The sequence below is a fragment of the Eumetopias jubatus genome, unplaced genomic scaffold (assembly GCF_037043125.1).
Source record: "Eumetopias jubatus isolate StellerSeaLion01/CBP00866 unplaced genomic scaffold, mEumJub1_p1.0 scaffold_6, whole genome shotgun sequence".
In the NCBI taxonomy this organism is placed as follows: domain Eukaryota; kingdom Metazoa; phylum Chordata; class Mammalia; order Carnivora; family Otariidae; genus Eumetopias; species Eumetopias jubatus.
This window is the reverse complement of record NW_028274812.1, coordinates 106,627,273-106,698,501: the sequence shown is the minus strand read 5'-3', so window position 1 is coordinate 106,698,501 and position 71,229 is coordinate 106,627,273. Positions and strand designations below refer to the sequence as shown.

At 52.1% G+C, this 71,229-nt stretch overlaps 1 long non-coding RNA gene across 1 annotated transcript; it reads right to left on the bottom strand.

Moving 5' to 3' along the window:
• Positions 1–25,478: 25,478 nt before the first annotated feature.
• LOC148164121 (uncharacterized) lies at positions 25,479–60,947 on the bottom strand. Its single transcript, XR_015768438.1, has 4 exons — positions 60,806–60,947; positions 56,521–56,789; positions 27,319–27,403; positions 25,479–26,811 (listed from the first exon to the last, which is right to left on the bottom strand). It is a non-coding gene; the product is annotated as an uncharacterized LOC148164121 (long non-coding RNA).
• Positions 60,948–71,229: the final 10,282 nt, after the last annotated feature.

The following is a 71,229-nucleotide window of genomic DNA, read 5'->3' as shown; positions in this document are numbered from 1 at the left end:
CTGTGGAGAGAGTTCCATAGCAGGCAACAGCAGTGACATCTGAGCTGAGGCCCTCAGTCCCACAACTACCAGGAACTTGGCAAAGGAGGGCCTCAGATGAGATCATAGCCCCAACCAACACCTTGATTTCAGCCTAGTGAGACCTGGAGCAGAAAATCTAGTTATGCTGTGCCCCGACTACTGACTTACAAAAACTGGGAGATAAAAAGTGGGTGTGTTGTTAAGTTTGAGGTAATTCGTTATACAGCACTGGAAAACTAATACAGGGTCCTTTCCCGGAGCTGGGACCCATGGGCCCCTAGACGGCCAAACTCTTGCTCCTTACCACTCCAGCATGTCCTAATGCCTTCTTCTTTTGTAGGGCATTCAGGCCCTCCCAGCTCATGCCTTTTGCTTTGCTTTGCTTTGTTCTTCTGTTTGGACCTCAGGCTTACAGCCCCTGTGGTCCACGATACTCCCCAATGATCTGTGCACAGCCCACTTTGATTTATGTTGGTTAGTTAGTTGGTTTTAATAAGTGCAAGAAGCATCCTTAAACCCACCACCCCGAACGATAGCTAGTTCTTGACAATAACCACGTCACCCCGTGGCCCCCCATGCCCCTATCCCTCCACCTCTGATCACTGTCATCTGAACCTCCTGTTCATCATTCCCTTGCTTAATGCTTTATAGAGTTTAATTGCATCCAATGGTTTTTAACTTTATAAAGAGTATCATGTGGTATATAATCTCTTGGGACTTTTTCATCTCGATTTCGTGTTGCCGGGATTCATGCACATTGTTGCATGTTGGAGCAGGGCACACGTTTTGACTGCTGTGTAGTATTCCACGTGCGACCACACGGCCACAGGCCCTCTGTCCAGTGTGCAGCTCCCGGGCGTTGGGCAGTTTCTGGCTTCAGGGCTGTTCTAAACACGCTCATCCCAGTCTCCTGGTCCAGTGATTCACTTCTCAGAGTCCAATTCTGCCCAAATAAACCAAAGGGTAAGGATTGCGTTTCTTTGACAGAGGAGAAACAGGAGCCTACCCCCACTGCTAGCCTGGGGCCCACTCTGACTTACTGCTCCCCCTGTGCGCCCCCCGGCCTGCTGCTTCCAACAGATCCATCTGAGTCGCTCTGGGGCCACGAGCCCCCCTGCCACCCAGCTGGGGAGCGTCAGAAGCACGCAAGCAGCTCTGCCCCAACCCGAGTTTCAACATCGGGAGCTGGCTCTGAGGAAGCTCGCTGACCATGGTGGCGGCTCACTCACGGCTGTGGGCAGGGCTCTGGCCCCAGAGACGTCTCTCTGAGCGCTTGGAATGCCATGTCCCGGAAAGCCCCCCAGTCTCGAGCACCACAGGGCATACGATGACAACGAGTGTGGCGACAAGTTGGCAAAATGGGAAGTGAAACACAGCCCCAGGCGGGCCCCTGCCCTGGTGGACCTCACCAGAGCCCCCAGTTGAGTCACTGACCCCTCTTGGGCCAAAGTGTCCTCACTGTAGCCCAGAGGAGATGCACGCCCAGTGAGATAAGAGATTTGACATCTGGCCAGAGGGAAAGTACGAGAGGGCGGGGAGGCTGAGCGCAAGGTCACGTCTGGCCGCTTGTGGTCCTCTCTGTAGAGGGAACCCAGCCCGGGGCTGAACGGAAGGGCCGCTTGCTCGTGTCCAAGGCCCCCAGGGCCCCTGATGGCACCGGCACCATCAAATCAAAGAGGACGACAGCCCCTCTCCACGCCGTGACCCTGTCTCGGTGTCCCCGCCCGCCCTCTCAGCAGGACCCGGTCATATCCACATGGATATCTTGAGGAGTGACAGTGCCCGCTATGGGACCAGGGAGCCCGAAGGTCAGGGGTACAGCCCTTTACAGATAGAGCCAGATGGAAATCTCGGCTCCACCCCTTACCAGCTGTGTGACTAGGCAGCTTACTTCGGGCTGTCAAGCCTCAGTTTCCTCATTTACAAAATGGGGATGGTAAAACGCACCATAATGGGGCGGCTAACAGCTCACCCCTTGGGCTCCCATCTTGGCTCTGCCCCTTAACGAGCTGCGTGATCTTGAACGAGTTACTTAATCTTCCTGCACTTCTGTTTCCTTAACTGTTAGTCGGGTTGAAAATGCAACCCACCTCTGGGAGGTGAAGATTCAATGAGCTGATGCTTGCAAAGAGGTCGGCACAGTGGCTGGCATGTAGTAAATGCTTAATAATGACAATCGGGGTGCTAGTCAATATCACGTATTTAGGGGCGCCTGGGTGGCTCAGTCGTTAAGCGTCTGCCTTCGGCTCAGGTCATGATCCCAGGGTCCTGGGATCGAGCCCCGCATCGGGCTCCCTGCTCCGTGGGGAGCCTGCTTCTCCCTCTCCCACTCCCCCTGCTTGTGTTCCCTCTCTTGCTGTGTCTCTCTCTGTCAAATAAATAAAGAAAATCTTTAAAAAATATATGTATCACGTATTTATTCCTTCGTGTAAGGAATAAATTACCGAGGGAACAGGAGGATGGTCAGCCGCGCACCCAATACCGGGTCTAAAGCTGTGGGGACAACACAGCAGAGAAGGACAGCCCTGGAGAGGCACGATCGCACCACCTGAAAAGAGGAAAAAGCAAGAGCCTTGGAACTATGGCAGGAGACCCAGGCACCAGGGAGGGGATAAGGAGCGGGGGGTGGGGGCTGCTGCCTGTGTGCGGGGAGCCCCCCTAGAGTGGAAGCAGGGAGCTTTCCGAGGGAGGTGGTCTCTGGGGCACTGGGCCTTTAGCAAGAACAAGGTTTTACATGGAGGACGCAGGGGGGCAGTGAGAAGCACATCATCCAGATTTTACTGTAGGGCAGCGTGGGGAACGGTGCCTCAGGGCCCTGCTGGCCCAAGCCCTCCCCTGTCGAGGGGAGAAATCGAGGGCCAGAGGGGAGGAGTCACACAAGGGCCAGGCAGTGGCTGAGAGGCTGGCACTCCAGGCCAGCGCTCTCCCCACCACCCTCACCTCAAATGAAGCTTCCCTCACCCTCTCTGGTTACCCAACTGCTGCAGAACAGACCACCCAAAATGGAGCGGCTCCAGGAATTCCTTTCCCGGTGACTCCCCGGCCTGTGGGTCAGGGGCTGGGGAAGGGCTCAGCAGGCAGTTCTGGCTCAGGCCCCGGCCTGTGGCTTCCGTGCCTCCCCATGAACTAGTTTGGGCTTCCCCACAGCATGGCAGCCTCTGGGTTCCAGCAGGAACGTTCCAGGAGGCACGGTTTTGTTGTCTTTCCTGGCCTAGCCCTGAGAGTCCCGCCGTGTCTCTTCTGCCACTTTCTATTGGGTACGAGCAAGTCACACACCCACCCAGGTCCAAAGCCAGGGGGACTGTACTCCACCTCTTGATAGGGGTGTGGCGAGTTCTAGAAAAACATGTAGGATGGGAGATTTTGTCATGGGCACTGAGGAAAATAACATCCATGCCCCCTCCCTGGCCCCTGGCCCTGCTGTGCCCTCCAGGAGGGAGTGGGGGCCGCAGAGGCTTAGATGAAGCCTGGCGGGGGTGATGAGGCCTCAGGCGCTGTGCACCTGGGCGGAGGGAGGAGGTGCCATGCCTGTGAACCCCTGGAATGGAGAGAGGGCGGACAGTGGAGAAGAGATGGCTGGGGCAAGGGACGGGGCAGTCAAATTCGGCCTGTCCCACTGTCTTGGAGCTGCTGGACAGCCAGAGGCTTTGGCATGGCAAGTAGAAAGGATGATCCTGACCCTGAAACAGCTCAAGCTCGGGCAGGTGCCAGGTCCCAAAGGATGCACACCTGGGCTCCCCCACCTTCCCCAGAAAAGGAAGCACTCAAAACATTCTTTTGGTTAGCAGATGGATGGAAGAAGACAAACTGAGGCCAAACTCGGGGAGGCCACTCCACGGCCGCGATGCCGCAGAGCCATCATTAGCCTCCCGCGGTGACGTAAAGATGTTCTCCTGAGGGCCAGGTCTGTGACAGGTAAGACAGGAACCGAGCAGAGCAAGAGATCTGGCCTCCACTCAAAGGACAAACACCAGAGGGAGGTTCCACTCCCCCTGAGTCTCCCCAAGCAGCCCGGGCCTGTCCAAGTGGAGGTCTGAGGGCCCACCCTGACATCTCCCTGAGTGAGCCGTCTTCCCGCCTTATTCCTGTCAGCCCCCTTAGAGGTGGGCAGTGGCAGCCCCAACTCTCTGCCCATCCCATCTCTGGGGACAGGCACCTGAGGGTGGGTGGGACCTGAGTGGGAGCGGACAAGTAAGGTCTCTGTATCCAGGGAGCAGCATACCCCAAAACAGACACTGGTCCCCTGGAGCACAGCCAACAGAGGGGGAGGGGACAGGAAGGCTGGCACCCACCACCCAGGGCCAGAAGGTGTGACTTGCATTAAGGCCTTTTATGCTCTTGGTTACTCTTCACACCACCCTGGGTGGGGGTCACATGTACTCCCATTCCACAGCTGAGGAAACAGGCTCAGAGGCCACACAGCCACGAAGTGGTAAACCTAGATTCAGATCAGCATCCTACCTGCTTTGGGCCCAGACCCCACACTTTCCTTAGCTTTAAGGAAAGGAAAACCTGGGGTCACCAGGGACACCGTTTTCAAACCCTGGGGATCAGCCATCAGCTCGGGGCCACACTCCTCTCTGTTATCCCCAGGAGCACACCTGGGACTTGGGAGGGCACGGGGAGACCAATCCAGGTCCTTCCAGCCTCACAGCAGCAGATGGAGTTCAGCCCGCCCAGCTCCAAGGTCCTCCCGCCCGGGAGTCAGGTTCTGCAGAAGGTTTTAGCCCAGATCTTCCTCCCCAGCCCCCGACGCCCCCGCACACGTCTGTCCTCAGGCAGGGGCTCCTGGCTCCTCAACCTCTTTCCTGGGTTCCCATTCACTCACCACACCTTAAGAAGTGCAGCAGGTTGGAGGGGGGGGGGACTTGGGGGCACATAGGGCAAGTTCAACAGAAGAGTAAGGGGAAGTCAGGGTGGCGATTACGAGGCTGAAGGCGAAACTTCCCCTCACGCTCCAGACAGAAGCTGGGCACGTGGGGAATGAAGGCCTCTGGAGAGGAGAGGGTCTGGTGACTCAGTGCCAGCCACAGTCTACAGAAGGGAGGAAACCAGGGCTTCCTCATATCCCAAAGGTCAGGAGGAGATATGGGCTATCACTGGAGTAGGGTCAAGGTCAAGGCCCCAGGTCAATCCAGCTTCCCACCCATCACTCCTGTGTTCCTGGGTCCTAACAGCAGGTCAGCCCAGCCCAGTTCCCACGACACCAGCTCTGCTGTCCCAGACGCATCAGAAGAGGGAAGCAGGGAGGTCTCAGAGCCCCCATCTGGGAGGGTACCCATGGGCAGTGTCTTCACGGGCTCCTTGAAACTGCACGTGCCGCAAGCAGAACAGTCTGAGTCTCTGCTGATTGAAGGCCGTGCTGTATGCTGTAACCAGATGGAGGAGGCCAGTCCTTGCCCCCAGGAATTATGAATCAGAGGCCACGCCAGGCAGACTCACCAACAAATTCCCAAAACAGGGCCCATGGAGAGAGGATGTGCTTACACCTGCTACTGTGCAAAATACACTTAATTATTGGAAGCACCAGCCATGAAGTTCTCCCTCAGGCTGTCAGGGTCTGGGGAGATGCTCGCGCCTAGTGGAGTCTATGCAGCAGTGAGGCAAACACCACGTCAACACTGCTGCAGACTTCTGTGCGGGGAGGGGGCCAGCCTAGAGCTACGCTTTTAAAATATTAAACTTGAGGGCACCTGGGTGGCTCAGTTGGTTAAGCGACTGCCTTCGGCTCAGGTCATGATCCTGGAGTCCTGGGATTGCGTCCCGCATCGGACTCCTTGCTCAGCGGGGAGTCTGCTTCTCCCTCTGACCCTCCTCCCTCTTCTGCTCTCTCTCTCTCTCTCTCATTCTCTCTCTCTCAAATAAATAAAATCTTTAAAAGAAATAAAAAAATAAAATATTAAACTTGAAAATAAAATAAAATATTAAACTTAGAGGAAAGCTAAAGGTGGCTTCCTTCTGTGGGCCATGCCCCCCCACCCCGCCGCCCACTCCAGCCCCCACGAATTAGAGTCTTTCAGATAGGATGCCTCTATCCTAGCCTGGTTGCTCCTAGAAGTGGAGTTTGAGTGGGCTCGGGCTGGGGTGCAGCGAGTTTATTTGGGTGGCAACCCCAGGGAGCAGGAGTAAGGGATGAGGGCAAGGGACAGAGTGAGGCAGGGAAGGGAATTGGTGAATTCCAGGATGTTTTAGTACATTAGCCACCCCTGTGGGTGCCTGGTGGCCCCACAGGGACCTATATAAGAGCCTTATGAAATGTGACTCAAAACCATCTGCCCAGGAGGGCAAAAGGGAGAAACATCCGTTGGCTTCTGTCCCCCTATTGGGTAAAGGTGTCCCCACAGGCCTCCCTTCTGAGGCTGCCCATTGGAGGACCTCAGAGATTCTCGAGCGTCCATAGGCTGCGGTCCACAAGCACAGGAGCTCAGAGAAGTCAGGGCGCCGTCTGATCGTACCTGCACCGAGTGCACGGAGCCTGCGTGGAACCCCGCCGCTGCAGGCTGGAGGAGGCAGCCGGCTTGGAGGAACTTGGACCCAAGTGTCCAATACCCTCTTCACCTTGCTGCCTTCCCCAGGCCATCAGCGACATCAGCAGCTTCCTGCAGGGCTTTTCAGAGCGTGAAAGATGTTTTCCTCCAGGCTTGGATGTCCTCACGGGAGGGGGGGAGCAAGTAAGTAAGCAGCAGGGTTGGAGGGCTCTGCTCTGCTTTGTCCAGCTCAAGGACCAGCCTGACTTCCCTCTTTCAGGGGGCCTAGGTCCGGAAAGAGGCAGAGCCCATTCTGCCTGGAACTGTGGCCACAGCCCTCCCCAGAGTGCCTGGCAGCCTCGAGCCCCGCCCGGCCTCTCCGCACGCATTTATTTCCTGCCCCGCCAGCGTCACTTCGTTTCTCAAGAAGCTGGTTGGGGCTCCTCCACTTTCTCTCTACTCAGCGTCTCAGCTCTTTCCCTAGGCCGCCCCCGCCCCCGCCCCAGGGCCTTCCTGCCCACCCACCGGCCCCAGACATTGGCACGGGCCGCCCGGGCCCCCTGTGGCTTGGCCCTCTCCAAGCCCATTTGGGGCCCAGCCCAAATCAGCAATCACAAGTACCCTCGTTTCCTTCTCGCTCACACAAGGTACCTATTGTCCACTGCACAAGGGAGGACCGTCGTGTTCATGGGGCCACGGAGAAAGGATGTTTACCCAGGGTCGTAGGCACCACCTGCGTGCTGCGTCCAGCCACGATGGGTCACGCACGGGCCTGACACACACCTCACAGAGACCCACATGACAGGTTTAGAAAACAGCACAAGGGCTCCGCAAGGGCACACAGGTGGACTACCGCTTGCAGAAATGAGGCCTGAGAGGGTCCAGGCCTCTCTCATCTGTGGGCTTCCTCTGTGGGCCCCAGGCGGCTGGCTTCCGTTCCCCCTTCCCCTTCCTCATGTAATCCTCACGGCTAACTTCCACCGTGGGTATTATGATTCTGATCATAATTCTGATCAGACCTGAGGACCTTTCTAGTCTTCCTCTTGGGAGGGGGCAGTGAATGGCTCAAGGGCACATGGAGCATCCCCCACTGAGCTGGGGCTTGGGGATTTAGGCCCTGAGGCGGTGGGGGCCAACCAGAGGGGTGAAAGGGCAGGGGCAGGGAAACACCCTTGAGAAACACCCTTTGCAGGAAAGAGGGAAGGTGTGCAGCCTGGGCTCACCTGCCTGGAGGCGGGGAGACACCCAAGATACACAGGACGCAGGGGCGCCACCGCCTGCCCCTGCGGGCGCTACAGCACATGAGCACCCTGAGTGGGTTCCCAGGTGGGGGAAGGGATGCTGGGTAATCCAGTGTACAGGAGGCAGGAGCTGTTTCCGGACATTCCCAGCAGTATCCGGAGGCCCAGAACCCCCGGGGAGGGGCCACAGGGACTTTGTCTCCAGAGGCCCAAAGAGTACCTTGGGCAGCCAAATGGGCCTGCACGACCACCAGAGCTCAGGAGACAGGCCAGGCACTACGTTTCTTGAGAAACCCTGCACCTGAGATGCTGCGGGTCCAAAGGGACCTCTGGGGTTATGTCTGTCACCCTTGTCAAACACTCCCACTGCCCCAAGGATAAGGGTCAGAAGAGGGGAGCCCCTCCACTGTGCACCTCCCAGGACAGTTAGTTAGAACAGCAAGTGGTGCAGCTCACTGCCCGGCCTCCCCATCCCTTCAAACAGCCCAGGCCACTGAACACAGAACTAGCAGGCTCAGAGATGGCCATTGTCCTCTGTGATGGGGGTCAGATCAGCACTGTCTTCTCCAGTGGGAGGTGATAGGGAGGGAAGCTGACAAGAGGCTGGGCATGGTCTCCATGGATGTTCAAAATCCTAGAATCAGTGAAGTCCTTACAGCTTGTGTCTACAAAGTCTGAGATGTGTGTCTCTCCACACTCACTAGAGAACCAGCTCCAAGCTAAGTTCTCAAAAATCCTACCATGTTGGAATCAGAAGGGCCTCTGAGATACAGCCCTCTAAGGGTTTTATGGCCACAAACCAACCACTCCCAAACATAGTGGCCTGAAGCAACAATGGCTTGTGACTTTCTCACAATTCTAGGGTTCATCCTGACTGTTCTGGAAGTCTCAGCTGGGGTTAGTCATCGAATCGGCTGCATTCAGCTGGGAAGTCCAAGTGGCCTCACTCACAAACCATAGGCCTCTACACTACCAGCTGGGCCTCCATTCTCCCCCAGCAGAATCGCCTGGACTTCCCTCCAGCATGGCCGAGGCTTGAGTGGGGGAAGGGCAGGGGGGAGGGGTGTGTGGGCGGGGAGGGGTGTGTGGGCGGGGAGAGGGTGGGGGAGCAGCCAGGCCCTTTAAGGGCTAAGCCTGAAACTGGCAGAGTGTCACTTCTGCTGCATTCTTTCCATCAAAGCAAGTCATAAGGCCAAGCCAGATTCAAGGGGACAGAAAGTAGACTCTACCTCTTGATGGGAGAGAGTGGCAAAGAATTTCTGACTGTCCTTGATCCACCACAGAGGGGCCAGCTTCACCAGTGTGAGGAAAGTCAGGACAGAGCCCAGGTCCTGATGGAGACTGGAGGACTTAGAGATGGATGAGGCCCCACCCCTGCCCCTGGGCCTCTCTCCCATCAGCCTCCAGTCCTTCCCCAGTGGCCCTGGAGGCCTGGCTTGCAGCAGGAAGGGCTAGGGTCGGGGCTGCAAAGGGAAGTGCGGAGGGCTTCGGGTCCTCTTTGTACCAACTGTTGAGGCATCTGCAGTTGGTGTGGAGGTGAGCACCTACTGCCTGCAGAGGCCTATCGCACACAGGCTCCAGCTGGGACCAAGCCTGGGGAGGCTGAACACAGGACTGGGCAGGCTCTGATCATCGTTCTGTGAGCAGAACTCAGGCCACCTGTCATGGGAGGCTCATCCCAGGGGACCCCAGGTCTCCCTCTCTTCTTCTTCTAGGTGTTCCTTTGAACAGGTGCTGAGTTCCCGCCACACTGAGCTGGACTCAGTGGGCCCAGGCACTGGGCAAGCCAAGTCAATCCCCTGAAGGCCACCTCTCCCACTCCTGCACTCCTCGCTCTCAACAAACTTATTTACTCAGCCATTTGACAAATATTTATTGAGCACCTGCTATGTGCCTGCATTGCGCTGGTTGCTGGGGATACGTCAGTGAGCAAAATAAACAAAAACCCCCGTCTTCTTGGAGTTCAGATTTGAGGAGGGGGAGTGTGTTTATAGATAATAAACAAATAAATGAGTAAATGACAGAGTGTTGCTCTCGTTTCCTGGGACTGCCATAGCAAATCACCACAAACATGGTGGCTTAGGACAACAGAAAGGTATCCCCTCCAGTTCCGGAGGCTAAGTGTCCGCAATCAAGGTGTTGGCAGGTCTCTGCTCCCTCTAAAGGCTCCAGGAGGGGTGAATCATGCCTCTTCCAGTTTCTGGTGGCTTCTGGCAATCCTTGGAGTTCCTTGGCTTGCAGCTGCATCCCTCCTTTTGCTGGCTCCACCTTCACATGGCTTTCTCCCCGTGTCTTCCCACATCTCTCTGTGTCTCTGCCTCTTTTTTATTTTTAACGTGTTTTATTGAAATTCAATTAGTTAACATATAGTGTATCACTAGTTTTAGAGGTAGAGTTCAGTGATTCATCCGTTGTGTATAACACCCAGCGCTCATTCGATTACGTGCCCTCCTTAATGTCCATCACCCACTGACCCCATCACCCTACCTCCTCCCCTCTAGCAACCCTCAGTTTGTTTCCTAGAGTTAAGAGTCTCTAATGGTTTGTCTCCCTCTCTGATTTCATCTTAGTTATTTTTCCCTCCCTTCCCCTATGATCCTCTCTTTTGTTTCCCAAATTCCTCATATGAGTGAAACCATATGATAATTGTCTTTCTCTGATTAACTTATTTCACTTAGCATAATACCCTCCAGTTCCATCCATGTCATTGTAAATGGTAAGATTTCATCCTTTTTGATGGCTGAGTAATATTCCTCTCTCTCTCTCTCTCTCTCTCTCTCTCTCTCTCTCTCTGTGTGTGTGTGTGTGTGTGTACCCCACATCTGCGTTTCTGCTTCTTATAAGCACACTAGGCGTTGGATTTGGGGTTCACCCTAAAGCCAGGATGATCTCATGTCCAGAGCCTTAAACAGCTCTGCAAAGACCCTATTTCCAAATACGGTCACACTCTGAAGTTCTGGGTGGACCTAAATTTTAGAAGAGGGACACATTCAACCCACTACAGTCATATTCGCAGGTACCAGGGGTTTGGATGTGGATATATCATTGTTGGGGGAGGGCCTCTAAATACATTAGAAGAAATAATTTGGAGATTATTGGAGAAAAATAAAGCATGGTAATATAGAAGGTGGGTGGGGTACCAATATAGAAGGCTGGAGTGTGGAGTGTAGGTTGCAATAGGGTAGTCAGGAAAAGCCTCGCTGAAAAAGTGATACTTGAAAATGTTAAGGACGTGAGGGGGTAAGCCATGTGGGTATCCTGGGGGAAAAGCATCCAGGCAGAGGGAAGGGGCAGTGCAAAGGGCCTGAGGCAGAAGTGTGCCCAGCACATGTGGGGAATAAGGAAGCCGAGTGAGTGAGGGACAGAGTGGTAGTAGGGTGGGATCACATGGGGCCACGCTGGTCACAGTAAGGACTTTGGCCTTGACTTGGAGAGATACGAAAGCCTTGAGCTGAGGAGAGACAGGAATTGACTTTGTTGTCCCAGCATCACTCTAGTTGCTGGGTTGGGTGTAGAGCAGAGGGGGCCATGGGCTAAAGTGGTAACTCAGCCGCCCACTCCCCCACCCCAACAAGGGCGGCCCACGGGCAACAGGCCCTCGATGACTCTGGATTGACTTCCCGGGCTTTTGTCATACAGAGAGAGGCGCCTCCAAGCCCCTGCCGCTGGACCCCCTGCCTACCCACAGGGCTCAGGTTTCCCCTTGTCAGCTGCACCCACCAAAGCCTGGGAAAGTCAGCTTTCCAGAACGATTTCATCATTTTCCATTCGGAAAAGTTTGCTGCTCTGACCACTCCCTCCCCCGCTTCCAAGGCAGAGGATGAAGGACTGTGGAATTCTGGAGCTCAGGGGGGGCCGTAGGCCGGGGCAGGGGAGGCTTCCAGCCTGCTTCCAGCCCTCCACCTGGGGGACCCTCCATACCCCGCATGCCTGCTCCCCACGGTATTCCCCAGGGACTCCCCTAGTCATCGTCTCTGCCCCGGCACCTCCGCAGCCTGCTAAGGGGGAGATCGTCAAGCAGAGGCACAGAACAGGGTGGTACGAGGAGGCAGAAGGACTCAGTGTCCCTCTCCATGACTTCCTCATAAAGCAGAGCCACTCTTGGGAACCAAGCACCTGCCTTTGTTTCTAAGGTGAGTAGAAACTTCCTTTAGCATCTCTGGACCATAAAGTTTTCCCCTCCATAATGTCCCTCACATCCATTGCCATTGCGAGGCCTGTCAACACAAAAAGACTGTCAGTGTTTGCAGAGCCTGTCAGCATTTACAGAACCTGCTGGGTTTGCAGAGCCTATCCATGTTTGCAGAGCCTGCTCGGTCACAGAACCTGTTGCTATTTGCTGAGATCGTTTCTTTCATTCCTCCAGGCAACCCCCACGTATTACACAATGCTGGCTAGTGAAGTTCCCCTCCTCCCTCCTCTGCCCTGCCCCATACCCCTCTCTGAGGTCTCCCCAAGTACCCACGAGTTACTTTCCCAAAGGCCGCAAGATACACACCTCCAGAAACCCCACACCCAATGCTCATGCTCCCCAGTGGGACTATATTAACTAAAGTTTGAGGGGCTTGATGGAGCTCTGTCCCCACATGAACAGAGGAGCAATGCCCTCCCAAGTTTGGGTCCTGAAAAGAACAGACAATTTGAAGCCAGGCAGAGCTAGGCCTCTGTCACTTCCTAGCTCTGGGGCTCTGGGCATCCTCTGAAGCTTCTGAGTCTCAGTTTCCTCATCCGTGAAAATGGGGATGCATTATGACATGTGGCTGGGTGAGGTTCACTTGATGCAAGTGATGGGAAAAGACTGAATAAGTCAGATGGCTGCCAATGACAAGCACCTGTGTGGGCCAGGCATGGGGCTCAGCTCTTCCAGAAAAAGTCATCAAGGGCTAAAGAGGCCCCAGGCATTCCTATTCTCAGGTCCTTGTGGAAGCCTGCAAGGGTCTGAGCAGGGAGGGAGTTCACTTCACCTTGACCCTGGCTGAGGACAGAAATATTTCAGGAACTTGAGAAAAGTAAATGCGGGAGCCCTTGGCCATTAATTACTCTCCTCCTTCCCCAAACTCTCAGTGTTATTTTGATAGTGAACGGGAGCTGAAGGGCTAGGTTTCCCCTTAATGACTGTGAGCTCCCTGATGTAAGGGCTGTGTCTCCCCCTTAGACTGGAACTTTCTGAGAAGGGCTCTGTTTCCCCCCTCAGACTGGGGCTCCCTGAGGCAGGGTTATGTGTCCCCCTCAGACTGGGGCTCCCTGAGGACAGGGCTGTGTCTCCCCCGTCAGACTGTGGTTCCTTTTCCCTCTCAGCCTCAAGGATGCAGGGGTTTAAGCATCAACCTCTCCAGCTGTATTCCTGCACCACTGAGTGACCACCCAAGAGAACAGGGTGATTGAACCTGATGGACAGAGATGCAGGCAGGGTGGGGCCCTCCTGAGGAAGAAAGTGCTGATAAAGGGTCCCTTCTCTGAGCACTTAGCTCAGGACATCGGAGGGTTCAGCATGGAGTCAGCTGGCCTAAGTGCCGGCTGTATGCAAAGCCCGGGGGCAGGTGTTTTGGGAGACACCAGAAGGACCTTTATGCAGTGTCTGGGAGACAAGCTGGGTGCTGTAGGATGCTGAGTGCTGAGGTGGGTGCGCACAGAGCTCTGGGAGAGAAGATAGGAGTGGGCTCCCCAGTCAGGCAGCCTCCACACAGGAGACCCTGATGGGACAGATCCCCGGGATCCTGTCGAAGGCCTCAGAGCTTTGGCCCTGAGGGGAGCCCCGAAGGCCCCCCCTTCATCCCGCCCACCCTACCCCAGCCCCCCTTATCTGGCAGCCTTGGTCCTTGTTTTCCTGGAGGTCGTCCTCCCCATTCCCCTCAGCCCCACTCAAGGCTGAGCCATCTCTCCTCCCGCTTCTGCACAGCAAAGTCCTGGCTCGGGCCGGGGGACTCAGGGGAAGGAATTTCTTCCAGAGCTCACAGAGGGCCCTTTGGGGTCCCCCTCCTGCTCCTGAGCCCCCCACATCCCCCACCTTGAAGCCCCTCACAGTCTGGGAATGTCTCACCAGAGGGATACGTGGGGTGTTCTAGAGATGGAAGGAGGAGCCCTGGAGGAGGCCTTAGCCTCCTTCCCATGCCTCCACGCCAGGCAGTCATTCCATAATCCACCAGGCAGGGGCTCCAACTCGTTATCGCCCTTCTGCTCTTCTCCAGCAAAGTGAAACCAACTCGCTTCTATTCTCAGCCCAGCACTGGGTTCCTGAGCACCGAGGATCTGGAGTCCTCAGAGGGGTTCCACTCTCACAGAAGGCACACTCAGGACATGTGGGCAGCGGGGCGCACACAGAGGTAGCGATGGTCAAGGAAAGTCAAGTTGACCCAGCCTCAGGGAGCCCCAGTCTAAGAGGGGGGGGATACAGCCCTGCCCTCAGGGAGCCCCAGTCTGAGGGGGAGTCACAAGCCCTGACCTCAGGGAGCCCCAGTCTGAGGGGAGACACAGCCCTGCCCTCAGGGAGCCCCAGTCTGAGGGGGAGTCACAAGCCCTGACCTCAGGGAGCCCCAGTCTGAGGGGAGACACAGCCCTGCCCTCAGGGAGCCCCAGTCTGAGGGGGAGTCACAAGCCCTGCCCTCAGGGAGCCCCAGTCTGAGGGGAGACACAGCCCTGCCCTCAGGGAGCCCCAGTCTGAGGGGAGACACAGCCCTGCCCTCAGGGAGCCCCAGTCTGAGGGGAGACACAGCCCTGCCCTCAGGGAGCCCCAGTCTGAGGGGAGACACAGCCTTGCCCTCAGGGAGCCCCAGTCTGAGGGGAGACACAGCCCTGCCCTCAGGGAGCTCCAGTCTGAGGGGAGACACAGCCCTGCCTTCAAGAGGGAACCCCAGTCTGAGAAGGACACAGCCCTGCCTCAAGGAGCTCCCAATCTTTTTTTTTTTTTTTTTTTAAAGTAGGCTCCTCACCCAGCATGGAGCCCAATGTGCGGCTTGAACTCGTGACCCTAAGATCAAGACCTGAGCTGAAATCAAGAGTCAGACACTTAACTGACGGAACCCCTCAGGTGTCCTAGGGAGCTTCCAATTTGATGGAAGAATAAGCCCTCTCCTCCGGAATATCCTCCTCCAATGGGGGAAATACAGCCCCTGCCCTCCGGCAGTCCCCAGTCTAAGAAGGGAAACCCAGTCACTGTCCCTTCAGGGTTAGTCTGACTTGGCCTTGAACACCTCAGGCCCCAGTCGGAGAGCAAAGACCAAAAGGTCACCATCTCCTGTCTTAGGTCAAGGTCTTTCCCAACTATCCCAAGGTTTAAGGATAGGACAGACATGGAGCCAGAAGAAAACGTTAGAGACCCCTATCCTAACTGGCCACTGGCAGGCAGGCTCCCATGTTGTCGCCGGTGGGGCCCCAAGCTATCCCAGAATCCTGCTAAAAAGCGTTCCTCTCCAGGCAGCGGTGGGCCCCGAGAGTGACCTCACTTTGTCGCATCCACCCCTTCCCTCACCCCAGACACTGATTGTGGTGAAAGGCAGGCCCATGGGGTGAGGGAGTAGGGGAGGCCTGATAAGCTGACCTTCCTCTAGCTCCTGTTTTGGCTGAAGCAGGCCAGTGGGCTGTTTGGTCTGCAGGCCCAGGGTGGACAGGGGAGACTCTAGGGGAGGGGTTCCTAGGTCCAAGGCCCCACTGGGTGGGGACAGCCCACACTCTGGCAGGAGCACCAGGACGTCAGATTCCCTGCTGAGGCCCCCTACCATCAGGATGTGGCTCTCCTTGAGCCCTCAGGATGACCACCCACCTCAGGTGACAAGGGGCTCCCCTGAGCCTCCCCACAGCTTCACCAGCCACCACAGGTCACTGGTACTCTCCTGTCAAGCAGCCTTGCCCCCTAAGGGCTGAGGGAGAAGGAAGGGATTGTCTCCCCAGGGGAAACTAGGGACAGAGGTTGGCAAAGATCTCTCCCCAGCCCTGTCCGTTCGCTCCTTGGCAGCAGCGTGGTGGCGCAGTGAGAAGAATCGGGGCAAGACCACATTCGGTCTGGGGGGAGTCGAGCGCGATCCGTGTATCAGATGATAGCAGGAAATTGTTTGTTTTGCTCAGTGTGGGAATGGCATGCTGCTTTATACGGAAAAGTGGGTTTATTTTTGTAGAGATGAGTTCTGAAGTGATTAGGGGTGATATGTCATAATGTCTATAATTTACTTTGAAATACTCGAGCACCAAAAAAGAAGCAAATCTGGCAAAATGTTCATTGTTCTATCTTTGCAATGGGAATTTGCAGGTTCTTTGTATTATTCTATGTGTCTGAATGCTTAGTTTTTCATAATAAAATGTCCAAAAAAGAGAGGGGGAGAAACAGCAAATGTTGTACTCATGTGGGTTTGAAAACCAACCCTACCATTTCCTTGCTGTGTGACCTCAGGCAAGTCACTTAACTTCTCTGGGCCTTATTCCCTCTACAGTTAAAACGGTACAACTACACACCCTCTCAGTAGGGTGTTGTGAGGATGAAACATAGTTACTAATGGGGAGTGCCTAGCACCATGCCTTGGACATACTAAGTGCACATTTAAAGATGGTTGTTCGTGGGGCGCCTGGATGGCTCAGTCAGTTAAACGTCTGACTCTTGATTTCAGCTCAGGTCATGATCTCAGGGAAGTGGGATCGAGACCTGCATTGGGCTCTGCACTCAGAGGGGAGTCTGCTGGAGAGTCTCTCTCCCCCTCTTCCTCTGCCCCTCCTGCCCTCTAAAATAACAACAAATAAATCTTAAAAAAAAAAAACAAAACTTTAAAAATGGTTGTTTGTGAAATGAATGGAGAGAAGGCTGTGTGTGAAGGGAGTGTCTTCTCAAAATCCGAGCCTCGGTTTCTCAGCCTTCAATAAGCAGCAGTTAATGGTATCACTTGGGTCAACAGCCACCCCCACCCCCTACTCCATGCCAGTGTTGGAAGCTGGGGAGGAAAGAAGGCCGGTGGGTAGCAGGGCCCCTCTTAACAGGACCCATGGACGCTGGTTCCTTACAAGGAAGCCTGGCTAGTGGGCGCCCTCCTCATGTGGTACGCAGCCCGGCAACAGAATAACCTTGCTCTGGTCACGTCTAGTCATCCAGCTCCGAAGACAGTCAGGGCTGGGGATGGACTCCCCTCACCATCCTCCCCCGAGGAGCCAGGCAGGAAGGAGTGAGAGCCCCATCCCAAGGACAAGGGCAGTGGGGTGTGCAGCTGGTAACGGGAGAAGGCCAACACTTTCCTATTTTGGGAGGTAGGAAGCAGCAGGTGGCTGGCTGGTGTGGGACATATGAACGCTCCTGTCAGGGGCCATTGTAGCCAGCAGCAGGGCAGGGCACTGCCAGGCACAGCCTAGGCCCCTCATGAGCCTACCAGCCAGATGCACTGTGGCCACGGGGGGGAGGGAGCTCTGGTTTCTCCACCACAAGAGCATCCTCCCTAATATAGTCCATAAGGACGAAAAGTCCACCTGGAACCCACCATCCCCCTAAATCCTGCAGGGACCCCGGCTCCAGGACCCAAATGTTCTGAGGAGCTCCCAGTCTGAGTGGAAAGATACAACATTTGCACTCCAGGAACTCCTAATCTGATGAGAGACACCACCTCCACCCTGAGGAAGACCCCAGCCTAAGGAGGGAGATGCAGCTCCTGCTTGGGAAGGCACCAGTCTGAGAGGGGAGGGCCCATCTGAGGAGAAAGGCTGGCGATGGTGGGGGTGCAGGGGCTGGGGTGCTCGTTTGCCTGGCGGCCCAGTGTTGCAGGTTCCTTCGGGAGCCAGGTTATTTTGGGGTGGGCAGAGGAGCAGGCAACTTCCCAGATTAAAATAGACTTCCCTGGGTGTCATTCCTGAGACGTGCGTAGGTCCCAGATGAATGCTTGTCACACGGCTGTGTCCCTCTACCCCCCCTTCTCCACCCCCCCCCCCGCCCCCCGCAGCAGGCCAGGCAGAGCCAGAATGGCCGTCCAAGAGGAGCCTTGTTTCCTAATCAGGGCAGTGTGGGAATGCAGCTCTGGCCTCCAGGGCCACCCAAAGCTGCCCACTACTTGCCCAACTCCTTCCTCAAGGGGTTGCCAGCCCCCTCCTTGAGGAAGCCTTCTCACACTGACTCCAGCTGTAGGAAGCCCTCTGGCTCCACCTGCCTCCCCAGTGGTGTGTCCAGTGTGCAGTTTTCTATGGTGTGGGGCTCCCCTTCAGGTGGGGGCTTCCTGAGATCAGAGCTACGTTCAGCCCTCAGACTGGGGCTCCCTGAGGGCAGGGCTGGTTCTACTCACCACCTGGCTCCCAGTACAGTGGGAAGAAAGTTGACCCAGGACTTGAGAGCCCTGGGTTCTAGTGGTGACACCGGGGTCAATTTGCCCTCAAGGGCAACGGCCTGCCTGGCCTGCCTCCCAAGAGCAGAGATGCTCTGGTCACAGCTCTAGGTTCCAGCTCTGGCTGAGGCACTTCCAGGCCCCACCTCTTTACCCTGCTGACACTCCACGGGGTCCTAAGGGAAGCAGCAGCTCCTGCCCTGGGTGCGTGGGAGGGCTTGAACAAAATAATGTGCACAAGACACTTGGCACGGTGCCTGGCAGAGGGTAGTGGAAAGGTAAACCAAAGAAAGACCCAGGGGGACAGTTCTCGGGCCAACTGTGGGTTGGGCAGAGCTCTAGGCTCCGTGACCCTGGAGTCCAGGGCCAAGACTGGTCCTAGAAGGCCACAGAGTGACCCAGGTCCCTGGCTAGGCCAGGGATATGCTAAGATCCTGACCTGCCGTTCGAGGAAAAGGGCACCATCTGAGCATTCAGGGGAGGCACTCGCTCTCCCTTCCCCCTTTGCAATTCGCCCTCTGGCCACCCACTTCCAGCTGTCTTTTGTCCCTGTCCCCCATGGCCCCCCGCTTTTTCCTGCCCTGCCACCACCACCACGTGGAAGAATCCAGCCACCCTGCACATGTGACATTTGGCATGGCGTGACCCCTGGGAGTTGGGCAGGGGCTGGGGACAGACCGAGACAACATAAACACATCCCAGGAGTTTACATTGTGGGGCCAGGAGGACACACCAGTCGGCGGGCTGCTGTCCTGTTTATTTCCTGAAGGTTCACGGCCAGGGAGCCACTGGAGGAGGAGGGTGGAGGCAGTCCTCGGGTGGCCGCAGCTGTCTGGATGTCGATGTGCCGGGCACCCCAGGAAGACCTGTAGGCCTCCGAGGCCACCCCCCTCCTGCCTCGTCCCAGCCACCCTACCCATCTCCCGGGACCGCGCACTGGTGCCTATGGGAGTCTGAGCACAGAGCGGCCTCCCTGAGCCTGCACTTCGGGGCCCTTCGGCCCTTCTCCCCTTTGGCCCCTGCCCTGCTCCAGGACCCTAGCTCAGACCCCAGTGCATTTTCTCAAGTCAGCTGGAGCTGAGCCTTGCTCCAGGGCACTCATTGTTAATGGTCTCCCTCGAATTTTCCCTGGGGGGGTCTTACTTTTCTGAGTACCTCCTATCATTCAGCACCTCCTCCACCTACTCTGGCAAGCAGGCTGTGCTGGCAGGGAATGTCCATTGTCCGCACGGGAAGATTGAGGCCCAAAGGGGACACCAGCCCCGGGTCCCACCCACAGCTCCCCGTGGTATCTGCGTTCAAGATCAATCGAAATGAGAGCCTCGCAGCGGCCCTGCACAGTGAGTCACTTTACAGGTGACAAGACCGAGGCTTTGAGGCGGCGAAGTGAGGACTCACCCAGAGCTGCTCTGCTGGTGAAGTCAGGATTCAAACTCAGTGCTGCCTGGCTCCAAGCGCCCTGCACACTCCTTCCCAGCCCACTGCCCAGCCTTCACCCCAGGAGTCCAGGCACCTTCTGGGGGTCCACGCAGTTCTCGAAAGGGCTCAACCCTTCTTTTCTCCTAAGATGCTTATCTTGGAAGGCCAAAGTGTCTCCATTAACGTGTTCACCCTCATGCACAGTGCAAAGCCCCGTGTCCAGCACAGGCAGCAGGTAGGACGAACAATAATAATAATAAAAATTATAACGATCCTCAATGTTTGCTGAGCACTTGCTGTGTGCCTGCTCCTGTTTAAGTGCTAGAGATATGATATCTCCAGCAGCCCACACAACTCTCCGAGGCTATTATTAACTCTATTATGCATGCACCCAATTTACAGTCGCAAAGACTGAGACACAAAGAGGTGAAGTGAGTTGTCCAAGGTAACCACTAGAAAATGCCAGAGCCAGGTCTGGGATCCAGAGCCACCATGCTGTACGTAGGAAGTCTGGGTGGAGGCTGACTTTACAGACCAGTGTAAACAGTATAGGTGTGAATGTGCACACACGCGTGTGCACACACACACAGCAACCAGCGAGGGGGTAGATGAAGCTGAGCCCCAGTGTGCAGAAGGAATCAGAATAATGCAGGGTAGCTGGAGGAAGGGCCTCTGGCTGTGATGGGTTGCGTGTCAGGGCATAAAGGACGTGAGAGATACAGACCATTCCCAGTGCGCCGGACCCTGGGCAGGACTCCTCTCCAAAGATCTGGAACATAGTAGGTGTTGAGTAAGTGTCCTCAGAATAACTGAACAGTGCAAACGTGGTGCTCGTGTTGGAAGTCCCGACAAGGACAGCAGTGTGGTGGTGCTGAGCAGAAGTGGGGGACAGTCGGTGGTGGGGTGATGGTGGAGGGGTAATGGTGAGGAAATTGGGGGTGGAGTTAGTGATAGAGGCAAGAGCATAAATACATTTCCTCCACTCTCCGGGATAGCCCTCTACAGTGCACACCAGACCTCGCGCGCTCCTAATCCTCACAGCTGCCTTTGGGGAGGCATTTTTAGCCTCATTTTATAAAGGATGACAGTGAGCCACGGACAAGTCACATTCTGCTCGCCCAAGGTCACAAGGCCAATAAGATGGCCTGGGCTCGCTGCCTTCGGAGTGGGGCGCCAGGCCATCGTCAAGGTGCCATGGTGGGACAGAGGCCATTCTGCACTCCCAACACGGCAGGCTCAGCCCTCGTCAGTCTGGGGGAGCAGGGCGTCGCAGAACTAGGTGACAGGGGAAGCGGTTCTAATCCTGGCCCCAACACGGACATGCTGTGACCTTCGCTGGGCAGGGGCCAAGGCAGATGTCAGCTGCCGAGTGACAGCAGGCCTTCAGGGAGAGCCAGTGGAGGCTGGCGGGAGCCCCACACACCAAGCAGATGAAGTCAGGGGTGGGAAATAATCTTGGAATCAGAGGAAGGCTCGCTTTGGGGTAACATTCCTGGAAAGCTCTGCTCTGATTGGCTTGAGGTTGGGGTTTCTGCCCAGGCCTTTCCAGTCAGGAGCAAGTTTATTAATAAACCCTGCCCTGACTCCTGCCCTCACCCTGGGGAGGAAGGCAGGGCTTCCTGGGACTCCTGGCCCCTCATCCCAGGGGTGGTGAGTCCCACTGAGGCGGGGGCGGGGGGGGGGGGAGAAAGACTGAGCCCTTGGATCTAGGCAAGGAGTGCAAATGCCCTGCACCCCCAGACTACATTCCCCACCCCCCTGCAGCCCCAGGGATCCCTCTGCTTCAGCCACGGGTGAGGTGAACAGGTGAGCATGTTCTGTGAGCGCCCTCGTGAGCCCTGGGTGGTGTGTGGGTGGCAGTGCGGGGACAACTGAGCGGGAGGGGTGTTAAGGCCTCAGGAGCAGGCGGCCTCCCTCTGCAACTCCTCAGCACCCAAGGCCTAAATTTACTGCCTCCGCTCCCCCGCCTGCTGGCTCTGACCTCGTCAGGCTCCTGCCCATTTCCCAGGATGGGGGAGAGGAGGAATGACTCCTTAGTCTGAAGAGCAGGGGGGAGGAGGGAAAGTCCTGAGGGTGGGGGAGAGGGGAGACAGGGCACAGAGCTTAATATAGTCACGGGGCAGGCTGAGGAAGATATCGGCTCCTATTACACCTGCCACCTCGCCCCCATCATATGACCCAGCTCCTGCTGGCAAGGCGTGGGCAGGGTGAGAAGCACCTGGTCCTGGGAAGTGCTGGGGGCTGCTCCCACTGCGCTCAGCTGGGTGGTCCTGGCCAGGAAGGGAAGGGGCCTCCAGCACGGATCCCAGCATGGATGCCAAAGGGACCGGCCCCTCTGATCCACACCATCCCCCACCTCCCTCCTTCACCCCCAAATCCACGGTCCCAAATGATGGCACACCTCTGGGCAGAGCCCTAAGCCAGATTCAGGGGTGAGAGTCAGGATGTAAAGTTGCAGGGAAGTTGCTGTGAAAATCAGGTTTAGGATAAGCCCCTCCTGCAGAGAAATCTGAGCCCTATTCCCTCACTGCCCACACTGAGGGTGGAGACACAGCCCTGCCCTGGGGGAGCCCCAGTGTGACGGAACTGTCAGGCAAAATCCTCTCTGCTGGGCTTCCTGTGTGACCCTGGGCATTCACCTCAACATTTCAGAGCCTACGTTTTCTTGTCTATAAGGCGGCAACTCTCCCACGTCCCTCAGAGGTGCTCAGTGCCTACCTGGCAGATAGCAGAAGCTGAATAAAAAGTCATTATTCCTCTGCAGTGGGGGCGTTTTGTGGAAGAAATCATCACCGTTGGTCTTTAATGGGGGATTGCAGTAGCATCCCGTACACTCACCATTCCCACCCAAAGATGGATCATCTCTGGAAGGTCTGACTGTCCTGACACGCCTCCACAGTCTCCCCTGGCAGCCCCAGGCTTGGCATTTACAGTCAACAAATATCTGGAAAGTCAGCCACACAAGTGGCCCCAGGCCTGAGGACACAGGTGCAGCATGGGACAGGGCATCCACCCTAGAAGATGCTTTGCTGTGGCTTCTGGTCATGGACTGCCTGGAAACCAGTTTTTCAAATTTACTTTTTATCAAGGTGTAAGATTTGTGCATCAAATTGTACAAATCTTAAGGACACAGCTTGGTGAATTTGTGCATCTGTATATGCCTGTGTAGCCCCCGCCCAGATAAAGCACACGGTATTTCCAGCACACCAGGAGGCTCCCTCAAGCCCCAACCAGTCAATCCTCTCCCCCAGAGGTAACCCCTATTCTGGCGGGAGCCCCACACACCACCTATTCTGACTTGTGTCCCCTCAGATTGGCTTCGCCTGTCCTTGAACCCCATGCAAATGGACTCCAAGGGCATGCCTTCTGTGTCTGGACCAGTCTGTTCAGCCCGAGGTCTGTGAGCGTCCTGTGAGCAATCCTCAGTGCTAGTTCTTCCTTTTTCATGGCCAAGTAGCTGTCCATCGAGTCCCTCATAACTTATTCATCAATTCTGTTGATGGACATTTGGGTTGTTTCCACTTTTTTTTTTTTAGAGAGAGAGAGAGAGAAAAAGGGCGCATGTGCACAAGCTGGGGGTGGGTGGGCAGAGGGGCAGGGAGAGAATCTTCAGCAGACTCTGAGCTGAGCAGAGAGTCCAATGTGGGGCTCAGTCCCATGACCCTGAGACCATGACCTGAGCCAAAATCAAGAGTCAGAGGCTTAACCGACTGAACTACCCGGCTCCCCTCCACTTATGATGTCATAAGACAACAGCAGCCATGGCATTCTTAGACACGTCTTTTGGGCGCATAAACATGGCAACCCATTCTGGAGAGCAGATTTGGGGGTGCGTGCGTCATTAAGAACTCCAGGGAGGCACGGAGAGATTAAATATTACTCTGAGCTCCTTGGGTAGACACAGAAGGTATTATGCTAAGTGAAATAAGTCAGGCGGAGAAAGACAAATACCATATGATTTCACTCATATGTGGAATCTAAAAAACAAAACAAAGGAGCAAACAGAAACAGAGTCATAAATACAGAGACCAAATCGGGGTGGGGGGTGGGCAGAAAAGGTGAAGGGGATTAAGAGGTACAAACTCCCAGTTATAAATAAACTAAATAAGTCACAAGGGTGAAAAGTACAGCAAAGGGAATATAGCCAATAGTCGATGAGACTGCAATAACGTTGTGTGGTGACAAATGGTGACTACCGTCTTACTTATCATCTACTTATCTTGGGGGCCGTTGTGTAATGTACTGGAGCGTTGAGTCACTACGCTGGACACATGAATATGACGTTGTACAACCATACTTCAGTTTTTAAAAATTTAAAAATAAAAACCTTTTGAGCTACTGTCCTGGACTATGAGCTTTTTTGGGACCAACAGCCACTCACAGGGGAAGGAGGACAGACACAGAGGAACACCCAAGAGGAACTCCACCAACCTCCTCACCGAACCCAGAGCCAGTCACATGCGTGTGAGTGTGTGAGTGTGTGTGTGTGATTATATTCATTTCCTAGAGTTGCCTAACAAACTATCGAAGACATGGTGGCTTACAACAACAGGGATTTAATCTCTCATAGTTGAGGAGGAGGCCATAGTCCAAAACCCAGGTGTTGGCAGGGTTTGTTTATTCTGGACGCTCTGAGGGAGAGTCTTCCATGCCTCTCCGCTGGCTTCTGGTGGTGGCAGGCCATCCTCGGGGTTCCTTGACTTGTGGCTTCCTTGCTATAATTTCTGCCTCCGTTGTCCCACGACCTTCTTCCCTGCGTGTCTCCGTGTTTCTGTGTCTACAAACTTCTCTCTCCCTGAGAGGACCCTAGTCGTTGGATTTAAGGTCCACCCTAATCCAGTAAGCTATCATCTTAACCTGATTACCTCTACGGAGACTCTATTTCCAACGAAGGTCAGGTTCCCAGGTACTGGGGGTTAGGACTTCAACTTATCTCTTGAGGGACACATCCAACCAACCACACTGATTATGACTCAGCACGTTTGTATGTGAGTACACATGAGTGTTTGTGTGGGTGTCTACAGCGTGAGGGAGCGCGGTGTGTGTGTGCATGTGCTTGCCAGGACATGTCTACGTTGGTGTCTCTGGTTGTGCGTCTGTGGCCATGGGCACGTGTTTGTGGGCAGGTGTGCATGTGTGCCCCTGCGTGCAGGGCTTTAGAGACCCCGCTGGCCTTGCTGAGGAGGGTGGGAAGGCAGCATGGCGGCAGTGGGCCCAGCTCCCTGCTGTGGCTGAGGAGGTGCTTAGGGCTAGCTGGGGGTGGGCAAGTGGGGCCTTGCCTCATGACTCCAGAGGGTGAGCTGTGAGAAGCAAGGACAAGGGTATTTGCTGAGCTGGGCACAGGTCGGGAGGCTGAGGAGGTGGCTCCAGGTGGCAACGCCTGTTCCCAGGTCCTTTTCCAGGAATGTTCCTAGAAAGCCCCTCCACCCAAGCTCCTATCCCCTGCACAGCATCTGCCTGGATGGGGAGGCTCTGGCTGACTCATACCCTCTTGGGGCTGGAAGCCAGCCCTCAGCTCCTGCCGTGCCAGACAGGTAGGGGTGGGGCAGGTAGCCAGCTCCTCCCAAGCCCCGCCCCCAGGCCCATCTGGATTAGCGCCCCATCACCCATCATGCCTGGCCTGGGGCCCAACCAGAAAGGGAGAAAGACAGAGGCGAGTATGTGTTCAGGTAAGGCCCAGAAAGAAGGCTGTTAATCTCCCAGGGCAGCTCTTTTAGGCAAACCCACCACCCAGAGACGGGACATTGGGAGGGTCTCTTCCATAGTCTTGTTGGCGTAGGGCCCACTGTGAGCCACTGATCTCATTTAACCCTCACAACCAAGTTTAAATGGTGTTCTGGTCATCCCCATTTTACAGATGTTATTGCAGAGGTCCTAAGGAGTTAAATGGCCTGCCGAAAATGACACACGTGTTTATGTTTTTTGGCATTTTTTATTCTCTCTGGAAATCCACACCTCACCCACTCCTCCACACTCAGACCACAGCTGCTCTTGCGGCAGCCCACCTGCCCACCACACACACCCCCTCCAGGTGCGGTCTTGCTCCCCCCCCTGCCCCAGGAAGACCGCCTGGCCCGTGGGGTGGCGGGACAAATTAGGGGGTGGTCTCTCCCTCTCCTCCCACCCTCCTGGACTTCTTGGCCGTGTCCTGGTTTTGTTTTTGGTGTGGTCGTGAGTTTACTGACTCTCTGAGAATGTTGGTGGGTTTGCGTGCACACGTCTGGAGGATGGGGCTTCTGGGCACACAGCTGTAGCTCCAGCTGGGTTTGCCCATCGGAGACACACGAGGGCAGAGTTGCGGTGGGATATACATTGCACGGGCCGTATCTGTGAGTGTGCCTAGGCACGGGTGTGCCAGCCCCTGTGGGTGTTCATGAAGAGTCTGCCCCCCTGCATCTTTGGGTGTCTGTAGCATGACTCCCCATTTCTCTCCCCTTACCATAGATCCGCCACCGTCAGTTCAGTCTCCTGGCCCCAGGTAAGAGCCTGGTAAAAGCCGCCTGTATCTGGGGACAGAGACACCTGGGTCTGAGGCCCCGCCTGCTCTGGCCACTGGTGCCCTTGAGCTGGTATGGCCCCACCCAGGCAGCGGGAGTGTCCTCATCCAATGGGATGGGGTGACATGGAGGAGGAGGCTTCTCCCGCCCCCAGGAAACACAGGGAGCACCCGGCTTCCTCGATGGGAGGCTCATTACCCCAGCGCTCAGTGGTTTTGAGGGGGGATTCACGCCAGGACTTGGCACATACTACAAAGTGTGGGGGGCACCCCCAGCACTCCCTCCCGCGGCTGGCCGGGGGAGGGGCTGTGACGTTTGGTGGCCTCATGCTGCTGAGAGGAAGTAGCTAATTGCCGACCTGATGACTGGGCAGGCTAAGGAATGGGGTGATGATGCCACCCGCGGAAGCAGGCGCCCCAGCACAAGGAGGGGGCCCTGCAGGGATGGGGTGGGCCAGGCCAGGCTCTGTAGAGGCTGAGGTGGTTGTGGCCAAAGGAGCAGGGGGTGGGGGGTTGTTGAGGCTGGGACCGTGGGAAAAGACTTCTCCCCAGCTTCCCTCAGCTTTAAGGGAAAAGAGTTGAGAGGCCCCAGGGTATGAAGGGTTTTGGGAAGGGGCTACAGGGGGCGGAGGGGGAGGAGAGGGTGGCAGAGGCTTGCATCTACACTCCCCAACCTTCCCGTCCTTCCCACCCTTGCCTTTAGCCCCTCTTTGGCCCCTGTGGCCCCAGGCTGGTGAGGAAGGAGGGAGCAGACAGAGGGCTCTTTTTACCATAAGATCCCCCAGGGCCCAAATAGCCTACCTGTCCATACCTACTCTGCTGAAGGCCAGAGCATCCAGAAGTGGTGAGACTTCAGGTGTTCTTGAGGACAGGAAGAGCAGGTGCTTTGGACAGAGAGAACAGAACAGGCGAAGGCTGGGCAGTGGGCTTTAGTGAGGCTAATGGAGGATAGGGGCTTGCTGTCATGGTTAAAGGTGGGGGTAGGGCCCTTCTGTACCTAGGGCCACACTGTCCCTTCCTGGCAGAAACTGGGTAACCAGACTCAGAGCTTCTCCCACAATGCTGGCCACAGCCTCTGGCCCCGGCAGGCCTTGGCCTCGACTGCCAGAGCAAGGACCAAGTCAGGAGCCACACAGGATGGAGGCCCCACCCCCCAAATCCCCAGGTGCATCCATTCCAGAGAACCTGCCAGCCCTGAGCGCCAAAATCCAGGACCCATCCATCTGTAGGTCAGTGCTCTGGGCCCTTAGCGCCCCCTGTGGGCAGGGAGCTATACTAATGGGGGGAGGGCCCTCCACCTGCCTGAGGGAGGAGACAGACCCGCCCTCCCAATAGCACACAAATCCCGCCTCGGGTATGCCCAGTGTAATGAAGGGGACTCAGACATTTACCTACTCGCTCCAATCTGAAATTCAGCCCCCGATCTCAGGAAGATCCCACTCCGATGGAGACGTGTTCTACCATCAAAGCTCCATTCTGAAGGGTGAAACAGAGTACCGGGCTTCAAGAAACTTAGTCTGAGGGTAGAGACACACGGCCACATAGAATTTTTCTGGGCCCCCCAATCTGTTGCTGACATGGATTAGACATTTCAGTGACTTTAGTGCTGCTAGAAAAAAATACAAGACGTCCAGTTAAATTTGAATTTCAGTTAAACGACGAATATTTTAGTATAAGTATATCCCATACAACATATGGGGCGTACTTACGCTAAAAAAAAAAAGTATTCATTGCTTATTTGGAATTCAAATTTAACCGGACATCCTGTACTTTTATTTGTCAAAGCTGACAACCCGAGATGTATCCGATCTAAGGGAGGAAGGAAGGGGGAGGACCCCCAGACACCAAAATGCAGGTAAACATCACAGCGTGCTCCAGCTCAGGAGAGCAGTGGTGGGGCGGGAGGGGAGTCCTGGGGCGCTGGCTCGCAGCAGTTTAAAATTCCTTCCAGGCCAGATCCCTAATCCCTTGGTGCACAATGGCCGCCTTCTCCCCCACCGCCTGCGCCCACGCCCTCCCCCGCGGGGCCGTGGCAGTGCCACCACGGGCCTCTTTAAGCCCCTTTGAAGCCGGCAGAGCCCCGCGCCGCGGGAGGCCCCGCCGCTATGCCAGCTATGCCAACTATGTCCCTGCCGCCGCCGGCCACCACTGCTCCCCCATTAATGCTGGCTAATCTGGCTAATAAATAAACTCCCCTCCCAGCCTCAGCCCCCCACTGGCTCCTCCCTGCTCCCCCAGAATTGATTTCAGTGCTCGGGTACAATATGCGTCCCCACTCCCTTCTGATAGCTCTCTCTCTTTTTTCTATCGCCGTCCTAAGACCTGTTGCCCATCGCTGACGGAATTTGGGGAGTCTCTGCCTCGCGCATTGCACCAGCATCTCTTTCAGTCCACCTGCGCGCGGGGAGCGGGCCACATGGCTAGGTGCGGGGACACCGCTCGATGCCCGCGGAAGAGCCGCTGGACCGAAGAGCGCCCCCTGGAAGCCAGGGGCGGTGGGGGCACGCCCCCTCCTGGCCACGCCCCCAGGCCACGCCCTCCCGTGCGCGCGGCCGTGGGGCGCCTGGCGAGCAGCCCGGGGACAGCTGACTCCGCGCCGGGGGAAGGCGATGGCGCCTCCCGCGGCAGGAGTCCTTTCTCCACGGCCTCTGCCGCCCCCTGCGTCCCCACCCGGACCTCGGAGAGTCTGACTCAGAGCCGAGCCCGCATCGCTTCACCTCTCACCACACACCCGGAGCGCGCGGAGAAATTACAGGATTGCAGGGGCACTGCTAACGCGCTCTAATTACCCACCGCCGCTCTTCTCCGCGGCGCTCTGCGGCGCTGGGCCAACACGTCCTAATTAGGAACCCGTCCCTTTCCCCGGGCCCAGGAGCGCGCGCGGTGGCTCTGCCCGCCGACGCCTCCTGTTGCCCTCCCAGACTGCCCTGAGACCCCACCTGTGGTGGGGAGAGGGGAGGTGCAGGACTTGGAGACCCGAGCCTCAAGGTGCAGAAGGCCGTCCCGCCCCTCCCTCCCGTGAGCCGACAGCCCTCCAGTTGTCTGTCCGGAAGGGACAAGGGACTCGGAGTGTGGGGAGGAGGCAGGACCCGTTGCGTTGACAGGGACACTGAGGCCCGTGGAAAGTAACTGTCCAGGGCAGGGCACCAGGGCAAGAGTATCCCCATTTTGCACGTGAGGCACAGAAAAGTGAAGGTTTTCACGGGGAAGGCCACCCAGCCAGAACTCCCAGATCAGCTTATTTCAGGGTGGCTTGTGACCCGCCCCACAGGCTCCTTCCCCTGACAGGGAAATTACCCTCTCGCAAGGAAAGGTGATACCTTCATCACAGACCTGGAGCCGCAGGGGGGCCGGGAGGCCCACCAGCTGTGACCTGTGTGTCAGAAGGGAGCTAGTGAGGAGTGGCTAAAGTCTTGCTTCCCGGGAAGGGTGGGAGAAGGCCCTGAAGACACGGAAGCCAGGCCTGGTGGCCGGGACTAAGAAGGAGCAACTTGGCTGTCAGCTTCTTTATCCAAACCAGGCTTAAACCTTTCCTCTATCAGGAGCTCTTTCCTGATGTCCAGGGGGCTGCAGACTCATGGCCCTGGGCCAAGTTTAATCTTTAGTGAGGTTTTGTTTGGCCTGCAATGAGTATGTGTGTTTTTTCTTTTATTGAATATGAGAGCTGACAGACAGTGTGAGTTGTCTGACTGCCCTCCCCATTGGCAAAGGCCAGTGTGGTTAGACTAGTCCCCAAAGGCATTTGGGTTTGAGACCCCTGATTGAAACCAGTCCACTTGGCTTTGCCTTTAACCTTTTCTCAGGTGCCGGGATCTTGGTCTGGGCTAATGCCACCCCCATGTAGTCTTTGCATGTTTCTTGGTAAGCCTGCCCAGGTGAGTGACCCTGGGCGCCCCCGTTTAGGCTCCCCAGATGCGGTGGCAGTGGGGGCTGCACATGCCTCTGGAAACCCCTCTGGTACCCCTTTTTTTTCATCTTGAATTTCAATCTGTGCCTTGGGTGTGCCTTCCCCAGCAGGGATGGTAGCGGTTTTTCTGCCATGCAACTAAAGGTTCCTTGAGGGCAGGATATTAGATCTCTCCCTTTAGTCTAGGATCTTACTGAGGGCTAGGGGACTGGGGTGTGGGGGTAGTATCCTCCATCACAGGAAGCTCCCCGAGGGCAAGGCTGTGTCTCCCGGCTCCCTGAGGGCAGGGCTATGGCTCCCCCCCAGTCTGGAGCTCCTTGAATGCACTGGATTCTCGCCTGAGACAGGGCCTTTGCACCCCACCCCAGCCCTCTGGCTCTGGCAGCACCCGGGCATTCCTCCCAGGACACCGTTTGTCATGCTTTGATGAATGAAACCTACTAAGAATAACTCAGTCCTTGTAGTCTCTAAAGGACAGAGGTGTGGGGAGAGGGAGGGGCTTGTGACTGTGGGGGGCCTGGGGGGAGACGGACACATTCTTTCATCCAATAGCATTTTCCCAGGTGCCCATCTGGACACCGAGGGGAGACATGGTGAGTGCCATAGGGCCCCCTACTGTGCCATTTCTGCTGTTGTCAGTAGGGAGGTGTCCACAGGAACCCTGAGACTGAAATCCCCACCCCCTTCTTCACAACTTCCCCACCGCAGAAGTCATCACCTCAAGGCCACCCAGCCCCCCCTCTATGCCTGGCCCAAGCTCCCTCTCCTTGGAACTCAGGTGTTTGGGGTCAGGGGCTGCTTCCAGTGAGTCACGGTTGTGGAGCGGGGGGGACCCCTGGAGCAGCCTTCCTCCTATGGAGACCTGTCAGAGTGACCATGGGAGAATGTAGAAGCAGTCTCTCTTAAAAAAAAAAGGGGGGGGTGCCTGGGTGGCTCGGTTGGTTGGGCGCCTGCCTTCCACTCAGGTCATGATCCCCAGGTCCTGGGATCAAGCCCCGCATAGGGCTCTCTGCTCAGCAGGAAGCCTGTTTCTCCCTCTCCCACTCCCCCTGCTTGTGTTCCCTCTCTCACTGTGTCTCTCTCTATCAAATAAATAAAATCTTTAAAAAAAAAAAAAAAAGGATGTAGACGCAATCTCAAACTGGCAGGAGGGCCTTTGGTGCTCTGAAAGGGGGAGCAGGTGTGAGTGCCCCAGAGGATGCATCCCTGTCCCCTGCTCACTTTCCACTCTTCCTCCCTCATCCTTCCCCTTCCCACTTCAAAACCTCAAGCCTCCAGTTAAGAATTGAGCCACCTTTCCAAAGCAACTCTTCTCCCAGGCCCTTCACAGGGGGCCTGTGGGGTGGGGAGGCTGTGACCTTAACCCGCTTCTCTGGATGGGGCCTTCCTGGCACTCCACCCCCAATTGCCACCTCCTGAGAGGGACATTTCAGCCTGATCTTGGCAAGATTGTCAGCCTATGAGCCAGGCAGTCTGGTATGGTACCAGCTCTGCCACTGATCCCACTGTGACCTTGAGAAGCTATGTGCTTCTCGGGGCCTCAGTTTCCCCATATGTAAAAGGACTTTTGTCCAGTTTTCATGGTTTTCAAACTTTTTTTTTTAAATAACGGATCCTTCTGTTTAGCAACTTAAGTGGCATCTCTACTGGTAACACAGAAAACGTTTGGGGTTCTATGGTCAAAATAGGAGTGGGGGCCCAGGACCCTAGTCCATCTCTCTCTCTCTCTCTCTCTCTCACACACACACACACACACACACACACACACATATCAGCTCCAGGGCACTCCAAAGAGCACACTTCATAAACCTCTGAACCCTGAAATCCTTCCCTTGCAAGCATTCTGGGGCCCTGCCAGGGCTGGGAGCTCTCGAACTGGGGGTTCTGACAGCTCTGAGCATGAAGCAGTGATTGTGGGCCTTCCGGGTGTAGGGAGCAGGGCCCCGGGATAACAGGGTGGGGGGCTCAAACAGATAGGGGGCATCCTTTCAACACTGGGTAACTCCAGCAGGGCTGGGTGGGAGCCTGGGTCCAAATCTGGGTACATGCAAACGCTCACTGCCCTCCCTACCCACCCACCCCCGCCCCAGCCAGAAGTCAGGTGGGTTTCTCTGGTGCTGGGCCCCTCAGGTGGGGGGAGAGTGGGATGAGTGGAGACAGAGAGGGCCCTTCCCCAGTGGGAGGGGCAGCACTTATGGCAGGAGCCTCTGCAGCTTTTTTCTGGAATCCCTCTCACTATGCCTAGGACAAGGACCAGAGCGGCAGGGGTGGGCGGCTGGTAAGGGCCCCGCGGTGGTTGAGCTGTAGGAGGCCGAGCACCAGGAAACCCAGCTGGGGTTGTGTACCCCACTGCAGGAGCCCCGGGGAGCCCCACAGCACCACTAAAGCTGCAAGTGTGAGGATTCGGTGCCAACAGGGAATGCAGGTGGGAGGGGGCCCTTGGGGCACTGGTGACAGGAAGGCCAGAGTGAGGAGGGGAGCAGGTGCCACAGAGGGAAGAAAGATAACACCAATAAGAGGCAGGCCTGGGCCTGGGGTCCCAGCACAGGGCAGCGGGGCGGGTCCCTCCAGAGTGGGGGAACTGCTGAAGTACCCCAGTCCCCCCTTGCCAACAGATGGCCTGCGCTCAGGGGTGCTGAGAAAGGCTTGTGTTCAGCCCAGCCACCCAGGGTCACCAGGCAAAGGAGGTGCTGCCCCCACACTTACACCCCCAGGCAGCATGCACCTGCACAGCCCCAGACAGACCATTTTTCCTGATTTCCCTCAGGGCACCTCACCCTATCCCAAACACACACACACACACACACACACACACACACACACACACACACACAGAGTCATTTGTCCCCTAGAGACTTCTCTGCCTTGGCCTAGGGAACTCCTGGATCTCTGTTCTCTGCCAGGCACGGCTCTGGGCACTGGGGCTATGGGAATAGAAAAATCAGCCAAAGTCTCTGCCCTCGTGGTACTCACATTCTAGGGAGGGATGACAGTTGATCAACAAGTCAGAAAAGACAAAAGTTCAGGTCATGATAAGACTTGGAGTGGAGAGTGTGGGATGGGTGGGGCGATTTCAGATGGCGTAGTCAAAGACTGTCTTTGGGAGAAGGTGACATTTGAGTGCAGACCTGAGCTCCGAGAAGCCAGTCATGCTTTGGAAACAAAGAGTCCAAAAATGTACAATATTTTTAAAACAGAAAAGAACACGGCCGGCACCTGGGTGGCTCAGTTGGTTAAGCGACTGCCTTCGGCTCAGGTCATGATCCTGGAGTCCCGGGATCGAGTCCCGCATCAGGCTCCCAGCCCGGCAGGGAGTCTGCTCCGCCCTCTGACCCTCTTCCCTCTCGTGCTCTCTATCTCTCATTCTCTCTCTCTCAAATAAAATAAATAAAATCTTTAAAAAAAAAAAAAGAACACGGGTTCACAAACATTAAAGGGCAAGAAAGTGAGGAGTGTTTCAGGACATCTGCTATATGCCCAGCATGATACTAGGACATTCACATGCACCGTCTCCCACAAGCCGCCTCAGAACCCTGTGTGTCAAATTTCATTTATTTTCATTTTACAGATAAGAAATATGAAGCCTAGAGAGGTTACTGTTTCATTCATCTAATAAGATGTATTGAGTTTTGGGGCGGCTGGGTGGCTCAATCTCAATTTCCTCAGTTTTGGGGCGGCTGGGTGGCTCAGTCTCAATCCCAGGACCCTGTCCCGCCCCCCCAACTCTAGAGGGACCTGCCCCTTGCCTTCAGCTCAGGTCATGATCTCAGGGTCCTGGGATTGAGCTCCAAGTCGAGCTCCCTGCTCAGCGGGGAGTCTGCTTCTCCCTCTCCCTCTGCCCCCACCCCAGCTTGTACTCTCTCTCTCTCTCTCTCAAATAAATAAATAAATTTTTTAAAAAAAGATGTATTGAGTTTTAGCCTCTAACACTATAATAAATCCCACAGGGGCCCTGCCCTCTTAGGGCCTCCAGTCTGTGAGAACACAGAGGTGGATCAAGGAGGGCTTCCTGGAGGAGTCCATGCCCCAGCTGAGTCTGAGAAGGTGAGGAGAGGGGTGACAGGGGAAGTGATGAAGTAAAAAGAGGGACCAGAGGGATGGCACCAGTGGCAGGGTGACCTGTGGACAGAAGTAAAGGACTGGGGTGGGGGGTCCTGCCCGCTTGCCCAGTCAGCTCCCCGGGGGACTAGGGTGGTGAGTGAGGACCCTGAAGGCAGACAGGAGGGCAGGAGGGCAGATGGGGCCACCTGGTATGGCTGTTAGGCAAGGCAGGTCTGGTGGAAGCTCTTCTAGGGCTCTGGTGACCTGGATCCCCCCAAGTGATAGGGTTACTACTGGCAAATGATGGGTGCCAACCAACAGCAAGGCCTAATTGGACAACTCACACACATTCACACACCTCACACCCACAGACACAGACAGACGTGGGCATACCACACATGCACAGACACACATGCAGCCGGCCCCACTCCTTGGTCTGTATTGATGAGGGCTGTAGAAAGGCACGGGACAGGGGTCAGAGGTCACAGAACAGTGTGGCTTCAGCATAGTGTAGGCCTCAGGCCCTAGGCACCTCTCTCTGGAGCCCCAGTAGCTGGTCCTCCAAACCCCCCTCCCCAGCTCTCAGGCCTCTTGCCTTCCCTGTCACCCCCCGTACTCTCTGAGACCTTGCCTGCCAGTACCTCGTCCAGGATACGCAGACAGGACATGCAAACTCCTTGGCCAGTCACGTTCACAGGGAGTGCAGCCCCGCACATCCCAGCCAGCAGCAGAATCTAGACTCAGAACAGACTCTGCTGGACTGGAACAAGCAGGCCACATCAGAGAGATGAGCATTCGTACACCAACACAAGGACTCGAACGCAAGGTCAGATACCGAACAGCTCAGACACAAACTGGGGGTGGGGGGCACAAGTAAGATGGATTTGGGTGAGCATTGCTGGGAGGGGACTTGTTCCCTAGGGAGCGACGAATATGCAGATCTGAGCTGTGCTAATGGGAGGACAGCAGCCAGCTAGAAGAGAGAGGGGCAGCCCCCAGGCTCTGAGTTGGCCAGGCCCTCCAGGAGCCGTGGGTCCAGACCTGGGGATCTCCCCATGAAGGGGACAATGACAGAGTGACAGGGTGCGGAAGGCTCTAGAAAGCCCATCATAGGAGGAACTACCACAAGGATGTTTAACCCCCAAAACAAGACTCCGGCATCTGGGAGGCCCCCGCCCTAGCCACAGCCTTTGCGTACTGGTGAGTCTCCAGCTACTCAGCTAGTTCAGCTCTGTACCTTCTTCACAGCAGCTACAGCTCTACTTCCTCAGGGAAGCCTTTTCTGACCTCACTGTCAGTTGTGTCCCACGTTTATATGCTCTGCCTGCCACCCAGCCCTGGTCTTGGGGTTGCCCTTACCAGAAGCGGTGTCTCCCTAATGGACTATAAGCACCGTGAGGTCAAGGGCCGTATGTGCCGTTGCTTACTATTGTTTTCCTGGTGCCTGGCACATCATAGGAGCTCCATAAATGTCTACAGAGGGAGGGAAGAAAGAGAGAGAAGGAGGGAGGGTGGGGGAATGGAGGTCCCTTGAACTGTCCGAGGGCTGCCATATATAGGTTCTCCAGGGGCAGAAGGAGCAGGAGCACCAGGAGAAGATCAGCCCAGGGAGTCAGATTTCAAATCATCAATAGGAAGGTTTTTGAAGTCAGATGGTCACAATGTGGATCAGGCTGCCCCAGAAGACAGTGAGTTTCTCGGGATGAGTTTAAGCAGAACCAAGAGGAGCACTTGGCAGAGGTGCTATTACTTGAATGAATGAATGAATGAATGAATGAATGAATGAGGATGATTACTACCGAGTATTCACACATGAGCAGGAGGCTGCAGACAGCTGACCCATGTCTCAGAATTGCATCTGAGTCAGACCCCAGGTGGACAAATAGCCACGGCCCCGAGATGCACGCTGCACACACGCTTACAGAAAAGCACACTTCTAATCCGTCCAGCAACGCCAGACGTGTCGTGCTGGATGACATTTGCAGCAGGGCAAGGACAGAGGTGTCTTGGGAGCAGCTTTGTCCTGATTCCCCTCTCACTCTTGCCAAAAAGGTCACCCCCTTTGGGCTACTTTCCCAGGGGCTGACCCCTTGGCACGAATCTGTCCTGAGGTCAATGCTCCTGTGGCACCTTCCTCCTTGGGGTTGGGGATGGGATTGAGAAGGAGGAACTTGGCACCTGGTCTCACTTGGCAATGACCTGGCCTGCAGAGGCTGGGGTGGGCGGGGCAGGTGCCCTGGCTCTGAGCTCCCCCTGGCATGTTCAGAAGCCTGAGACGTAGGTCCAGCTCATGCCTAGGAGCCCTGTCCCTCCCCCTCCACCCCCAAGCCCTGTGAGCTTCCTGAGAGCAGGAACTGTAGTCTTAGCTGCCTCTAACCCACCGCTGGCTCAGAGGAGGGATCCACTGGGTGTGAGCTGAGCAGCCCAGGGACCAGGGCTGACAGAGCTGAGATAGAAAGGGGTGTTCTGCTTGGGGAGACAAAGATGGAGCACTTTCTAGCCGGAGTGCAGTAGCGTCTAGATGGGGACTGGGAAGAACGCGCCCAGGGGCCCCTAAGGCTGGGACCAGGTTGGACTTGTCTTCTGTCCGTGCTCTGGGACTGCCCTGTCTCCAGCAGCCCTGCTGTGGCCAGTGACCCGTCAGTGACTCACAGCCAGCTGTGGACACAGGGGAGAAAGTGGCCCCCAGCTGAGCTCATGCACTCGCAATTAGCCCTCCATGCTTCCTCACCAGGAAGAGCCTCCAGGCTTCTACGCACGCACATCCCAGGCTCCCTTTCGCAACCGTGATGCGCCTCTTGCTGCTTATTTTAGCCTGATGAAGCCTCTTGAAATGTCAGAGCTGGAACCAAGTTGGGATCATGCATTTCAATCCTTCCATTCAACCAGGGCGAAAACAGATATTCAGGAGAGTAAGGGGGATGTGTTTCAGGTTACATAGCTAATGCACTGAAATTCCACTGCAGCCTTTGGGGACCCAAATCCAGATGTCCTTAGCTCAGAGGGGGGCAGTCTGCTTCAGCCAGCCCCTGGCCACACTTCTGGAGCCTCTGGAGCCAACACACCCGGATTTGAACCCGGATTTGCCCATTATCAGCTGTGCGACTATAGGCAAGTTACTCAGCCTCTCCATACCTGTCTCCTCATCTGTAAAATGAGGCTAACAAGGGTACCTAGCTCCCAGGTTGGTGTGCGGCTCCAGTGAGTTAATAGAGCTGAATTGCTGAGAGCAGTGCCAGGCACATCACAAGTACTCATGTTAGAACATGTTAGCTAGCATTCTTGGGTGCACAGTGGAGTCACCAAACCTCAGTCCTTGGTGTGGAAAGTTCAAAAATTTGGTTTTATCAGTTTGCCTGAGGGTGAGCAGATTCCAGGAGGCCAGCCGTATAACCAGGCTTGTGGCAAACCGATGTATGGTGTTACCGCTGAGGCCCAGACGTTGCCGTCAGAAGGAGCAGAGGGGACCCAGAGGCCGCCTGCGTCCCACTCCGGCAGGCGCCACCTGAGATCCCAAGATCGCAGACATCACAGCAAGGGCCATTGGAGATTCTCAGGGCAGCTCAAGCTGGAAGAACCTGGAGAAATGCCCTTCTGAATGCAAGAGTGAGCCTCTGTTCATCTGCAAAACGAGGGAAAGCGGAGCCTCTAACTCACAGGGTGGTTGCCGCGCATGAGCTCAAGTGGCGCTCTACCCAGCAATGTCCTTTCCAGCCCTCTACCTTCCTGCCCCTTACCTGCTTGAGGCCAGTGGTCTCAACTCAGAGCAGCCTCTCCTAGACCCCGCTGGAGAAATATTAACCACTTCTTCTCCTGCCAAGTTCCCCCTTTACCAGTCACCAAAGCTCTGACACCTCACGCCAGAGGAGCTACGGTCCCAGGACATGTACAAGATCGGGGTGGTCTCATAGCAGCCTCAGAGATGCTTGTGGGTTGGATGACTCGGTGAGTTAGTGAATGGAGCAATTCCCAGAACCTTCTGAAAACTCATCCTGAGCTTTCAACATTGGGCAACATTCTGGTTTCCCCAGGGCCCCAGCCACAAACTATCTCTGAGGAATGGCTGCTGTTCATTTGTCTCATCCCTGGTCAGTGTTCATCTCTCATGAACACAGCAATCTTTCTCAGCCCCTATCCACCGCCACCAACGAGACGGGACAACCAAGTGTGTTTGCAGCCTCCTCCAGATCAGTGCCCTCATAACCATCCCACTGCCCATAACCACCGCCCACAAGCCTGGTGGTCAGTCCCGAGCCCTGGCCTGCTCTCCAAGTCACAGCTGTCCCCCATCCACCCCACCAAGCTCCTGGGATGGCCTGCGTAAGGAAACTGACTTTTTAACCTGCTCTTGCAAATCCTCTGATCCCTCATGATGTTGTCCAAGTCCTAGCCGCTGCCCTGCCAGCTGGTCCCTCCCCATGGGCTACTGCTGTAGCTTGTCCTTTCCTCACCAGAATATCACCTACTGTCTGGACTCCTGTCCATCAGGGCAGACTGAAACTCTTCAGGTTGGGAAGCCAGCCAGAGCCGGCTGGGAGTTTGTGCCCCTTTGAAGACTGGGAAACTGGACACTAGTTCTATCCTCAGGTGCTCAGTCATGGTATGGGCATTATCTCCAGTTTGGTTCAAGCTCTTCCCCAACATTGACCCACGATTCAGGACTCTGCATATTTCTGGGCCACCAGTGGTCCCTACATACTAACCAGAGGATTCCAAGAATATCCAAACTGGAAGATCCTGAGGAATCACCCAGTCTAGTGGAGATATTCCTAGAGCATTTGAAAATGTGTTAGTCTTTTTTATTGTAACAATGATGAGAGGTGGTCTGGCATTGGGTGCCATGGGCCAGAGTTGCTAAATATCCCACAAAGCACAAGGCAGTTTGCACAATGAAGAACTACACTCCTCTGTCCACCGATAGATGAATGGATAAAGAATATGTGAGATATGAATGTAAATGGGCTAAATGCCCCACTCAAAAGACACAGGGTTTCAGATTGGATAAAAAAGCAAGAACCATCGATATGCTGCCTGCAACAGACTCACTTTAGACCCAAAGACACCTCCAGGTTTAAAGTGAGGGAGTGGAAAACCATTTATCATGCTAATGTACATTAAAAAAAAAAAAACCTGGGGGTGCCTGGGTGGCTCAGTCGGTTAAGTGGCTACCTTCAGCTCAGGTCATGATCCTGGAGTCCTGGGATCGAGCCCCACGTCCGGCTCCCTCTCAGCGGAGAGCCTGCCTTTCCCTCTCCCTCTGCTGCCACTCTGCCTACTTGTGCTCTTTATCTCTCTGTCAAATAAATAAATAAAATCTTAAAAATAATAATAATAAAATAAATAAATAAATAAAAAATTAAAAAAAAAAACCTGGGGTGGCAATCCTTATATCAGACAAATTAGATTTTAAACCAAAGACTATAATAAGAGATGAAGAAGGACACTATATCATACTTAAAGGGTCTATCCAACAAGAAGATCTAACAATTATAAATAATTATGCCCCTAACATGGGAGCAGCCAATTATATAAGGCAATTAATAACAAATTCAAAGAAACACATCAATAATAATACAATAATAGTGGGGAATTTTAATACCCTCCTCACTGCAATGGACAGATCATCTAAGCAGAAGATCAACAAGGAAATAAGGGCTTTGAATGACACACTGGACCAGATGTACTTCGCAGATATATTCAGAACATTCCACCCCAAAACAATAAAATACACATTCTTCTCGAGTGCACACAGAACATTCTCCAGAATAGATCACATCCTGGGTCACAAATCAGGTCTCAACTGGTACCAAAAGATTGGGATCATTCCCTGCATATTTTTGGACCACAATGCTTTGGAACTAGAAAAGGAGGAAAGTCGGAAAGAACTCAAATACTTGGAGGTTAAAGAGTATCCTACTAAAGAATGAATGGGTCAACCAGGAAATTAAAGACGAATTTTAAAAATTCATGGAAACAAATGAAAATGAAAATACAACCATTCAAAATCTTTGGGATGCAGTAAAGATGGTCCTAAGAGGGAAGTATTTAGCACTACAAGCCCTTCTCAAGAAGCGAGAAAGTTCTCAAATACACAACCTAACCCTACACCTAAAGAAGCTGGAGAAAGAATAGCAAATAAAGCCTAAACCCAGCAGGAGAAGAGAAATAATAAAGATTAGAGCAGAAATCAATGAAATAGAAACGAAAAGAAGAGTAGAACAGATCAACAAAACTAGGAGCTGACTCTTTGAAAGACTTAATAAGATTGATAAACCCCTGGCCAGACTTATCAAAAAGAAAAGAGAAAGGACTCAAATAAATAAAATCATGAATGAAAGAGGAGAGATCACAACCAACACTGAAGAAATACAAACAATTGTAAGAAATATTATGAGCAACTATATGCCAACAAATTAGGCAATCTGGAATAAATGAATGCATTCCAAGAGACATATAAACTACCAAAACTGAGGGTGCCTGGGTGGCTCAGTTGGTTAAGCGACTGCCTTTGGCTCAGGTCATGATCCTGGAGTCCCGGGATCAAGTCCCGCATCAGGCTCCCTGCTTGGCAGGGAGTCTGCTTCTCCCTCTGACCCTCCCCCCATCTCATGTGCTCTCTCTCTCTCTTTCTCTCTCTCTCTCAAATAAATAAATAAAAATCTTTTAAAAAAATAAAAATAAAATAAACTACCAAAACTGAACCAGGAAGAAATAGAAAACCTGAGCAGACCTATAACCAGCAAGGAAATTGAAGCAGTAGTCAAAAGTCTTCCAACAAACAAGAGCCCAGGGCCAGCTGCCTTCCCAGGGGAATTCTACCAAACATTTAAAGAAGAATTAATACCTATTCTTCTGAAGCTGTTTCAAAAAAATCAAAATGGTAGGAAAACTTCCAATCTCTTTTTATGAGGCCTGCCTTACCTTGATCCCAAAACCAAACAAAAACCCCACCAAAAAGCAGAATTACAGACCAATGTCCCTGATGAACATGGATGCAAAAATTCTCATCAAAATACTAGCCAATAGGATCCAACAGTACATTAAAAGGATTACTCACCACCACCAAGTGGGATTTATTCCTGGGCTGCAAGGTTGGTTCAACATCTGCAAATCAATCAGTGTGATACACTACATAAATAAAAGAAAGGACAAGAACCATATGATCCTCTCAATAGATGCAGAAAAAGCATTTGACAAAGTACAGCATCCTTTCTTGATTTAAACTCTTCACAGTGTAGGGATAGAGGGTATATACCTCAGTATCATAAAAGCCATCTATGAAAAGCCCACAGCGAATACCATTCTCAATGGGGAAAAACTGAGAGCTTTTCCCCTAAAGTCAGGAACACAGCAAGGACGTCCACTATCACCACTATTGTTCAACATAGTACTAGAAGTCCTAGCCTCAGCAATCAGACAACAAAAAGAAATAAAAGGCATCTGAACCGGCAAAGAAGAAGTCAAATTTTCACCCTTTGCAGATGACATGATACTCTATGTGGAAAACCCAAAAGACTCCACCCCAAAATTGCTAGAACTCATACAGGAATTCAGTAAAGTGGCAGGATATAAAATCAATGCATAGAAATCAGTTGCATGTCTATACACCAACAATGAGACAGAAGAAAGAAAAATTAAGGAATTGATCCCATTTACAATTGCACCCCAAACCATAAGATACCTAGGAATAAATCTAACCAAAGAGGCAAAGAATCCATACTCAGAAAACTATAGAATACTCATGAAAGAAATTGAGGAAGACACAAAGAAATGGAAAAATATTCCATGCTCATGCATTGGAAGAACAAATATTATTAAAATGTCTATGCTACCTAGAGCAATCTACACATTCAATGCAATCTCTATCAAAATACCATCAACTTCTTTCACAGAACTGGAACAAATAATCCTAAAATTTGTATGGAACCAGAAAAGACCCCAAATAGCCAAAAGAATGTTGAAAAAGAAAACCAAAGTTGGTGGCATCATGATTCCTTATTTCAAGCTCTATTACAAAGCTGTAATCATCAAGACAGTGTGGTACTGGCACAAAAACAGACACATAGGTCAATGGAACAGAACAGAGAACCCAGAAATGGATTCATGATGCAACTCTATAGTCAACTAATCTTCGACAAAGCAGGAAAGAATATCCAATGGAAAAAAGACAGTCTCTGCAACAAATGGTGTTGGGAAAATTGGACAGCCACATGCAGAAGAATGAAACTGGACCATTCCTTACACCATACACAAAAATAGACTCAAAATCAGATGAAAGACCTAAATATGAGACAGGAATCCATCAAAATTCTAGAGGAGAACCCAGGCAGCAACCTTTTCAACCTTGGCCACAGCAACTTCTTGCTAGACACGTCTCCAAAAGCAAGGGAAACAAAGGCAAAAATGAACTATTAGGACTTCATCAAGATAAAAACCTTTTACACAGCAAAGGAAACAGTCAACAAAACTAAAGACAACCAACAGAATGGGAGAAGATATTTGCAAATGACATATTAGATAAAGGGCTAGTATCCAAAGTCTATAAAGAACTTATCAAACTCAACACCCAAAGAATAAAGAATCCAATCAAGAAATGGGCAGAAGACATGAACAGATATTTCTCCAAAGAAGACATCCAAATGCCAACAGACACATGAAAAAGTGCTCAACATCACTCAGCATCAGGGAAATACAAATCAAAACCTCAATGAGATACCACCTCACACCAGTCAGAATGGCTAAAATTAACAAGTCAGGAAACAACAGTTGGCAAGGATGCAGAGAAAGGGCAACCCTCCTACACTGTTAGTGGGAATGCAAGCTGGTGCAGCCACTCTGGAAAACAGTATGGAAGTTCCTCAAAAAGTTGAAAATTCCTATGGCCCAGGAATTGCACTACTGGGTATTTACCCCAAAGATACAAATGTAGTGATCCAAAGGGGCACCTGCACCCCAATGTTTATAGCAGCAATGTCCACAATAGCCAAACTATGGAAAGAGCCCAGATGTCCATCAACAGATGACTGGATAAAGAAGATGTGATGTGTACACACACACACACACACACACACACACACACACACACACACACACACACACACTGGAATATTATGCAGCCATCAAAAAATGAAATCTTGCCATTTGCAACAACATGGATGGAACTAGAGGGTATTATGCTAAGTGAAATAAGTCAATCAGAGAAAGACAATGATCACATGATCTCACTGAAATGTGGAAGTTAAGAAACAAGGCAGAGGATCATACAAGAAGGGAGGAAAAAATGAAACAAGATGAAACCAGAGAGGGAGACAAACCATAAGAGACTCTTTTTTTTTTTTAATTTTATTTATTTGACGGAGAGAGACTCAGCTAGAGAAGGAACACAAGCAGGGGCAGTGGGAGAGGGAGAAGCAGGCTTCCCGCAGAGCAGGGAGCCTAATGTGGGGCTCTATCCCAGGACCCTGGGATCGTGACCCGAGCCGAAGGCAGATGCTTAACGACTGAGCCACCCAGGTGCCCCAAGAGACTCTTAATCATAGGAAACAAACTGAGGGTTGCTGGAGAGGAGGGTGGTGGGGGGTTGGGGTAAATGGGTGACAGACATTGGGGACTGTACGTGTTGTAATGAGCACTGGGTATTATATAAGACTGACGAAACACATACCTGTACCCCTGAAACAAATAATACATTATATGTTAATTAATTGAATTTAAATTAAAAAGAATAAATTTCATATAAGAATGAAAAAAGATATATATAAAAAAGAATATATGAGATATATAATGGAATATTATTCAGCCATAATAAAAGGAATGAAATCTTGCCATTTGCAAGGACATGGATGGAGTAGCAAATGTAATGCCAAATGAAATAAGTCAATCAGAAAAGGACAAATACCATACGATTTCACTCATACATGGAATTTAAGAAACAAAACAAGTGAGCAAAGAAAAAAGAAAGAGATAAGCCAAGAAACAGACTCTTAATATAGAGAACAAACTGATGGTTATCAAAGGGGCGGTGGGATGGGGGAAATAGATGATGGGGATTAAGGAGCATACTTGTGATGAGCACCATGTATTGTATGGAGGTGTTGAATCACTATATTATACTCTTGAAACTAATATAACACTGTATGTTAACCGTACTAGAAATAAAATAAAAAACTGCACCCCATTCTTCCTTGGAGAAACACTGATTCTAGTTGAAAGTACTTAAAGTGCAGTTGTAGTAACTAAGAGCAAAAAGGGTAAGGGACTGACCCCAAATTACACAGCATATTTGTCTTAGAGGTAATCCAATGAGGAAGACCTAGGAGTTTTTGTTCTTGAGGATTTGATGTCATCTGTTCTCAAAATCCACCAGCAGTCACCAAGTTTGAGGCACTGTGGAAAGTCACAAAGACTAATGGGAGACAGCAGGAAGGCTTCACAGTGATGTCATTTGAACTGAGCCTTGAAGGATGGCTCATGGACTTGTGACTCTGGAATAGGGGAGAGCATAATAATAGGCAATGGTAGGACATGAGGACTGTTGCCCACAAATGAGGGTGGCTGAGAAATGAGCACAGGCTTTGGAGAGAAAGCAGAGGAGAATGGGGAGTGACTGAAAAGGTGAATTGAAGCTAGATCACAGTGGACTTTGCATGCCAAGCTGAGTACTGGAATTTTCTGTCGTGGGCAGTGGAAAGCCACAGAAGGTATTGGAATAGAAAGTATGCAATGATGAACTCTGTGCTTAACAGGAAGGTTACTGAGGCTGCCTTTGGAGAAGCAATGGGAGGGAAATTATGGGGGTATAAAACCACTGTCAGAACAGTCCAGGTGAAAGATACACATGATGTCATGGATAAGGACAGGTCAAGAAGAAGGGACGAAGGAATGGAGACCACCTTAGAGCCAAGCAACGTCGCAGGCACTGGTAATGTTCTTATTAGAACAAGGGATATTATTCTGGTTTGGGTTTCCCTAGAAGTAGACCCTAAGAAAACTATTTGAATATACTTTATTTGGAAGATGATCTAAAGGAATAACAGGAGGGGATTAGGGAAATCGGGCAGGAAAGGGAAGATAGCCCAAAAAAAGAGGGGGAGGGGAATTATATCAATCCAGTTATCCCTGTGGGCAACCAAAGGTCAATCTTGCTGGAGGTCTCTGGGAATACAATGGAAAATGTACATCTCCAAGTTTCCTTGAAGAGCAAAGGAGTAGGGGGTATTTATCGACTGGCTCACACCAGCCATTGTTTGAGGATTGCTCCTGGGAGCACTTACTCTGACGCTTTTGGAATGTCCCACATGCAGGAGCAGGCCATGCAGCTAGAATAAGCCCTCAGGTATAAGAGTTTCAGGTGCTTACAATTGGAAGCTACCAGGTAGCTGTGTAGGAAAATGATGAGTACCTGTAAGATGAGGTAAAGCACTGATAGTATCTGCAACACACATTCTTTGTATATAAGACAAGTGAGTTAGCCAAGATGGCTCCATGTCCAAAAACGACTCCGTAAGTGAACCAGATAGGATTTTTTTTTAAAGATTTTATTTATTTATTTGACAGAGAGAGACACAGCAAGAGAGGGAACAAGCAGGGGGAGTGGGAGAGGGAGAAGCAGGCTTCCCACGGAGCAGGGAGCCCGATGTGGGGCTCGATCCCAGGACCCTGGGACCATGACCCTAGCCGAAGGCAGATGCTTAACAACTGAGCCACCCAGGCGCCCCCCAGATAGGATATTTCTGAGAGAGGGCCCTAACAGCTGAAATGCCCAGCTTCTGTGATCCCAGGAAGCAGAAAAGGAATCTGAAGTACAATAATATGGTTCTGTCAATTTTTGCTTTGTATGTTTTGATGCCGAGTTATTAGGTTCATGCAAATATAAAATTACATCTTCCTAGTGAATTAAATTTTATATAATTATGAAGTGTCTCTCTTTATATCTAGTAATGCTTTAAAACCCATTATTTTAATATAACTCTAATAGCTTTTTGTTTTGTTAGTGTTATATGTTATACTTTTTCTCATCCTTTATCATTCTTTCTATATTTCAGGTACCTCTACATAAACAGTATATATTTGAATTTTGGGTCTTATCCAAAATAAGTCTGAAAATCTGAAAAACTTTGCCTTTTAATGGGAAAATTTAGTCATTTGACAAAGAATAATATTATTTTTATATTTGAGTTTAAATCTACCATCTTACTAAGTGCTTTCTATATGTCCTACCCACTCTATGTTGCTTCTTCCCTCCTTTCTTTGCCTCCTGCTAGAATTATTTTATTCAGCTATCCTCCTCTATTAATTTAGAAGTTATTTACCTTTTTACAGGCTTTTAGAAATTGCCCAAAGATTACAGCATGCCTTCTTAACATCCTAACATTAAATGATTTTTTTACTCTCTTCCCCCAAAATATAGGGAAGGACCTTAGGACCTTAACTCCCCCTAAACACTATTATATTATTTTAAGATTTTTTTTTTAATTTGAGAGAGAGAGAGAGCACAAGAGGGGGTTGTGTCAGAGGGAGGAGCAGACTCCCCACCGAGCAGGGAGCCCGATGCGGAACTCGATCCCGGGACTCCGGGATCATGACCTGAGCCGAAGGCAGTCGCTTAACCAACTGAGCCACCCAGGCGCCCAACACTATTATATTATTATTATTATACACAGCCAATATTATTTTACATGATCCACATGCTTACCATTTTCAGTGGTTTTCATTCATTTCTGCATCTCTGACCTTCCATTTGGGATTATTTCATTCTGCCTGAAAAATATCCTATTAATATGGGTCTGCTGGTGATTAATTCTCTCAGTTTTTATAAGTCTAAAAATTATTAGTCTAATGTCATCTTCCCTCCTGAATAATGCAGAGGGATATTGAATAACAAATTGGCTGTTATTTTCTTTCAGCCCTCTGAAGAATTCTATTGTCTTCTGGCTTCCCTTGTTTCCATTGAGAAATCGATTCTATATCTAATTGTTGCCCCTTTGAAGCTAATCTGTGTTTTTTCTGTTTTTTAAGATCTTCTCCATATCTTTGATTTTCAGCCTTTATTTCTACTCCAAGAGAAAAGATGTGCTTTTTAGTCTTACTCTAAAAGGTGTAGATTCCTTTTGACTTATTCTGATTTAGATTCCCAGGGCTTATTGAACATATGGATTGATGTCTTTCATCAATTTTTGGAAGATTTCAGCCTTCATCCCCTCGTATATTGCTTCTGCTCCATTCTTTTAAACTTTCTCACTATTTCCTGTGGTCTCTTAGGCTGTCTTCTATTTTCCATCCTTTTACCTTTCCATGCTTCATTCTGGATATTTTTTGTTCTCATCCAGCTTCTAATTAACTAATTCTTCATTCAGTTTTGTCTAACATGCTGCTAAACCTATCTTTTGAATTCTTAGTGTCAGGTATTTTAATTTTCAATTCTAGAGTTTCCATGTAGAAAAAAATAGTTTCAATTCTCTGCCAAAATTCTGAATCCTGTCTTTTATTTCTTTGGTCATGCTAAGTGTTGTATTTTTTTTTTTTTAATTTAAATCTGCTTGCATAACTTCAACATCTAGAGAGGATGTTCTATGTGTTTTTTTATATCCTTGCTCATGTGTCCTGTGTCATCACGTGTCTGATTTTTTTAGTTTAGTTCTGTTTTTAAGGGTTTGGGTTTTTGTGAGGTTTTTTGGTTTTTTTATTTTTTTGTTTTGGTTTTTTTACCAGTATGCACGGGACACTGTAGTTGCAAAATCATTCGTAGAAATGATCTAACACCAGGATGATACCTTCTTCCGGAGAGGATTTACAGTAGCCTGAAGGCACTGGCAACACTGGATCGCTGTAATCCAATTTCAGGAATTGAGATGACTCAAAGCAGAGCTGCAGCCCCTGTGAGAAACTGGGGCTACTTCTGGTTCATCCTAACTCCTCAGGTGCAGTCCTTTGGGGTCCCAGCCCAAAGCAAGAGAGTTCAGCGAACACTCCTCTTGATAGGCCTTGTCTCTTATCCCCGGGAGGCCCTCAGAAGTCCTGATCATTCTTTCTACCTCTCAATTGCTTCCCCTAGTCCCAGAGGAAAGGCATTTCTGAAGGCAGGCTCACCTCCCCTAGCCCAACAATTCCCCACTACCTTATTTGTCTTATCAGTGCCCAGATGCTTCAGTTTGTTGTTTCATTTTCAGTTTTGTTTTTCAATACACAGGATTGTGTATTGCCTGTTGCCATCAGCAGGAAGGTTAATCCATATTACCTGGGCTGCCCTTTCTGAAAGCAAGCATAATGATATGTGGGGAGTTTCTAAGACATTTACTACAGCGTTAAGAAGGTGTTTTGTTTTGGTTTAAGCCAACAGTTCATTCAAACAGATTAATATGTTGTGGATTATCATAACAGAGCTTATTTTTCCGAGTTAAGAAAAAAGATCCAAGATTTATATAATTTATTGGTTTTAAGACCAAAGAGGGTTAATCAAGAACAAAGTGAAATGATGAGCTGGTTTCATGTTTTGGAAATAAAATTAGATTCTGTGTTCATGTTTAAAGAGCCATGACCAGGGAAACAACAGGCCTGGACGATGGGTAGAAATTTATACAAAGGGATAAAGAGTCAAAAGCTTGATCTGGGGTGATAGGCTGGGGAGAGAGCAGGTAGATCTGGGAAGAGCATAGTGAGTTCAGCACGGAATGGCCTTCCTCTAACGTGCTGAAGAGAGCCCAGTAGAAAAGGCCAGTCAGTGGCCAGAAGTGGGATTCGAGCTGGGTGATCTGACAGGCCAGAGAAATGGACTTGGGAGCTGCTTGTGCACAAGTGGACTTGGAACCAGGGGAGGTAAAGGACCCTGGAGAGTGTACAGAGAGGAGCATCTGCCAGCACAGCACCGAGCTTTGGGGGCAGAAGGAAGCAGAATGAGTTCCAGGAGGTGGGGAGGTAAACCCTGTGGGTCCTGAGGGCCCTGGCAAGAGGCTCTCTTGAAGCCGGGGGTTTATAGGGCTCATTTTCCCTGAAAGGTTGAGGCTGAGATGTGGGGGAGGCCTCTGCTGACTTTGAGAGCAGTCTGCATAGAGTGTCGGGAACCCAGAGGCTACTGGGAAGGGGTTAGGGAGCGAGTGGGAGGCCAGGAAGCAGAGGCAGTGTGTATAAACTTCTTTTTTAGAATGTGTGTGGCTCTGAAGGAAGGAAATGTGATGGTGATTAAGGGAAGAGCCAGTGGGAACTACTGGAGGAAGTCTGTGGGCAGAAGGGAAGGAGCCAGGGCAGAGGGAGGACCAAAAAATCCCCGGAAAAGGAGCAGAACGGCACACCCCCGGCAAGCCCTGAACTCCACCAATGGTTCTCATTATTCCCATTCTTCAGATGAGGAAAGTGAGACCCAGAGAAGCTGACTTGCCCGCATGACTGCTAGAGAGAGATGGGCCTGGGGTGGGCCCCATGTGCCAGGTTACTAAGCCCACCCCTCAGCCCACCTCACCCCACCCCATCATGACTTCAGGGCGTCCATGACCATGACCACCCCCATCACCACCACACTGCCACCGTCATCACATCCACCACGGCCTCCACCACCATGACCACCACCGTCACTGTCCATCCCACCACAATAATTACGCTCACCCATACAAGATTTCCTGTGCCGGACACATGCAGTTTCTGTCTTTGGGGTCTCCTATTCTGAGAACACGCAAACAACAGAATAAACTAGCCAAGACAGTCAGCTAAAGCCTTTTGATCATATGGCCAGTCAGGGTGATGCCAGTCCTATAATCAGACAGCCTGCATTCCCGGCTTCTTCCTGGAGGAGAGGGCACATCAAAAACTGGTGTTCCATTTGTTCATCTTTTCCACGGGCCTCCCCCATCACCCATCCTCACCCTACCCTAAATCCTCCATTCGTTGTCTCTGAACTGAGAAAATTAAAACAAATTTTTCTGAGGAAAAATCCTTAGGGAAGGGAGTGTGTGCAGAGGGTTTAGGGCTGGGCTGAGGCCCAGTTATTCTTAGTCCTCCTCCGAGACTCTTGGCTTCCTGCACGGACATGCTCCCCACTTACCAGGGCCCCCTTCCCTCCCCCAACTCACCATACCCATCCTCGGTACAACCAGGGATGGGAAGTCCGGGACTCTAGCCTGACACCACGTGTCCATGGGTCCCAGACCCTCCCCAGCCCCGCCCATAGTCCCTCTTCCCCAGGCCCCCCTGGCCTTAGGCCTGGATGTAAAGGGAGACGAGGCGGGGAGGAGGCAGGCCTGGGGATGCTCAGAGAAAGTTTCCATGCTGAAGAGCTTGTTCTGAGCTGTTCTGCCAATTCCCCCTCCTCACTAATCCCAGGATTAGAGCAAATGGAGTCCAGGAATACAGAAGCCAGAATCTGGGAATGGGGCGCAGTGTGGTGAAGGGAAGCAGGCCGGCGTGCATCGGAACCCCTGCTCAGTTCCTCGCAGGCACACACTGTGCTGTGTGGTCCAGGCAGGCCATTGACCTCTCTAAGCTCTACTTCTTCACTTGTCAAATGGGGATCATCAAACCTGACCAGGATTAGAGAGGGTGTGTGTAACATGTGGTGTTCAGCAAGCAGCGGCTAACTGCCTGTTGCCACTGGTGGGAAGAGCTCAGAGTGCCAGCAAGAGTGGGGACGAACGGGTGTTTCTTGCCCTTGACACTTGAGCCCTGGGAGGTGGAGTGGTTGCACAGAGAGAACATGGCACTGGCGTGAGTTAGGCTGCGTTGGCCCTCCACTCCCCTGTGTGAGCCGGCAATGACTCATCCTTGCAGGGCTGCCACTTCCACACTGTTACACAAGATGCCTTATAGACCGGCTTCAAGGACTGAGTGAGATTTAACACAGGTGTGAGGCTAGCACAGTGTCTGTCGTGCCTGCCCTGTTTCCCTTTGGCCTCTGTCTGAACCCAGTGAGTCCAGGCCCCTGGTTCCATGCCCTGCCCTCCTCAGAGGGACAGACAAAGTGTCCCAACCATCCCAGTCTCACCCTCTTCTCCAAAACCATATTCACCGGTCACTTTCCTTGCTCAAGAGACTACCACAGCTCCCTATGACGATCCACATGTAAACCAGGCCTCTCAGCCTGGCATTTGAGGCCCCTGCATCTTCCGACCTCATCTTCTCTCCCTTGTGTCACCAGACAGCCCTTGCCCTGTGCTTACTTGGCCCTGGCTGACCTCCAGCTCCCCAACCTGTCCCACAGCACACATCTCCTGCTGCCTCCCTCCCCTCCCCTCCCCTCCCTAGGCTTCTGAGCTGGGCCCCGGCTCATCCATCTCTGAACTTCAGCGGATATAACGAGTCACAGACAAACCACATTTCGAGCAGCAGCCAAGAGGAAGCCTATCAATAATGGCCCATAACACACTTACAGGGCAGATTGGCTTTGGGAAGAAGCAGGTAATCGAATCTTCCTCTGGTTGCCATCTGTCCCCATCACCCGGACCTCACCCCTGTGAGGCCTGCCCCAGACAAGCAGGTCCTGGGCCGTAATACAATTCCATTAAAGAGAGCTTAGGTTCTCTGAGGACACGCAGAAGGTTTTCAGAAGGATGAGGAGCAGAGGACAGGGCCAGAGTCAGAGCAGATGAGTATGAGAACAGCACCCATCCCAAGATTGATCTGGAAAAGGCAGTGCGAGAAAATCCTGTCGTCTTCAATATTCTTGTTTCTTTTGCATTTTTACCCATATTTTCTTCCTTTCAAATTTCTGTAATGGCAGCTTTGCACATAAGAGGTGCTTAGGTACATAACTCCCACACAACAGGGCAGAGGGCCTCAGGCCCAGATTCTGGCCCCAGGTCGTCTGGGGTGATGTTTCCACACTGTCCCTGGCCAGGTACGTGACCTGGGAGGGGCTACTTTAAACTTTCTGTGTCTAAGCTGGCCCCTCTGTGAAATGTAGGTGGTAGTAATAATACTCAGCTCACAGTTGACTCTGAGGACTAGGTGAATTGATCAGGTAAAGCCTTAGAGCAGGGCCTGCCCTGTGGGACACCTCCCATCATGTTAACTCTTGTGGTTACCAAACTACATGGAGCGGGATGGCTGCTCCTTAGGGGCTGCCTTCAGGGGCCACCCAAACCCTGCCTGTTTGCAGAACACTTAGGTCACTGTAGTGGTTAGGATTGCATTAGGCTGCAAGTATCAGCAACCTGACTTCACAAGTTTAACCAAGGAGGGCTTATTTTCTTCTCACGATGAGAAGCACGGCACTAGCAGCAGCCAAGACTGATGTTATACGTCCATGCTGCCCTCTGTAACCCAGGCTCCCTTGCCTTCCCACAGTCTGAGCTTGTGGCTTTCCCCTCATGCTCAGAAAATGGCTGTTGAACCTCCAGGCATCACATCCACATTCCAGGCAGGAAAAGGGGAAAGGGAAGAGTAGCACATTGCTAAAATCTCCCTCCCCTTTAATCAGGAAAACCACCCAATCTCCACTTATATCTCGTTCACCACAACCATGTCACAGGCCTACTACCCTAGTTGTGAAGCAGCCTGGGGAGTCTAGCTTTTGCTGGACACATGGCTGCCCTGAAGAGAACCGGAATTTTATAAGGAGGGCTGGGAGGATAGGAGTTTGGTGGGTACCTAACACTGTCTGCCACCCAGTTCCCCAGCATGACACGCTGCCTGGGTGTCTGAAAGCCTCACTCTGGAAGCAGTGAGGCCCCCAGCCCTGGAGATATTCCAACAGAGGTTAAATGATCACTTGGCCAAAACATCATGGAGGGAACTGAAGCAACAGAAAGAAATCAAGAAATCCATAGCTCTTTCTAGCCTTAGGGCTTTGGGGGTGAGTCCCACAACCTTAATTAGGTTATTGTATACGTTTGGCTTAATGTGAAAAATATTGTGACTCAAAGTCCTAGATCCAAGCTTCACTCTTCCCCTGCCTGCGTAACCCTTAGCAAAAAGAAAAAGAAAAGAAAAATACCAAATGTATTTATTCATCCTATAAATATGTATCCAGTGCCTACTGTTCTCAGTACTCCTTTAGGGGATATATCAGTGAGCCCCACAGACAAAATTTCCCGCCCTCAAAGAGGAAGAGAATTTTTAACAGGAGGAGACAATAAACAAAATAAATGAGTTGTATCTCTCTATATATTTGATCGATGGTGATGGGAGCTATGGAGAAAAGTAAAGTGGAAATGGGGAGTGTCAAGGTGGCTGGGGGTGTAATTTTACATGGGGGAGGACAGGGGAGTGGTCAGAGAAGCCTTCACTGAGGATTTGACCTAAGACCTGAGGAGGCGATGGAGCTTGCCATGTGGACATCTGGGGAAGGTGTCCCAGGCACAGGGGACAGCAGGAGCAATGGCTCAAGATGGGTGCTTGACTAGAATATTTGAGAAACAGCCAGAAGGCTCAAGTGGCCAGAGCAGATTGAATAGGCAGAGTAGGAAGAGGAGATCAGAGAGGCAATGGCGGGGGTCGATTAAAGTTTTGCCGGCCACCATGAGGATATTGGCTTTTACTGAGGAAGAGGGGACCCACCAGAGGGTTCTGAGCAGTAGGGTGATGTGGTCTGGTTTCTCTTTGAACAGGATCACTGTGGCTGGTGTTGAGAATAGACTAAGCTGGGGGGGAAGCAGCGAGACTGGTTAGGAGACAAGATGGCGGCTTGGAATTGGTGGTGAAGGCAGAGCTGGTGAGGAGTGATGGGATTATGGATATATTCTGAAGTTAGAGCTCATAGGATTTCTCAAGGACTGCACAAAGTTTCAAGAGACGTCAAGGATGACTACCAGTTTCTTTGGTCTGGAGAACTTGGAGGAAGGAGTTATCACTGACTGAAACGGGGCAGCCTGGGGAAAGCAGGTTTTTGTTATTCCCACTGGACACATCCAGATGGAGGGGTTGAGCAGGCAATCAGACTCCACAAGTCTGGAGTGCAGGGGAAGGAGTGGGCCTAAGGTGTAAATGAAGAAGTCATCAGCATACAAATAGTATTTACCAAGAGAATAAGCACAGATTGCAAAGAGAAGATGATCGAGGACTGAGTCTGGGGGCTCTCCACTGGTGAGAAGTCAGAGAGGTAAGAAAGAACCAACCAAGGAGACAGAAGGCACAGCCAGAGAAGTTGAGGGAGAACCAGCAGAGTGAGGTGTCCTGAAGGCCAAGGGACTAAAACACAGACGACTTATCTGGAAATATGCATAAAAGCTTCTAAAAAGTTAATGCCCTTTAACCAAAAATTGCACTTCAAGAATATTTACCTCTAAGTAAATACTCCTGGCTGTGTACAAAGACTCAGAGCCAAGCATGTATTTGACAATGTGCGTTTACAAAAGTAAAAAACAGGACACAAACTCATTGTTGAACAACAGAGAGCTGGTTAAATAAATTATGACATATCTGTACGATGAGCTAGCGTGCAGCCATGGAAACCCAGATTTTTTAAAAAAAATATATTTTTAAACTATTGAATGACCTGTAGACAGATTTATCTTCAGGATCTATTATTAGGGGAAAATAAGCAGGTTATAAATTGTTACAGTCAGCAAGATTGTCGTATCAGTTAGCTAGCAAACATGGAAACCACTCTAAGTATTTCAAGCAGAAAGAGACTTAGTCCAGCGAGTGAGGTGTTTACAAAGCTGTGGAAGCGCTGGCTATCAAGTTCACTGCTAGCTTTTAGGACACCAGGAAGTTGCTGAAAAACCACAGGACACCTGAACTTCCAGCACCAAAGTGGAGAAAATGCCCGAAGGTTGCTCCAAAATCGATCTGCCGCAGCCCACGCACCTGCCCAGGGCTGCCAGAACAGTGCTGTGATTTATGCTTCTCTTACACCTGCCAGATCTCATGGACTGGCCTCTCACTGACTGGAGGGGGACTCTAGTTTCCTGGCTTCCAGTCCCCAGCTGGGCAGAGGAAAGCATAGACCCAGGGGAAGGAAATGATATTGAGTTGCCAGCAACTTCTGGTCTCTCTAAGTTGCTAACACCAGGTGGTGTCTGCCCCAAGGAGAAGGCTTTTCTGAGGAAATTGCATTGTTATTCCAAAAAGTAGTCATGTCACTAGCTACCTTGGCTCCACTTCACACCACACATCTGTGATGAGTTTACCAGCAGCTCCCCCACCCCCACCCCCACCTCCACCCCAGGGCCCCGGGCCTGGTGCAGAAATTGAGAACACTGGAAATGAGTAAGACTCACACCAGGGCACTTACCGGGACCTTCCAGTGGTACCTACTTTTCCACAGGAAGCCACAACCATCAAGAATCTATCATGATTTTGCAAGATGATTCTGAGAAAAGCCCTTTTGTATTGTGGCTGGTGGTGGCCAACTCAAATGCTAAACACTCTTCATTCTGCCTGTGCTCCTCCTTGTTCCAGAAGCCCACATCCAAACTCTAGGGCCCATCTTGCCTCTTTCTGTCCAAGCCCCTGCCTCGAGTGCCCACAGGGGTCCTGACTCCCCCAAGGCCAGGGTCTGACTTACTCTTGCCATCCTGCCAGAAGCTGGATTTCCAACTGAGCTCCAGTCTGATGGCAGGCGGGAGCTGACCTCCCGCAGGTTGGTCTGGCTGATGGCTGGGGAATGGGGATAGCCCCAGTTGCCCGTGCTGGGATGCACCAAAAGCAACACCCTTTACTCCTCATGGTTATCATCAGCATCCAGAGGGCATTGTATTCAATCTGGGCCTCTGGGCGGGGCGCCTACCATTTGCTCTTCCTAGCCTCCTATCAATGGCTGGCCATGCTCTTCTTCACTTTGCCTGAAACTCAAGTTTACTCCCTCACCTGTCTGTATGCTCTTGATCTTCTCTCATGAGAAGAGAGCACGGATGTGTCTATACCCACCCAGGTAATATACAAGCACAATTTCCCTTCCTCTTAAATGACTAGGTTAATGAAGGGCCAGAGGAAGTTCGTGGGTCTGGAGAATGTGGAGATTCTGGATCAAGGACTTGTTCTTTTTATGCTCCTAGAGCTGACTGTCATAGTTGGGAGAGGGAGGCCAGCTCAGAGAAGACATCTGAAGGGCCCTCTTGTCTCTTTCTGGTTACCTGGCTTCAGCCCATCATCTACATAGGTGCCCTCAGCCACCTCAATGCCCCGTACCTGTCATGGCCCACACTGGAAAGTTCCCTTTTCTCTCTACTCTCCCCCAACCCTGGGCACAGCAATGTTCACCCAAGGGTGATGATGCAGTCAGCCAGGTTCCTGGTAAAGGGTCATGGCCAGAGGATCCCACAACTGCCTCAGGAAGTGGAGGGAGGGTGGAACAAGGTTATATGTTTAGGACAAAAGAACAGCACTTGGGACCCTGCAGAAGATGGGTGGAGAGGATAAGTGATTATTGCTCGAAGCTGCTGAATAAAGTCCAAATGTTGTGGCCAAACCAGGCTGGACATCTTCCTTATCTCTTAACAGCTTCACAGGACTCATCTAGCCTGCCTCACCTCCCCTAGCATGGGAATGCCCACCCACACCTACATCGATTCCATGAACCTGAGAGAAGCCCAACGTTCAGAACCATGTCTCCCCCAAAAGACTAGGGCTTGAGATAACCCTGAGGGTGACAGGGCAAGAAATCTTTGGGGATAAGCAGAAGGGTATGTGATTTTCTTCCAAAGCCCCCTGCCCCCTGCTCAGCTCTGTTTCCTCTCTCAGTCCAGGTTTTGGGGTGCCTCTTGTGGATCCTCCTTACCTTGGGGACAGAAGGTTGAGAGCCCACATCCTGAGCTTCAGTTCTTTCCTGTGGCCACACTCCCATCTCACCTCCACCCTGTTTTCATGCCTCTACTTCCAAGAGAGGAATGATCTCCAAGGGAGGAATTTCCGAGCTAAGGAAGGGTGTCTGGATTAAAATTGTGTTCGGCGCCTGGCTGGCTCAGTTGGAAGGGTGTACAACTCTTGATCTTGGGGTCGTGAGTTCAAGCCCCATGTTGGGTGTAGAGATTACTTCAATAAATAAACCTTAAACAAAAAAGAAAAGAAAAGAAAAAAATGGTATCAATAAAAGCAGACTACATTAAGACTAAGTGTAGTTCCTTCCGGAAAAGCAAGATGGCCAAGTACTGGGAAACTCAACATAACCCACTATCTTAATATGTAAAATAGAGAGATTGCTTTTTCTCCAACATGTTGAATGGAGAGACTCTAGAAGTAGTTCCATATTAAAGACAGATGTCAGCTGTCACCATAAACTATCACCACTACTGTTTGACATTGTTCTGGAATTACTTGACAAGGCAATTAGATAAAAGAATAAAATAAGATATATATATATATATATCACAAGGAGAAAGCATAAATATTATCATTGGATGACATTATTCTAAATGGATATTCTAAGATAATCAGCTAAGGAATTTTTAGTAACAATCAGAAAATTTAGCAAGGTGGCTAGTTTAAAAACAAGATCTGTAAGAAACAACAGATGGTTGTCAAGGATGTGGAGAAAGGGGAACCCTCTTGCACTGTTGGTGGGAATGCAAACTGGTGCAGCCACTCTGGAAAACAGTATGTAAGTTCCTCAAAAAGTTAAAAATAGAACTACCCTATGATCCAGCAGTTGCAGTACTGGGTATTTACCCAAAGAATACAAAAACACTAATTCAAAGGGATACATGCACCCCTATGTTTATTGCAGCATTATTTACAATAGCCAAGATAGGGAAGCAGCCCAAGTGTCCACTGACTGATGAATGGATAAAGAAGATGTGGTGTATATACAATAGAATATTACTCAGCCGTAAAAAATAAGGATGAAATCTTGCCATTTGCAACAACACAGATGGAGCTAGAGAGTATAAAGCTAAGTGAAATAAGTCAGTCAGAAAAAGACAAATACCATATGATTTCACTCATGTGTGGTATATAACAAAACAAATGAGCAAAGAGGGAAAAAAGAAAGAGAGACAAACCAAGAAACAGATTCTTAACTACAGAGAACAAACTGATGGTTACCAGAGGGGAGATGGGGGAGGAACAGGGGTAACAGGTGATGAGCACTGGCTAATGTATGGAAGAGCTGAATCACTATATTGTACACCTGGGAAGAATATAACACTGTATGTTAACCAACTGGGGTTAAAATTAAAACTTAAAAAACTAAAGTAATTAAAATAAAAATAAAAAATAAACAAGATCTCCTAAACACAAGAAATAAGGTCCCGTCCACAAAGGCAACAAAATCATAACATGAAACAGAAAAAACTATACAAGTGTCCATGGAAAGAGCTATAAAACCCAAATAAACATAGACTTGAACAAATGGAGAAAGAGAGACCCTGCTTTTGGATAAAAAGTTAATAATATTTTAAGCACATCAGTGTCCCCATAGGGAATCTATACATTCAGTGGAATTTTTTTTTGAGATAACTTGGCAAAATGGTTATAAATTCATCTGGAAAAATAAATATGGAAGAATAGCCAGAAATTTCCTGGAGGGAAAAAAACTAAAATAACAAGGGAGTGGTAGCCCTATAAAACACTTTAAAAATATTATACAGCTACCGGGGCATCTGGGTGGCACAGTCGGTTGAGTGTCTGTCTTGGTTTTTGGCTCAGGTCGTGATCTCAGGGTCGTGAGATGGAGCCCCACGTTGGACTCCGTGCTCAGTGCAGAGTCTGCTTGAGTTTCTCTTTCCCTCTCCCTCTGCCCCTCCCCCATGCTCTTTCTTTCTCTCTCTCTAAAATAAATAAATCTTTTTAAAAATATATCATACAGCCACAATAATTAAAATAGTATGGGACTGGTACAGACAGACAGATCAGTAGTAAAGAATGCAGAAATGTGAAATTGACCCAAATAAACATGAGAATTCAATTCAGTGAATTGAGACACTAGCCACATATTAAGGACACAAATAAATATGTCTGTATTCCCTACCTCACTCCTAACACCAAAATAAATTGTGACTGGATCAAAGATTTAAAGAAAAAAACATTTGAAAAATAAAACCATTAAAGTGCCAGAAGAAAATACGTGTAAATGTTTTTATGACCCTGGGGTAGCAAAGGTTTTTCTAATCATGGAACAAAACAGAAGTCATAACAGAGAAGATTAACAGATGTATCTACATAGAAAGAAAAGAAAAAAAGTTTTAAAAGGAAAAACTTCATAGACGAAATCAAAGGACAAAAAAGAGAACAAGGCTTGCAAGATGTGTGACAAAATGCTCTCTTCCCCAATTTTGAAAAAAGACATATTTTACAAAACAGTAAGAAAAAGACAACAATCCAGTGGGAAATATGGGCAAAGAACATAAACAGGCCATTCACAAAAAATGCAACTGGCTAATAAAGATATACAAAACGTTTCATCTCACAATTTCAAGTGCAAATGAAAGCAAGATATAATTTTTTACTTATCAGATTGGCAGTGTTAAGGAGATTCTTAACACAGTGTTGTGAAAGGTACAATTACACAGGCCGTCTCATACGGTGCCAATGGAAGGGAAATTAGTACATTCTGGAGAGCAATTAGGCATATCTATTCAATTTTAAATGTTCATACTCTTTGATCTGGCAGTTTAACTTCCAGGATTTTATCCTGCAAAAGTATTTATGCAAGAGCCCAAAGGTAAATGGACAAAGATGTTCATCGCAGCACTGTTTACAATTTTTTTTAAAGTTGGGGGGAACATTTACAGGCTCATTAACAGGGGACTGCTTAAATAAATTATAGTACAGCCATAGAGTGAAATACTATACAGCTATTAAAAAGAATAAGGAGGGGCACCTGGGTGGCTCAGTCGTTAAGCGTCTGCCTTCGGCTCAGGTCATGATCCCAGGGTCCTGGAATCGAGCCCCGCATCGGGCTCCCTGCTCCGCGGGAAGCCTGCTTCTCCCTCTCCCACTCCCCCTGCTTGTGTTCCTGCTCTCGCTGTCTCTCTCTCTTGTCAAATAAATAAAATCTTTAAAAAAAGAAAAAAGAATAAGGAAAGGGGGCCTGGGTGGCTCAGTCGGTTAAGCATCTGCCTTCACCTCAGGTCGTGATCCCCAGTCCTGGGATCGAGCCCCCATGTTTTTTACGTAAAAAAGAAGAAGGAAGTTTTCTATACATACGACCTCAGAAAGATGTCTAAGATGAAAAACGAAAAAACTAGTTGCTAAACTTACATATAACCTACATTTGTAAAATAAAATTTAAAATAACATGCTTTCATCATGCCTTGGCCCAGCCACTCCCCCTCCTTCAGAGGTCCCTAAGGAAGCTTAACGCCTAAGAACAGTGGTAAAGGGAGGAAAATATCATTTTATTACCAGCTGGGGCCCCGGCATCAGGCCTGAACTCCAGTGAGTGGGACAAAGGCCCCTCCGCCTTGCACATGGCAGAAGACCCAGAGGTGCACAAGGCTTGCGTTCCTCTGTTTGCACGCACCCCTCACTCGACCTGAGGCCCCATTCTTGACCCCGAGTGCTGCCCTGTTGTACACACACGCACAGAAGCAGCTACTTTGCTCAGGAGACCTCACCCTCTACTGGCTCTGGCATCTTGCCCCTGTGGGGATGAGGGCACAGGGACATGAACAGGGGAGAGGCAGGGAAAGGGTCTGACCCACCTTCTGGGGTCAGAGGTGATGAGCCCTCCCGGATGCAGGGGGTGGACCTGGGCCAGAAATTGCAACAGCTGGTGGCTGGGTCTGTGGGTGAGTGGGCAGGCGGCCTGCTGTGGTAAGGAGGGGAAGGGTTTGTGGGAAACATGGTTGGCAGAAATAGCCAGGACGGTGTGCACCAGCAGCCTCTGGGGAGGGGACCCTCGGCCACAGGCAAGTCCCCCAGGGTTTGTCCTGGGGCACCACAGGCCACCTGTCTGCCCTAGAGGCCTTGAGTCACTTCCTGTGTTTTTCCTTTTCCCCAGGTAGGCTCCTGACTCACAGCACCCCCCTTTCCTTCCCGTCCCTCTCTGACACAAGGGCAAGGACAAGACCCACCTGAAGGCCGGGAGAAAGAGGAGCCTGGCTCTGAATAAGTGCCCCTCTTACCTCTGGACCTCCTGCACCCTGGCCTCCCCAGTCCTGACACAGAGTTGACCCCAGCAGCAGGGGAAGCCCAGTTCAAGGGCATCTCAGTCCGTCCCCTGCATCCAATCCAGCAGGAACAGGGACTCCTCATTAACTGCGTCTCTCAGAGAGAAGGGCTAGAGTACTTCCTGTCTCCAGTTTCAGCAGATTCAGCCTTCCTTTCTCAGCGGTGCTGGGCCCTTCTCTTTCCTCTCCCGCATTACAACAGATTCCCTCAAGGGTGAAACTGTATCTCATTCCCTCAACAAATGTTTTCTAATTGAATCAGAATCAAGCTAAGTCTCCCGGACAGGAGCCACAGGCCCAGCTGATTGAGAAACACAGAAATGGAGTCCTCTGCAGTGGAGGAACTTTCTCTACCAGCCTACATGATAGACGCTGTGGGTTGTCCACTCAACTTCTGTCCCCAGACCCCTTTGCTCCTTTAAAACCCACCCCACCCCTTCACACAGTCCTACGCCTTGCCACCCAGCAAGCCTCACTCTCCCACCAAGAGTTAACAGAGGAATCAGCAAGTGCTCCAGCCTTGGTCTATGAGAGCTGAGGGTAAGTTTGCTAGGGTCACTTCAGGGAAACGTTTTCCTTGATCTTAAAAGTAGACCTACAGGGGCACCTGTGTGGCTCAGGTGGTTAAGCGTGTCAGGGTCCTGAGATCAAGTTCCGCATCGGGCTCCCGGCTGAGCAGGGAGTCTGCTTCTCCCTCTGCCTGCTGCTCCCCCTGCTTGTGCTCTCTCTCTTTCTCAAATAAATAAATTTAAAAATCTTAAAAAAAAGGGCGCCTGGGTGGCTCAGTTGGTTGGGCGACTGCCTTCGGCTCAGGTCATGATCCTGGAGTCCCGGGATCGAGTCCCGCATTGGGCTCCCTGCTCAGCGGGGAGTCTGCTTCTCCCTCTGACCCTCTTCCCTCTTGTACTCTCTGTCTCTCATTCTCTCTCTCAAATAAATAAATAAAAATAAAATAAAAAAAATAAAAATCTTAAAAAAAAAAAGAAAGAAAGAAAGAAAGAAAGAAAAAGAAACGGTAGACCTACAGAAAGAGATAGCTTCTCTTCAACCTCCAGACATATCATGTCTGGATGTGATGTCTGGAACTTCCACAGCCATCTTGCAACCATGAGGGAAGCAATCCAACACCAGAGGAGTGCAAAGCAGAAAGAAAGAATCTGGGTGCTCGATAATGTGGTAAAGCCCCTCACTTAACCGCCCTGGATCCACCCTCCCTCGGGAATTTATTTTTCTTATGCAATAAAAACTTCCCATATTGTCTAAACCGTTTTGAGTTGGGTGCTCTGTTACTTGCAAGTCAAAGGGTCCTTACGATACAACTGAGTATTTGGGAAGCCTGGTTAAAGAAACCAAAAGAGTCGCTGTGAGAAGGATGGGTGTGTGGCCTGAGGAGGAAGGAGATCACATTTTCCAAACCTCTGGCTCATGTTTAGCCCCATGACATGGGACTCAGCCAGCTGGGGGCTGAGAAGTAGGAGAAATGTAGACCATGTGTGGATAAAGACATGAGAAATGGGAGGTGGCGTGAGGGGCCTCCGGGAATCCGCAGCTCAGATGTGGTGAAAGGGGGGCATGAAGATGCTCCTCACAGCATTGTTTCTAATTCTAAAAAAAAGTAGAAACAACCCAGGGGTTCCTTTATGGAGAATTGATTGAATAAATTATAGTACATCCCTAGAGTGGGAGCAGTGTATCCACAGAGCCCCCAAAAGGAGGCGACAACTAATCAGGGCCCCTGGATGAGGTCATGTGGTTCCCCCACCGTGGGTCACTGAGGGAAACCAGGTCCTCCCCCAGCCCAGCCTGAGCGGAGGGGCCCGAGGCTGGTCCCAGGTCAGCTCCTATCACATATTCCTTGATAGTACGCATTCCATCCCCTGACCCCCAGCACAGCTCTCCCTTCTTGAAGGCAGAGCCCTACTGTTCTGTGTCTGGGGACTGCCCCCCGGGCCCGGCACAGCATCTGGAGACGGATTACCTGGGGCCCAGGAGGAAGGGAACATCTGGGGGAGGTAAGGGGGGAAGGAGGACTCTCCAGGAAAAAAGCAACAGGCAAGCAGAAGGGCCAATGTGTCTGGAGCCATAGCACTGCCCCGGAAACAGGAGAGGCACCGAGCTGGCCAGGGGAGGACACAAAGAAACAGCGTCCAGAGGGAGGAAGCAAGGAGGTCTGGTGGTGGTAGTAACATCAGAGAGCGGATTCTGTTCATTCAGCACCGTGGGGAGGGGGGCACTGGCCACAGCCCACGGTCACACATCCCACCTCCCAACCCAGGACCCGCACACGTATGCGTGTGTACGCCTGGAACAAACGTTCACAGAACCACGCTTCCTTACTGCACACAAGGCCCTCTATTCTCCATTCTGTTCTAGTTCGTGTTTTTGGAACACTGGTGCCAACCTACTGAATTAATTTCCAACCCAACTAACAGGTCATGACTGGCAGCTTGAAAACTCCGCTCTAGGGCAGTGACACTCAAGGAGCGATCCACACCCACCAGGTCCGTCCATGGCCGCTGATGACTAGCCTGGGACAGGGCTGGTAGGGAGGCCAAGTGCAAGCATTCAGACTCTTTAATAGCAACAGGACAGCAATTTTATGTCTGTTGAATCCAACAATAAAATATTAGGACTCGTACTTTGTATGTCTTATTTTATTTTTCTAATCATTTCTTTGTATTATATGTTATAATATTATTGGTCAATGACAAATTGGAATTTAAAAAACAACAACAACAAAACAACAAAACAAAACAACAACAAAAACCTGGTCTTTCCCCAGGCTGTCTGAGAAGCATTGCTTCAGAGGATAGAGGTCTTCCCCAGAAGCTCATAGTCCAAGACAGAAAACTCCTCCGACCCTTCCACACTGCGGAGTGGTCTAGAGGCCCTCCCCTCCGCCAGGTCAACACATACGTGCCCTGCCTTCTCTGCCTGGCAGAGCCCTTGGAGGCTCAGTCCCATGCATCTCTACAGGACAGTTTCCAAGATGGCGCCCACCTGCATTCATCATTTCTCCCCAAGTTCCCACAGTGTGTTTGCTGGGACTCCTGTCATATTAGTTCATGTTTCTGTCTGGTTGGCTGTTGATGGGCCCACTTACCATGGACTCAGGCCCTGGGTCCAACAGGAACACAGTGCTTTGCCCTGAAGTTTCTTGAGAGAGTGAAGGAAGAGAGGAAAAAAAAAAAAAAAAAACAGAGACACGGTAGGAAAAGGAGGGCAGGGCTTCGTGTAGAGTTACAGGGATGAGAATTTGAATCCAGGCCCTTCCCAAAACCAGAGAAGGGCCCTGGATGGAGATCCCAAGTGAATCCTAGCCAAGGTGGTGTGGGAGGGGAGCAGGAGACTAGGGGAGCAGGGTGAAGGGGCCCGCTAGAGCAGAGAACAAGTAGGCGGCTGCGAGCCAGGCCTCCTCAGGCACCTCGGGGCCAGCCCTGAGGAAGGGAACCAGAGGTGGGATACAGGGTGAACTGGGCAGGGCCTGTTTGCCCTCATGGGAGGGCAAGAAAGGTGAACTCTCTGAGGGTGGTGCTGGGGGGTCTCACAGGGAGGGCAAAGAGCATGAACTAAACCCAGGTAAGCACTCAAGGGGTCATTTCATCCATCCTTCTGCCTCCATCCCAAACTTTGGTAGCAGCACCTAAACTTTCCAGCAGCTGAGATGCACTGACTCCTGGGGGTGGGGGGACACTGCTTCCCTCTACACTGGAAGCCCCTGCCATTCCCATGTCATTTTGAGAGTGTCTTATTTTGGGGGTGTTGCTGTGTGACCTCGGGTAAATTGGTTAATCTCTCAGAGCCTCGGTTTTCTCATCCGTCAAATGGAAATAATGAACTTTACCTGAAAGGGCTGCAGTGTGAGCGAAGCAACCAATGCACAGGAAGTGCCTGGCAGATGCTGGGTGGTGATCAGCACCCTTCCCCCTACTCCCCTCTTTCCCAAGCTGTTCCCTGGACCAGCACTCAGCCAGGAAACTTGGCTTTCAATCATGCAGTGTGTCCGCTGTGGGTCCACTAATCTGGCAGGGCCCAGGAGGAATGGACTGAGATGCAACGGGGACAATCAAAGAAGGCTCCCCAGAGGAGGTGAGTTGCAGCCAGGAGCTGAAGCCTAAGAAATGGAGTGAAGGAAGGGTGAGCTGCCAATACAGGAGACCCGACGTCGGCAATGACTTGTGGAAAAGAACAAGCTGGGGCAGGGGTGAGAGGGCTGACCAGCCTGGCCAACGCCCAGAACGGGAAAAGGTACGCAGAGCCGAGAGTTGGCGAGGAGAGGTATGGTTGCCGTCCCTGAGGGTCAGCAGGCCCAGCATGCTTGTCCCTGCCCCAGAGTGGCCCCTGTCCCTGCCTTGATTTTCTGTTGTGGGAGGCAGTGACATAGGTGTGGGAAAACATGCTTTGTGGGCCGTTGGCTCTTGTCATTTTCCTAGAATGAGCAGGGACCTAGGTGCAGGGCTGGGGCTGCCTCTGCCTAGAAAGCCGGACCCTACCCAGAGGGACAGCCGCCCAGCCCCAGCCCCCAGCCCTTCTACCTTCAGCCAGACCCTCTATAGCCTGCCCCACCTTGACTCACCCAGCAGCCCCCTTCACACACACACACACGCACACGCACACACACACGCAGACAGGGGTCACACGGTGTCCGATGGGAGGAATTCTAATGGAGAAAGGGGGTTCTCCTTGTGCCAAATAGCACCAAGAGGCCAAGGTATGGGGGCTGGAAAGAAACAGACATAGAAAGACAGGAGAACCTGACAGAGGAGTCAGTGATGGAAAGACAAGAGGATAAGAGAAAGAAGAAAGGGACAGAGACAGAAAAGGGGGTGGGGAGAGAGAAGAACAAAAAGAGAGAGGCGGTGAGAGGGAGACCCCCAGAACCCGAGCAGGACACTGTGGAGCTCCCGCGGTGGGGGGCAGGATGTGTTTTCCCCACCCACCACGCAGGAAGGGTCCCATTTTCTCTACACCAGCGCCCTCGGTCACCCACACTGGGCCCATCACCAGCAAAGTTCCTAACTCGCCCCCTCCTCCTAGATGTAGACTGCAGGGCCCCACCCACATTTGTCCACCCCTCAGTCTGAGCAGACCTCACGTGAGGCCTGGGTGCGTCGGACCCCAGTGGCACCAAACAGTGGACCACCATAGCTCCATGTTGTCCCGAAAACGCATTGCCTTCCATTTGCAGAAAATTGGCGCCCCCCCCCCCCCCCCCCCGCCCTCTCAGTGTGTATCTAAGACTCAGGTCATCCTAGAGCTGAAGGTGGACGCTTAGCCTGGGGCTGAGGATGAAGCAGCCTCCCAGCAACTAAGCCCAGCCCCAGGAGGTCCTAGGACAGTACCTGGGGCACGGAAGGGATAGGGAAGGCCCCTGCCAGGGCCCAGTGTGGTCCATCTCCGCCAAGGACACGAAAGAACGCAGCAGGAGAGACCACGGTCAGACAACAGCGAGAACTCAGGGAGGGCCGGGAGGCAAGCGGTGGGAGGAGTCAGTGAGGAAGGAGCTTGCGGTCCTCCTGGAAGGCCCTGCCGCCTGGCTTTTTCCCACCTCTCTCCACCCCCAGCGATGAGTCAGGGATTCCACAAATTTTGAATTCCTGTCTTCCTTTGGGCAAGATACTTGACACTCTCCTGGGCTGTCTCTCCTGCCACAGCAGTGAAATCAACCATTCTCAGAGGCTCCTTTCCCTATGGCTCCAGGGCAGACCCTCCTGCTTTCCCAGTGAGTCACAGCGACTGCAAAGGCCCTTCCTGCCTCAGCCCAGGGCCCGCCTCCAGTCGCACTTGGGCTCCCTGCTTTGCAGGAGCTGCCCCCTCTGCCCAGAACCCCCTTCCCAAAAGCAGCTTCTTCTCATCCGCGGGGACCCAGTTTAGAGGGCAAGAGCCCACGCGTAGCAGGCACCCCCCTGGGTGCCGACTGGGAATCAGTGAATACAGAGACCCTGTGAGGGGGACATGCCCCAGGCACTACCCTCAGGGAGCCCCCAGCGAGCAGAGATGTGGACCTCAGAAAAGGAAGCCTTGTGCCGTTTCTCTGAACCTCAGAGCAGGGCCTGGTCCACACTTGCTACAATGGAGGGGCTCAGTAAACGTTTGTAGGAGGGAGGGACGAAGGGAGAAAGGGGGAAGGAAGGAGTCTGGAGGCCCTCGGCTTCTCTTCGAGGGATGTTCTCTGGTTGAGGAGCTTCCACCATGGTGACTAGGACTACCTGGGCCTTTCTCATCCTTGCCCCCCAGTACCAGGCACAGCGAAGTACTGAGTGGTTTCTCGTGACAAAGGTGAAAAGTCTGAATTGAACCAGAAGACCCAGAGAGGGCACCAAAGAAACCAGGCATCAGGCAGGCCCCAGGCTCAGGGAAAAAGCTGCCTCAGCCTCCAGACCCACAGTGAGAGCAACAAGAGTGGAATGGGAAGAGAGGCTGCCACGCGACCAGGCGAGACCAAGCAAGGCTGAGGTCTGTCCCTCCGGTGGGATCAGAGCCTGGGGAGGAGGGAGATGCTTGGGGCGGGGAGCAAAGGACAGAGAAGCCCTCCACCACCCCTGCAAGGTGGGGCACAGCCCATCCGCACCTCCAGCTACTGCCCCAGCCCGCCGCGAGCGGCTGGTAAGGGATCATCGTCGCAGGAAGGCGGGTGAGTTTCCGTGAGTGAATCTTTTCCATCTTCAAACCAAACCTACATCTCGAGCCCAGCTAGCAAAGACCTAGAAGGCGCTGGGGAGAGACCTGCCACATAGCACCTCTTGCTCCTTTAAGCCACCGTCGGGGGATGGTCGCTGTGCCTGAAGAGCAGTGGCGGGACAGGTCAGGGTGAGAGACTCTCTTCTGCGCCCCCACTGGGCTCCGTGTTCTGCTGTCAGAGCTAAATAGTAGGGTGGGATTCAACCCTGAGGAAGGGGGCAGAATTCAGAGAGACTCCTCGGGTCCATGCAGGGTCATAGCTAATCGCCAGGGCAGGAGTAAGTGCTGAGGCCGGAAGCTAGGAGGTAAAGGGTCAGTGACCCTTCCATCCACCTATTCCTTAGCTAGCCATCATTTAGGAAAGTGATGAATCTAATTAACCAACACTCACATAGTACAAGATAAAGCACAAGCCTGTTATGAATATTAACTAATTGAATGAACTAATTGAATCCCCAGAACAAACCTATAAAGACAGCACTATCATTGTCCCCAGTTACAGATTGGGAAACTGAGGCTCAGAGAGGGTAAGTGACTTGCCCAACATCACACAGCTGGAAAGTGGCCGAACTGGGATTCAAGTCCAGTCACACTGCTGCCCCAACCAATCCCTGCTACTACCAGGGTTTCGGGGGCCTGGCAGGGTCAGGGACGGTCAGAAGTCATGAGGCCAGGACAGGGATGACATCTTTCCTTCAGGATGAGAAGGCCCTTTCAGGGAATGGGTCAGAGGCCTCTCCCAGAGAGGACTGGAGCTGGAGACAGCTGCTGATGTAATTGCTCCCTCTTGTGGGGTGGGGTGGGGGTGGAGCTGGCTCCGGCCCAGGGGGTGTGCCTGCCATGACAGGGGCCTGACCAATGGCAGGGCCAGGGAGGAAAGGAACCTCTCCCGGATATTTCTATTATCTTGAGGAGAAAGGGAGGAGGGAAGAAAATTTGGCCGGAAAGCGGACTGAACTTGCAACTTGGTTTAATAACCGAATCCCAGTTCTCTGAGGGCCAGAGCTCCCTCTCACCATCTCCTCTAGGGAAATCCAGGCCAGGCTTCGGGCTGGGAACCGGGAAGTCTATCCTCTCAAACCCCACCACCACCACCACCAGCCTAGAGTCCCAGGAGTGGGCTCCATCTCCCTTGAACCTCTGACTGGCCAGGTGGGGAAGAAGGAGGCTCCCAGAGATGGGGGCTGCGTTTTCCACCCTGAATACAAGGCTGTGTGGGTGGGGAAAGTGGACGGTTCACCCCCTGCCCTCCCACCACTCACACACATGCACTCACACGCATTCATATACACATTCACACACTCATAGACACACAACATACACTCACTCATCTGCCATCACACACACCACTCACATGCTCATACACACACACACACACACACACACACACACATACTGAAGCACACTCACATGGGCATATACAAACACACCCACACACACACTCGTCCCTCAGGGGATAGGACCAGGCTGGGTAGGAGAGGGGCCTTCTGGGAGAATGGCATGGCTAGTAGCTGCCAAGGGGTGGGTGGGCAGAAGCCTGGGACCGGGCAGGGAGCCCAAGAGTCGGGGGTGGTGCTGAGAGTCACCATGCCGTGCCCGGGGCCACGGATGTGAATGGACTGGACACTGCTCCTGCCCCCTCCCGGGGCTTGCCTCTGGCCAGGCCCGCCTCCATTCCCGGCATTGTCTCGGGCGCCCCGGGCAGGGTTCCCAGGCCTGGCTGAACTGAGGGCTTGGCCACACGGCCCTCCTGTGCCCTCCCATTCCCCTCTCCCCTTGGAAGGGAGGGTTGTGTGGGGAAGTGGAGGAGAAGGAAAGTTCCTGAATCACTGGCATCCCCTCCCCCAGCCCACACAGGTGGCCTGCAGAGGAGATCAGGTACAGAGGATAGCCCCAGAGGCCCAGACTCCACAAACCCCCATCCTTCCTAGGACGGGAAGCCTTAGAAGTCCAGCTCACCCCCACGTGTCCCCTTGACCATGACATTCATTTTCACCCTCATGCCTGGGGTTCCATCGGCCCTCTTTGCAAGCTGGGCTTGGTCTGGGGTAAACTAGTCTCCCTCCGAACATCTCCTCTCCCTAGCAATGGGATCTTAGCTCGGATCCGTGCGAACCACAGGGTTTTACTTAAAGGACAAATTAATCACCTGGGGGGAGGGGGATGCCGGTATTAATGGATTAATGCAAAGCAGCTCCTTCTCTGACAACTGGCTCTTTCCTGCCTCATCCAAGAGGTTCCCCACCTGCTTCTGGCAGGCTTCGCCCAGAGTGGGGCTCCTCATCTCTCCCTGAGGGATCCAGAGGGTGGGGCCACCATGACAGTGGCTGCACCTCAGCCAGACGAAGGGACCCCCTGAAAAAGAAGCCCAGCTACTGGGGCACCTGGGTGGCTTAGTCAGTGAAGCGTCTGCCTTCGGCTCAGGTCCTGATCTCAGAGTCCTGGGATCGAGTCCTGCATCGGGCTCCCTGCTCAGCCGGGAGTCTGCTTCTCCTTCTCCCTCTGCAACCCCCTCACTTATGATCTCTCTCCCTCTCTCTCTGTCTGTGTGTGTGTGTGTCAAACAAATAAATAAAAGATTTTTAAAAAGAAAAAAAAAGGCCAGCTATCACCCGGGACCCCACATGGCCCCCCTTATGGGACTTGGGCAACACTCCCCACTGGGCTCTATGGGGTCACAACAAGAAGGCCACCATCCTGCCTTCACGGGGCCTGCGTCCAGGAGGCGCTCCTCCCTGCCCTGTTGCCGAACCTGGTACAGGACTTCCCTCTGATCCCCTCCCCCCAATCTGTTCACCACCTGAGCCAAAGCAATTTTTCCAAAAACACAGATCCTATCCAGCCCGTCCAGCCTGACAAAGATTTCCCAGTGCCCTCCAGACAAGTCCTTGCTGTAGCAGGACACATGGGACCTGGGACCTGCTGCCACTACACCTCACCTCCACCGCCCACCTGACGTCACCATCTTCCCCCACTGACAGGACACCCCCTCCCCATTCCAAGCTGCCTCCTCTCCTTCCAGGCCCCTCCTCCCAGCTCACTCCTCAGCCTGCAGCTCTCTGCTCCCCCCCCACTGCCCCCCACCAGGGTCTGAAGCAGAAGCCCAGAAGCCCTCCTCTCTGTCTTCACAGGGCCTCCATCTCTTCCCTCCTGGCACTGATCAGTGTGTTGGGGTGGCCTGATTGCTCATCAGCCTTCCCATCTAAGCCAGGAGCTCCGGGAGGGAAGAGACACATCTGTCCTGCTCAGCATTGAGCCCTCAGCCCCAAGCACAGCTCCTGGCACAGAGAAGGTACTAGGTAAATGCAAATGAATAATAAAGGAGTGAGAGAATAAACAGCCCAGAACTGCCCAGCCTTTAGGGCCATGATGCACACGTCTTCCAGGGCTGGCTGGGGCAAGCGTGCCCACACCCCTCTGCTCTTCCCCGTTAACCCATTGCTGTGTGCAGCTCAGGAAGGCTGGCTCCCTACCCTCTGGGAAGAATCACCTGGGTAGTCCCCTCCCTTCTCCAAGCCCCACACCCTTTAAGGCTCAGCTCTAGTCAGGGACCCCACCTTAGGAAGCCCCCTGACTGCCTCCACCCTTGCTCCAAGACCTCACCTGCTCCAAACCCCTGCAGAGCTCTCTACTGGGGCTGCTCTTGAACTTCTATTATGATGTGCCTTTTTCAGTGCATCTACTGTCGGTCCCCACTC